Source organism: Felis catus, chromosome B1, assembly GCF_018350175.1.
Source record: "Felis catus isolate Fca126 chromosome B1, F.catus_Fca126_mat1.0, whole genome shotgun sequence".
In the NCBI taxonomy this organism is placed as follows: Eukaryota; Metazoa; Chordata; class Mammalia; order Carnivora; family Felidae; genus Felis; species Felis catus.
In genome coordinates this window covers 48,208,264-48,280,352 of record NC_058371.1, presented here as the reverse complement: position 1 = coordinate 48,280,352, position 72,089 = coordinate 48,208,264, and positions in this window count along the sequence as shown.

Sequence of the window (72,089 nt, the reverse complement as noted above, 5' to 3'; positions counted from 1 at the left end):
CACTGCTGGGCCATGGGGCAAATATACTTGGCTTTGAATGAGGCTTCTTCAGTGAAGAGAACTAGGGCTTTTTACTTCCCCTGGTGTCCTTTCCCTTTGAAAATGGAGAGGCAGATGTGTAACACAGGTGCATCCGTATGGCTTTGGGACCTAAGCAAGGCAGACCATAGTAGCAAGAGAATGACATAATTTTTTTCTAGGAAGTTGGGGATAAAGATGATAGAGTTCTTCTCTCTGAGAAGTTACAGCAGGGAACAGGAGCGTCCGCCAAGGAGGGCCACTATTTTGTCCCTGGCGTTGCCCCTCTCAGGAGTAATCTCCTCACAGGGGCCCCAGGAGAAGAAGAAAGATTGGAAATCAAAGCCTGCTGTAGTCGTGGAGGTCACTTGTGAAATCCAGCAATGTAGGAAACATGACCTCATTTCACTGCCGTGAGCCAATTTTGTGGCCTTGAGTGAGCCTTTTTGTATCTGGGAACTTCAGATTATTTATCACACAACATGAATATCTGGCTACCCATCACAGTTTCTGGATGGGTGTTCTAGAACTTGTCATGAGGCTGGGGTGTGTTGGTTCAGAGCTTTTCCTGTGGAAACGGTGTTGGTTCAGAGCAGTTTGGAGTGTGCCCTAGTCAAGGAGTGTGTTTGGGTTGGGGTGGGAGCTATCTCTTGTTTGGAACCCAGCTGGTGGGCCTGGGGGAGGGGTGGGTATTTATGGCACCACATGGAGCCAGACTGTAGGGGTCTGTTAATGATTAAACTGTGTAATATGTTGAAGGCTATGACATACCTTTGAAGTACACGTTTGTTGGCATGTGATGGAATTGATGAAACCTCCCTGATGTGTTTCTTAAGTGCATAAATTCTCTGTATCATGCTATGAGTACACTTACACACGAAAAGGAAAAGTATTGCATCGTTTCATTCCGAGGATGAAACGTTTGAACCAACTGATGGATGACCCAGCTGTATAGTGACTGAGGGATAATCTAGGAAGGGAAACATGGGATACCGCTTCGAAAGTCAGCTGTACAGTGAGGTGAATAAGCTGTAAGAATGCATCCACTCACTCACCAGAACCTTTTCTCTGCCTTCACTCCTGGGAGCATTCATTGGGGAAATGGCTGTTTTATAAGTTCTCAATAATTCCAGAAACTTCTTCCAGAAGTAGTTAAGAATGTATCTGGTGGGGGGGGCAGGGCACCTGGTGGCTCAGTCAGTTAAGCATCTGACTTCAGCTCAGTTTCGTGATCTCACAGTTTGTAAGTTCGAGTCCCTCATAGGTTTCTCTGTTGTCAGTGCAGGGCCCGCTTTGGATCCTCTCTCTTTCTGTGTGCCTTTTCCCTGCTTCCCACCCCCCTCTCAAAATCAACAAAAATTAAAAAAAAAAAAAGTGTTTGGCACATAGTAAGTGCTCAATTAATGATTGATTTTTTTTTTTTTTTTTTAAGGAATGTATCTCAGCTCTGGGAGAAACAATTTTTTTTCATTCAATAACTACTTACTCAGTGTTTTTGATGTGCTGGGCACTGTTCTAGCACTTAAGGTACATCAGGAAATAAATCTCACAAAGATCCCCTCCCGGGGGTAGGGTGTGTGTGTGGAAACTGACAATAAGGAATAAGATAATAAAGTAAGTAAATATAAAAAGCTTGTCAAAAGGAGAAATGTGCTATGGGGAAAAAAGGCTAAAGTACGGATGAGAAGTATATCCCCAGAGGGCAGGTAGTTGTGTTAAAAATGTGGTCGGGGTGGCTGTCATTGAGAAGGTGAGGTCTGAGCAAGGGCTGAAGGAGGTGAGGCCCAAATGTCACCATGGACAGATGGCAGGTTTGTTTGTTCATCTTTTTATTGCCTCCAAAGAGTCTAGTCCAATACTTTATACATAGCAGTGGCTTAATAAACTACTCTTGATATAAATTAAATTAAATATAAACAAATATTTCATCTGCATGGGGTGGGGTGGCTTTTCCCAGAAAAGGAGATAGATTTTATAAGAGAGAGAGAGCAAAAGAGAGTGTATGTGCTCATGAAAATGGGGGAGGGGCGGAGTGGGGGAGGAGAGAGAATCATTTTTTTAAAAAAAATTTTTTTTTCAATGTTTATTTATTTTTGGGACAGAGAGAGACAGAGCATGAACGGGGGAGGGGCAGAGAGAGAGGGAGACACAGAATCGGAAACAGGCTCCAGGCTCTGAGCCATCAGCCCAGAGCCCGACGCGGGGCTCGAACTCACGGAGTGTGAGATCGTGACCTGGCTGAAGTTGGACGCTTAACCGACTGCGCCACCCAGGCACCCCATGAGGAGAGAGAATCTTAAGCAGGCTCCATGGTCAGTGATCAGCCCGGAGCCCAACACAGGGCTTGACCCCATGACCCTGGGATCAGGACCTGAGCTGAAATCAAGGGTTGGTTGCTCAACCGACTGAGCCACCCAGGCACCCTGATTTTTATCGTTGATCTGTCTCTGTTTTCTTCACTCCTTCACTCTCCTCTCTCTCTTCAACCCATTGCAATCTGGATTCTGTCTTGATCACGCCAATGAAAGGCTGCCAGCATGGCCTTGGCTAAAGTATGGCTATGGAGGGAATAGGAGAGTTGCTGTGATTTGTCTGTTCCGCAGCCAAGCCTTAGCTAGTGCTGCCACGGGAGTGTGTATAGACCCTTCCCTGTTCTGGCCGAGGCACACTGGGACTACCAGGACACCCCTCCCCTCTCTCCTCCTGCTCTAAAATTCCTGGCAGAGAGGGAGACGAAGCTCACTCCCCTTGACTGTCAGAGGGGTAAGATGTTAACTTCCTTTATTCAAGGGGGAAATGGGCTTGACTGACAGATGAGAGAGAGAGCTGCTCATTTACCCACCAAAAGATATTATATGGCTTTAAGCAGTGTTCAGGAGCATGAGAAGGTAATAAACTATGTGTGTAAGCTCAGTTCTCAGGGGAGGGAGGGAGAGCCGCTGCAACACCAACATTCCAATTGTTTCTTTCTTGCTTTCTTTAGGCCCTCTGTTCATGCCATGCTTAATAAAGGTAATAAAAAGGTAAGATCATAAAGAAGAAAGAGGCCTATCAAGGAAAGAAGGCTCTTTATTTGCTCTCCTGTCACGGTATTTTTCCCACTCTCCCCCCATTTCAGCCCAAAATGGGGTGTGTGTGTGTGTGTGTGTGTGTGTGTGTGTGTGTGTGTGTGTGTGTATGACTGGCTGAACAGCAGGCAGGTTAACTGAGCAGCAGATGAGGGTCACATGGATTATCTGATGAATTCGCGATGTCCCCAGTGTTGTCATGGGGGATATAGATGATGGAAGCCCGCTCGCCTACCTCAAGGGATGAATAGTTCTCCGCAACCAGAGCTGCTCCTTGCTCTTTGAGTGCTACGTGGGTGGCAGCAAACGGGTCACAGCTCTTGGGCTCCAGTTGCTGTACTGGGTCACCTTAGACAGGTGCCCTACAGTTTATTTGCCTCCTCCATTTCGTTGACGACACAGCTGGGTACACTCTAGGTGCCAGGTAAAGCCTCATTTATAAGTTAATTTGTCTCCCCTGTGCCTTTGACGGCCCGTTTTACTATTGTAAAATAGTAGAATACACTAAAAATATCCTCCCTATTCCTTCTTCCACCTCTACATGAAAATACTTCATCAGCGTGTTTGTCACTGCAAGGAGATGAAGTCTGTGGAGCTTATTAACTCCTTACGGTAGAGTTTTTTCAAAGTTTAGTTGTTTATTCTGAGACAGAACACGGGAGGGGCAGAGATAGAGACGGAGAGAGACAGAATCCCAAGCAGGCTCCACACTGCCAGCGCAGAGCCTGATGCAGGGCTTGAACAAACAAACCATGAGCCGAAGACAAGAGTCAGATACTTAACTGACTGAGTCACCCAGGCTCCCTATCGTAGAGTTTTTGTAAATAAACCCTAGAGAGTATTACCTTTCCTTTCCTGGAAGCTTCCAGGTATTAGGAAGTCCCGGGAAGAGCCCTGGCAGGACCGGATAATCATGTGACTGTCTCATATTCAGTAACAATGACTGACACATGTCCAATACAATGCATCCAGGTCCTGTGCTAGGTGTTTATGTGTATTAATTCATTTAATCCTCACAACATGATGTGGGTTAAGTGCTACTATTATCCCCATATTATAGATGAGAAAATGGAGCTGCAGAGAGCTTAAATAGCTAAATTTCCCACGACTTCCAGCTTACAAGCAGCAGAACCTGGATTTGAACCCTGGCGGTAGGGCTCTAGAAATTTCTTTGTAGCCACCAAGCTACAATGGCTCTTCAGCAGCAGTTAGTATAGGATGAGCCTTTTATAGGAATCCTAAGCTTTGGGGGGTGGTAAAGGAAATGCTATAATTGCTTCCAGATGACTGTTACTTATTTAGAGTTTGTCACCTTTCACTTTCACTGCTTTCACTGCTGCTTAAAAAGAAATATCTTTTTAAGTTTAAATTTAATAAGAACTCATAAATTACAGGGGCAGTTATTCATCTTGACAGACAATATAAATAGCCATAGAAATTCCTTCCCATTCATTTACTCAGCTGAGTGATGCAGGTCACTGTATTTACTGTGGGCTACGGACAATGGAGATTATACTGAAGTCACAGTTTCTGTCTCCCCGGAAATTTTCCATCCCTAGGAGAAACAAGAATATGCACAGCAGTCCTGAAGGATGTGGTTTCTGTGATAAGTGGTATGCGTACAAGGGGGTGACACAGACACTGCTTACTGGAAACTGAGCTTCTGATGGAGCTGGGGGTGTAAGGGAAATACCAGGGGTGGGGGGGGGGCCTGAACCCGCCTCCTGGGATTGGGTGGATTTTGATAGGAGCAGAGAAGCCACAAAGCAATACTAGCCCAGTGTGTTAGTTAGGCAGTATTAGCTCATGGGCTATGAGAGACGTTTCTGGAGCTAGACTGTTTGGGTTCAAATCCTGGTTCTATTACTTTTACCTTTAAGTATGAGAAATGTAACAATTTCTCATATATTAGGAGGTAGAAGGAGAGGGAGTTTTGCTCAGGAACAGATGGAGTAGCCTAAATAGATAAGAGGAGGGGCACCTAGTTGGCTCAGTCAGTTAAGGGGCCTCACTCTTGATTTCAGCTCAGGTCATGATCTCACCGGTTGGTGATTGAGTGCCACGTCTGGCTCTGCAACTGACAGCCTGCTTGGGATTCTCTCTCTCCTTCTCTCTCCGCCCCTTACCCCCACTCTCTCCCTCAAAATTAAATAAACATTAAAAATAGGTAAGAGGAGGATGACTTATTTAGACGTAAGGTAACCCTGAGCAGTGGTGGTTAAGGGCAGAGAAAGGGACATCATCCTCAGATCTCTGGGACTGAGGGGAAAGAATGGTCTCCAGAACCTGCAAGCACACGGCAGAGGAAGCCACCTCTTAGGAACCTGTGTGCCAGGCAGAGCTGGCCTAAAGAAACCCCCAGGCAGGGGAAGGAGCCAGGACTGCAACCTTCTTCTCTCCGCCCCGCCCCCTGGACCGCCTACCTGGCCCCGCCCCTCTCTCCCTATTGGCCGAGTCCAACAGAAGCCTGTATCCTTGGGAACTTGTTGCGATCCATTCCCCCTGCGCCCCCACCCCCAAGTCCTGCTCCCAGATGCGAGCTGGTGCAGGAAGGTGCCGTGTGGATCTGGAGGGGTAGCCAGAAGCTATGTGGCACCGAGTGGAAACACCAAAGTGTTTCCAAAGGGAAAGGCTTGCTGGTGCCCAGTCTTGCCAGTTCTTGAGAACTCCGCGTAGGAATTTAGAATTGGTTCCGAACGCGGTGGCACCCTTGAGAGTTTCTGAGCACCAGGGTGACGTAATGAGAGAGCAGGCCAACATTGGTGTCTGAAGTAGACCACAAGGCCGAAAGACAGAATAGATGCTGGCAGGAGGAGTGCTGGGTTAGACCTCAGGCTTCCCCGCTCCATCCCCTTTCTGTGGTGTTCTGGGCTTTCCTGAGGCACCAGCTGTAGCGCCTTGAACTCGCCTGTGTCCACAGGCCGTAGCTCTTGTCTACACCTCCTGGCAGGGCCTTTCCCAGAGGAAACTTCCTAGGTTGACTCCCTCTCTCCTTCCTGGCCTGTGGTTTTAAGACCTGCTCTAATCACTGTAGCCTCGTTGGCTCCTGACTTTTCAGAAAGCGCCGGATCCGAAGTGGCTCCCTGAACTACAATCTTGGACCTGTCAGGGAGCCAGGGCACAGAACACTCTGCTGTGGAAAGAAAGTTAATGTGCCTCATTATAGCCCGATGCAGAGATTCCCTCTGACAGACACATGTGGTAATGGCTTGGAATGAACACACTCCTACGAACAATTGGAAAAGAGACTTCGCATTGTTCTTTGGGCCCATAATTCATTTGCTGTAAAAATGACTGCGTTGGCTGTAGTACACATTTCCTCTCTGAACAATGCCTTTATTGGATCAACTTAAACATACAAGGAATAAAGCACTTTCTGAAAGAAACAACCCAATGCCTGCCTGTATGTGGGCTTGAAAAATCAAGATGTCCCCGTAGCCAAGGCATTAAGGGATGTTTCTCTATTTCCTGACAGTTGTACGTATGTCTGCCTGGCCACAAAGAACTTGACCCTGTCTTTTCTGTAATTTTTGTGTGGCAAAGGACGGCAGGGCTAAGTGGCAATGGAAACTCAGCAGCAGCGACCTCTGGGAACAGATGGATTTGTTCCTGCCCCTGCAGAGTGGGCTCTGGAGGCAGATTCCCACCCAGGGGATGGCTCTCCGCCTGGGCATTTTAGTTCTTTTTCCTTCCAGGTGCTTCGTTCTAAGCCTCTAAACCCCAAACCCGGGTGGTACTGCTTCCTTAGAAAAGCCATTACATGGCAAGACATTACCTTTCTTTCTAGAAAGTCACCCATTCGTGCTCCTCTTATCCAAACTGTAGGCTATTCAGAAGTCTGGCTGATTGCAAAGAGGCTTGATTTGGGGGTGGGAGGAGCAAATGGACCTTATTTTCTGATGAACACAGATGAAGTTGCAATTTGCCATTTTCAATCCACAGCATTAGGAGACATCAGCAAAGGTCACTGCACTAACGATATTTTATAAGAGAAATCTGAGATCCCTTCACAGACCAGTCTGCAGGGGCAGTTTTCTGCCCTTTTCCACAGTGCCCCTCGCTCATAGGCTGATCTCAGATGAATTTGGATTGGGCTTCAATTTTGCTTTTAGATGCACATAAAATAATTGCTTTTGAAACAATACCCTCATGATTAAAAAACCAGTGCAGCTAAAAATATTTAAATCAGGAAGCATCCCAAATAAAAGACTTGGCAAAACACATCAGATATGACAAAAATTTTGCTGGCAGAATGTAAAATAAATATCAAAAGACTAAGCTACACAGAAGGCACCGTGAAACGCTAGAGGGTTGCTCGGTACCATTTGGCCCAAGATGTTTATATATCTCCATGTAATTGCAGCTAATCATATAAATTCTTTGTTTCAGTTTGAAATCTGTTCAGGTTGACACCTCCACTCTCGTGTTGATTATTTTTCTCCCATCTTCTGATCTCCTTCTGCCTTTTTTTTTTAAAGGATAAATTATTGCCAGAGTATGAGTTTGCAAAGCAGAGATTTGATTCTATTTTTTTTCCGTTTCCCTGTTTTTCTACGTTTATCTCCAGCAATGCTTGATCTTAAGCTCCAGATCCACCTCAGATTCTCTCAATAAATCCTTATTTTAATTTTCACCTGTCATACTGATCTCCTCCCTTCCCTCCTCCTCCTTTTCCTCCTTCTCCTCCCCCCCCCCACCCCTTTTTTTCTTATTTCCCTCCCTAGGTTTTCTCCATTGTACAGGGCAGCTCTGAGCTATACAGTCTCATGTATCATGGATGGATTGTTCTGCGTGGTGGGCTGGGTCACAGCTAGATTTCACGACATTAATTTCCCCACTTGGAAGAGAACGCTTTCTCTTTTTGTTACTGCTTTCCCAGACCAATTAACCAGATTCAAGCTGGCCCAAAGAAAGTGTGAACAATGGTTATGGTTACTATCCTCTCGCTGCCCGCAACAGGGAAGCTGTGCACACGGGTTGTGAAGTGTGCGCCTGGATGGAGGTGATCCATGACAGTGTTGGATCTAAACTGCTGAGGTCTGAACGCTTGTGTCCATCCACCAGTCATATGGTGAAATTGTAACCCCCAAGGCGATCGCATTAGGTGGTGGGGACTTTGGGATGTGTTAGGTCACGAAGGCAGACCCCCTTATGACTGCGATTCGTGCCCTCATAAGAAGAGGTCCCAGAGGATTTGCTTGTCCCTTCTGCCCTGTGACAGCACGGTGAGAAGACGGCCATCGGTGTGGAACCCTGCCCTCATCAGAGACCAAATCTGCCATGCCTTGATCGGAGCTCCCCAGGCTCCAGATTGTGAGAAATAAAATTCTGTTGTTTATAAGGGGCCCCTGGGTGGCTCAGTCGGTATCGGGCTCTGTGCTGACAGCTCAGAGCCTGGAGCCTGCTTGGGATTCTGTGTCTCCCTCTCTCTCTCTCTGCCCCTCCCCCACTTGTGCTCTGTCTCTCTCTCTCTCTCTCTCTCAAAAATAAACATTAAAAAAACTTTCTGTTGCGTATAAGCCACCGAGTGGCTGGTGTTTTTGTTATGGCAGCCTGCAGGGACTAAGACGTAAAGGGGGTAGTGTTGTGGAGACAGGCAAGGCAGGAATGGGATGATGCTGGATAGAACAGAGGGTTTGTCTCACTGTGTCCTTTCTGCATGGGCGTCCCCGGAAACCGAGTCAGGGGTAACTGTGGCACCTGGCTGAGTTCTCCTGCCCCTCAGAGCTCATGGCCCACGACTTCCTTGGAGCTTCAATGTAGTTCTTAACTGGGTGTGACCCCAAGGTTGACAGCGAGGGATTTTTGCAAACCTAGATCCCGGAAAGCCCACTGGGATCCAGGGATAGCATCATTTCAGAATATTTTCCTTTAGCAACGTTTCAATGTATTCAACGCCCTCCCGCATTAGCACCCTAATGTTTAAACAATAGGACATCGATTTCCATCTAGAATTTCGTTAGGTTCCTGCTTCCTGTGATTTCAAGTGGCACCTTTTCTGGCTGCTCAGCTAATGATGTTTTTTCCATTCCAAACTCCCCTATAGGATACCTGGTCTCCAGGAGGGTGGGCGCTGCTTCTCGTTCTCTTTGGATGCCCAGCACTTAGCAAGAAACATGCCACAGAGTTGTAACTCAAAAAGTACTTTCCAGCATTTACCATGTGTTTGTTGATGGTGCAACTAGGGTTTTTTTTTTTTTTTTTTAACCACTTAAATATGTTTTGCTTTCCAACCAGATTGTAGCGACTCCAGGGCGTTTCATCACATCACCACCACAGAGTGAGGTAGGGGCTCGTTACAGACTTGTTTTGATGATGATTACATGCCACAAATATTTTATCGAATCCCTTCCCTGTGCCAGACAGTGCGGTAGGTACATGGAATGAAAGCATGGAAAATAAAGAACCCTGCCCTCTGGGAAGCCATAATATAGCATGATAGTAATAACATAGCCCTGGGCTCTGGCTGAGAGATGAACCTTAGTCAAATAGCTCTTGAATAGCTACATTGTTTTGTAGATCCAATTTCAGAAGTACCTGGTCATTGTTATCTGATCACCTGATGTGTTGAATGCAAGGCTGGGATTGAAGTAATTGTTTTTGAGGTGCCTAAGTATTTGAGCCAGGAATTCTGTGCATTATTTCCCACTTAGTAACTTCCTCAATGTGAATGCAAAGCAGCCGTCCATGCAGGCTCTGTGCTGGGCACTGGGCAGAGAGAGAGAATGTATTGGCTACATCACAAGGTTTCAAGGACCCACAGCTGGGACTCATCCCAACACTGCTCCCCCCCCCCCCCCCCCGCTATGAGGCAGACTCTGCTAAGTCCAAGAACAGAGACAAAAACCAAGCGTTATTGTAATGATTAATTTTGACTGCAGTGATTCTGGCAGACTTCACAAACAAATTGACATTTGAGTTGGCCCTTGATATTGAATTTTGACAAGCAGACACTGGAGGAAAGACCAACTCAGACAAGTGAAAACAGGATAAACAAAGACACACAAGTGTGAAAGTTTCTGTCCTAAATGTGCAGTGGGGGCATCATAGTTGGGTGTGGCTTAAATACAGATTTTTCAAGGGCTGTGAATGACCCAAGCCAGGGCAGGGTTGCGCTAACATTCTCAGGGGCAAATCAGGCCTTTGGCCAACTTTTGTTTGGCCTAGCACAAGGTTTTAGTTTTTTTTTTTTGAGTTGCTGGCAACATTTAAAAATTGGGAGATTTCACATACACATTCAGATTTCAGGCTTTTCTTGAAAACAGCCTTGCAATACTGTGCCTGCATTTCCTCAGGATAACTGGCTGGAATTGAGTAATGGCTGCTCTTTTTAGAAGAGCTGGTGGAGTTCTTCACCTCGACACCCTCCCTGGCTAACTGGCCCCAGTCAAATGGCACAGGCAGGTATTTGAGTTGTCCCCTTTGACCTAAGAGCTTTACTGACTGCTGCTTGCTGTTTCAGGGAGCTTTATGTGGTGGGTCCCATAGACAACCATCTGGATGGCTCTTGGGAACTGGCTGACTCTTCACGGAAGGCAAAGTGCCAGGAAGTCATCCCAGATGCTGTTGTGAGGAATCTGGTTCATCTAATTAGATCCTAGGCTGGTACACCTGGTAGGTTTTTAGAGGCAGGGAATAATGACCCTCACAGTTCAAAAGATCTCTTTCCATGGCAACCCACCATGCTTTTGTCAGTTTGAGAGCTTGTTAGCGTCTCTGGTTTATCTTTTCCTGATAAGTGAGTTTCCTTTTCTTCTGGAATGTAGACGGGCAGGATGCCAACAAGAATCGAAATCCATTTTCAGAACAAAGGAGGAAAGGTATATATGTCCCCCCCCCTTCCTTTGTTCAGCTGTAATGTCAATCAGATGTTCATACTTCTTGGCCCTCTGTGAGCTAACTTTTCGTTTCCCTTTTTCTCATGGAGGGGTGTGCTTTGATTGCACTGGTGCCCATGTACCTAGGCTGGACTTGGGATGTGAAGCCATATCAAGCCCCCAAATGCAAACACATGGTGGTAATATACACACAAAAATGCAGGTGTTTGTGTTCTCCACACCCACAGAGACCTGTGAGCTCTTGCTCGTACACAAACACATTCTGTGTCTGATGCCTATTAAGAGTGAGAGGTGCCTTACCGACATAACCTTCTTTTCAGAAGAATAAAATAGAAGGTTACTGAGTCGAGGAGCTAATCTGTCTAATTAGATGCCTCTGAGCGAAATGCATACAATTTGCATGAATTATCTTAACATGCAAAGAATAGGACACAGGAAGGAAAAACTCAAGGAAATTTGCATTTTGGTGGGGGGAGGGGGAGACTCCGTGGCTATAATCCAGAAGGTCCTTTCTTTTATGTTTTGGTACTACACTCAAGAGGATCTGCCGTGTGCTGCCTAATGTCAGCAAAGGCAGTCCTTGTATCCTTGGCTTTGCAAACAGTTCCTCCAAGTCTTGCGTGCGGATTGCGGGTGAAGCGGCCATCAAGCCTGGTCGTGCCGTGATGTGGAAGTTTCATTTAGGCAGCGCTGGGGGGACAGGGATCCTGGGTTTCAGTCGTGGTCTCTCGCCGGTTGGAAGGACAATTGCTTCTTGGCCTCTAGGTGGCACTGTTGTATCTATTGTAAGGAGCATGCATCTTGGTTAGCCGCTTCACCGCTATTTAAGATGGAGGAGAAGAAAGCAAACAAAAAATAATAAAATACACCTCCCCCTGCCGGCCCCCCATCTCCCAACATCACAACCCACTCTACCTAGGCACACTTCCTCCGTCCTGCCCAAGGACATTGTATGTTGTTTAACCTCAAAGGAAATTAGTGGTTCTCTTACTTCCTTTGCTACGCATGCCGGTATCAAGCCCAGGGATCATTGTAGAGCTTAGCTGCCCAGGACAGCAGTTGCCTTTCCCCCTTTTGCTACCCCTGCCCCAACCCTCGCATCTTCCCTTCCATGCTGTTGCTGACATTCGTGCTGTGCCAGGGCATAGTGGATCCTTGGACCCTGGGGAGGCACTGGTTAGGAGTGGAGTCAGGGCTGAAGGAGCAGTTTGGCAGTGGTATGACCAGGAAGATGGCAAACTGGCTGAAATGTGAACGGGAGTGGGAGGGAAGCCAGGTGCTGCTCCTCCCATTCCATTCCTTCTGGCAGTCTGGAAAACCTGCTTCCTCCTGGGCTGACGGGTTTGTGCCAAGTGTGAGAGTACCATTCTGACATATAGTTAGAGGTGGTGAGGTTGAAGTGAGGGGAGAAGAGCTCACTTGCTAAGATTGCGTCAGTTTCCCCAGTGCTGAGATGGGGCGTCCTACTGACCCAATAGGCTAAGCTTTGAGAGCAATATTATGGGTATTTGTAAATAATAATAATAATAATAATAATAATAATGAAAATAATAGTTTCTGGAGATAAGAGTTAATTCTTAAAACATCATAGCATGTAATGAACAAAAGGAAGAGATACAGGGAAAATAGGTAACATTTGGGCAGCACTAAAAAGTTTGTAAGGACTTTTTCTTCTCTGCTGTTAATAATCTCATTTCCTCCTCACAGCGTTGTTTTCCCTAATTCACCCAGGACGACACGGGGTTCACTCTGTGACTTTGCTCAAGGTCACAGAGTTAGGGTGGTTGTCTAAACCTAAGTTCTTCCCTCACCAGGTATTGTTCTTCTTTATTATTTTCCTGAACAAATTCCTCAGTTGGGAAGCAATATTTAAGTCTGATCAATGTTTGCTTACTTGCCACCCAAGAATCAAATCAAAATATTCTGCTTAGGGGCAAACTAATAAAAGCAGCCCTAGTCTAGTTTGTTTGTTTGTTTGTTTGTTTGTTTGTTTGTTTTTAAGTGACAGTTCTGACTTTACTAAGTTGGCTTGAGAAGCTATAACCTTAGGGCTTATTCTGTGTTCGCTTTCAGTTTTGCTGTGGGTTTGTTTTTTTGTTTATCGTTGTATCTGTTTGAGCCTCAGTGGTACCCTCTGTTAAATAGGTTGAACAAACTTTGTCCAGGCCTTGAACACCTAGGGAAAATAAATTAATGTTTTATGAGCCACTCAAGGGTCTTTGAATTGAAAGATTCCAGACAAGCGTTAGTTTTTACCATTGTTTTAATGGCAATTTATTAAGCCCAAACCTTTGGGAATCATGTAAGAATATATGATTTCCTCTGCCTGATTACATCTTTGAGTTTTGTAAAAGTTTATAATGGATGAAATAGTACTTAACAGCTTCATAAACCAAACTGTTACGCACGTTTAAATGGTCTTCACTCTTATTATCTTAACTAATGAATTTTACCAGGCATCTCTGTTATAGCTGTATGATTTATAAAGATTATATTTACTTTTTCTCCTTATAAGAACCTAATGAGACCAAATTGGTTGCATGTAATCAGACACTGGCCTTTTTCATCTCTTCGGGTTTTATTTACGAAAGCTTATTAGAGCAAACGTACTGGGTAATATGCAGCGATAGCTAGGTTTTGCCTAATGATCCCAAACAGCCAACACAGAGGCAGATAATGAAATGACAGGCTGATTACAAATGCAAGGAGAAAAGTAAATGCGCTCAGGGCCCATTTAGAAAATCCTTACCTAGGCAGAGCACCCATTAACATGTTTTCAACCTAAGAACATCGGCTTGTACAGAGAGCTGGATTAAGACTGTAATGCATGTCTCAGAAAATGAGGGCTGAGTTCTTTGTTTCCCAAGAGTGTAGGGTTGGGTTCAAGTACTCTGTGTAGGCGGGTGTGACGAATGGAGACTTCTGTGGCACCGAAGATTAGATGACTCCCCCATTCATGAAGAGAAACCGTAGGAGTTCACTTCACAACTGAAATCAAGAATTTGAACCCACATAGGTATTTTCCTCTTAAAGCCAGCACAAAATACAACCCGGATCGATATTACCCAGGTTAGAATTTAGTACATGTTGATCCTCCCACAAAGACATAAGCACATGACGACATTGCTGGACTGAGTGCCTAACATCAGCGCTGTCTCATGAGTCGATGTCCTCTTTGGTTGTCCTTAACCCAGAGCGTCCTTCTACCTTCCGCGTTAGGATGTTCCTTCCATTTTACTAAGACAAACATTTGCTACACTTCCAGAAGTACAATGTTGAACTGATTGGTTTTTTTTTTTTTAAATGTTTATTTACTTATTTTGAGAGAGAGCCCACGCTCGAGCAGGGAAGGGACAGACAGAGAGGGAGAGAGAGAGGATCCCAAGCAGGCTCCTCACTGACAGCACTGTATCTCATGAACCAAACTGTGAAATCATGACCTGAGCCAAGATTAAGAGTCGGTCGCTTACCCGACTGAGCTACCCAGGAGCCCTGAACTAAATTTTTTTCTAATATGACTTGAAAGGCCCTTAGGGATGAGGGACAGCTTTGTTTTCCCAGAAGTCAAGCTTAAATGTTTTCAGTCCTCTGTAATGTTCTATTCTGTAATGACTTGGCCATTCATAAGACCTTCCCAAACCATGTGGGAAGCCATTTATACATTTATTTCCTCCCCGTACCACCTGCTGGTGCAATGCATTTGGTCAGTTTATTACCCTTTGGGTGAATAACTTCCCCTGTAGAGTTTTAAAATACTCATACTACTATTTTGAGATTTGGAAAATAAGTCTGTTTTCACCTTACTTGTAGCATGGAAGATTTTGTAGTTTGAGACAATGTTCCCTCTCTAGTGTTCACATTTCCAGGTGACTGATACCTCAAGACCTTGGACCTCCAGTTGGTTTGTGAAACTTTGTCTTCAAGCTATCCCACTGGGAGAGCAGTTATTTGGGTTATTTACTTATTTATTCAGGCCTTTCCTCTCTCTGTTTGTTTCCTTCACCTAGACTACATGAAACTAGTCTAGAATAATGTATAGTGAAGGGCAAAAGCAATTACGGAATCAGAGAATGTTAGAGGTCACCCTTACTGTAGGCTGAAGAAAGTCAGGCCTAAAGAAGTAAGGTCACATTATTAGTTGAAGAGAGACCGGGATAACATGCAGTCAAATTGGTCTCATTAGGTTCTTATAAGGAGAAAGGGCAAATATAATATTTATAAATCATATAGCTATAACAGATATGTGTGGAAGAATTCCTTAGTTGAGCTAATAAGAGCAAAGACCTCTTAAACATGCATAACAGGTCTGGATTAGAACTGGACTCTCAGACCAACATTCTTTCCAAAGTCTTGCTTAAAGCCAAATGGACAACTCTTGTTTTTTTTGTTATCCACATGTGGTCAACAGTTCATGGTCAAAATCATCAAGAGTAAAATTGTAAAGTAGGCTATGCTTGTCTCCGGTACTTTTCCATTCCCTATCATGTCTTCCGTTCTGTTGAAGGTGTTCCTGGTCATGCTTGCCAAACACCCAGGGTCTTGGTGTTACTTCCTATCTGCCTCAGGCCACCATTCGCCAGTGTGACCTTGCTAGGCTGTCCTTTTTGTAAGCCATTTCTGCTGCTTGCTCCTTCCCTCAGTTCCACCAACTTGCTATGGGGTTCCTGCATCAACACTTCCCATCCTGGTACCACACTGTGGCCTTGAGACCCTGAGGGTAGCACCTGAATCAGATATCTGATTCCCAGCTGGAATACCCAGGACCCCAAATCTGTATATTTTCCTCTCTTTTCCTATTACGACAATAATAGAAAGAGTGAATATTGTGGCACTCTGGAAATCATGACTGCCTTCCACCATCTGTTGCTTTTAGGTATTCGCTTGGGTTGCAGCTGGTCTTCCATATATGATTCTGAACCCATCTTTTGCATGGAGGCTACAACTCTGTCATTTTGATCCTCCTCCCTCTTCAGTTCTTTCCTCCCAGAGGGCACGCACGGGGTTGAAAATGACCTTCAGTGCGACTAGATGTAGAACTCCGCCAGGATTAGCATGAGGGCAGCAGGCAGAGGACGGAAAGGCAAGAGCACTCAAGGGAGGTGTATGCGGAGAACAGAGAGTAGGAAAGCACCATGGAGAGCAGCTCTTCCTCTTACACCTTACCGTGGATTGTTCCTTTATTATCACGTCTCTCCTCCCACAGTTTGTGGCTCATGTCTTCCTCATTTTGTTTTGTTTTATAACTTGTATTGATTTATTTTATCATTTTTTAAAGTTTATTTATTTGAGAGGGAAAGAGGGGGAGAGAGAGAATCCCAAGCAGGCTCCTCACTGCCAGCGCAGAGCCCGATCCAGGGCTCAGATCCATGTACCATGAGATCATGCTGTGACCTGATCTGAAATCGACTTGGACGCTTAACTGACTGAGCCACCCAGGCACCCCGTGTTTTGTTTTATAGCTTGCCGTCTCTTTTCGGGGTTTCTCCTGTTCTACTTCCTGCAACTGCTCCCTTGGACGCATTTCTTCTTGAGCTGGTGAGCAGTGTTTCTGCGTCACCCTGTCCCAGAGACATTTCCCCTGGTGAACTCTCTCTAATTCTCCACCAACTGTAGCTGGCTTTAGATGTTCTTCCCATTTGCCTAAGCTGTTTGGGATTCTGGCTGGAAAGCAAACATTTACTCCTTTCACATTCAGAGTACAGAAGATAGTATTTCGGGGCTTGGTGTCTGCTCTTTCCAGTGGAAGCATTTGAGTCTAAAAGAAGTTATTCCCCAAACTTCTTATCTCCACATTTATGAGAATCTTGTAACAACAATGCTAGAGGCTTTCATCTATATATTCCTTTGAAGATTGTAAGTATATCTCAGGGCTTGCCTTATGCAGCTGTTCAACCCGCCTGCCTGGGTAAAGACCCCAAGAACCTGACGCTTCTACCCCACTTGTGATTGTAAACTCGTGAGTAGGGATGCCATTAATTTCTCCTTTCCAAACTTCATCCCCTTGTTGAAGAATGCTCTGCACACAACGGGCACTCAATTTTCTGGATGGGCTTGTAATTCTCAGCCCTTAACTCAAAAGTGCCCCATACAGATTTACTGTAATTTAAGAAAATCCAATACATAAAACTAGAATTTACAGCAACATATATTATTTGTATTACAAATGGGTTTATCACAGGACTTCTTTAACAGCCAACTGCTTCAGTGTGTTCAAGTTATTTTTGTCTTATAAGGCAATTTAATTTACATAGAAAAAACCAGATGAATTTGACGAAGAGTCATATTGATTGCACAAAATAAAAACACTTGATTCTTAGTCGGTGACTCATGGCCTGGTGGCATCTCATCTGATCATACAGTTATGTCATATATAAAGGTGACTTTATTTGTTATTATTATGAACCACAAGCTCTCAGTTTATGAAAATGGAAAGTATTAAGGAGAGGTAGTGTCGTGGGAAGGGGAAGCATCCTCCCAGGTTTCAGCCCAGAGCCTAAAATCTCTCCTGTGGTAGATAACTTGAAAGGAATTGGAGATACACGTGCACACGCACATGTGCATACACGTGCGCGCGCGCGCGCGCACACACACACACACACACACACACACACACACAATCTCTACTGTTTCAGGTAGGAAGAAGTTACGCATGGCACTGGCCTAGAATGATCCAGCTTTGCTTCTGGGCCTTCCTCAACCCTGCTCTGACCCATCCTAAGCTCCAGGAGACCCCATCTGTGCCCCGGTGGGTGACTTTCCCTGCGACCAGGTCATGTGCATTCGTTCCCCAGGGCAGGGCAGGGTGAGGAAGATGGCAAGGAAGAAGCAGACACCGGTGTCCCTGAGCTGGCCCCGCTCCCAGTTCAGTCCAGCCACTGTGGGAACACTCCACCGCTGGCTTTCCCCTGATGGAAACAGCCCTCCTCTCCGCTCCTTCTCTCTCTCCTCCTCTTGAAAGCCAATTTCCTGCTTCAATCTTATTCTTATGAATAGAAACACGGAGCTTGCATGGAGAATGAGAAACTACTGTATCATAGGAAGCAATCACACAGAACACAAAAAGCCATTCAAAGTAATTAAACTACTCCCATCCCCTTTTCTATATTTCTTTTCAGCTCCGCACTGATGGGCTGTTTATCTTTGCCACCACAACAGCGGCGGCGGCGGCGGCGGCGGCGCAGGAAACGGCAAGCCATTTTCTGCACCGGCTCCCGCCGAGAGGGCAGAATTAAGACAAACACTTTCATTCTTGGCTGCCAAAGCATTTTAGCTCCCGAAATGCAAGGGAAGCAACGCCATCACCCCAGTGAGGAAATAAATAAATAAGGGCCGGGTGGCGAGGGAAGCTGCTGGGCGATTTTGCACTTGTCAGAGGAAAGGGGGTGGGGCCGGCGGGGGTGGGGGTGGGAGCGACGGGGAGCTCATTATCTCCCAGGCCCTGGAAGCTTTTGTTCTCTTCAGCTGTGCTAAGGAGGCTGCAGCTCTGCTCCCAGCTGTGCAGAAGCTTGCAAGCATCTAAGAGTGGCGGAGACGGCAAGGAGTCTGCAGTACGCATTGCCCCGGGGAGCCGCCAGCTGGGCAGGAAAGTGGAAACCCTGGGCTCTGACCGAGCAGGATTGAGTTAACAGAGCCCCCGTGTGAATACCTGCATAGCTGCTCTTTTCCAGGGCAGATGCAAGGAGAGAGAGAGAGAGCAAGCCGGAGAGCTGAGAGGTTTGCCTGCAGGCTTTAGTATCCTTTCCACCTGCTCCACCCGCCCCAGAGTGGCGATGGCAGCTGCTTCAGAGAGTGGGCACCTTGGATAGTGTCACATCTGTCGGGGCTTAAAGTTGGGAGATAAAAGGGGAAAACTCAGAGTGGCTCAGTAGCATCTACTCTACTCTTCCACCAGCCCAGCATCACAAATGGATCTGGACTGTATTTGTTCTCTTGAGAAAATCAAGGTTTCTTTGGAATAGATGCTGTGGGGACACTGGTGAGAGATGTTCAAGAAGTTTGCCCAAGGAAGGGCTCTGGGGGCGCCTGGGTGGCTCAGTCGGTGAAGCGTCCGACTTTGGCTCGAGTTATAATCTCACAGTTCGTGGATTTGAACCCCACTTTAGGTTCTGTGCTGACAGCTCAGAGCCTGGACCCTGCTTTGGAGTCTGCTCTCTCTCTGCTCCTCCCCCTTTCATGCTCTGTCTCTCTCTGTCTCTCAAAAATAAGTAAAAGTTGAAAAAAAAAAAAAACCCAAAACAAAAAGAAAGGGCTTCTGAGCTGCCAAGAAGTCAGTCACTCAGCCAACAGCACTAGATGGGAACTGAGAGGTGTCACAAAGGGCCCACACAGAAAAGCTCTTCGCAACGGGTTCTTTGTGGAGTGGGCTGGGCTGCCTCACAGCATAACCCTTGGGGCGGACCCTCTGCTACCCCTACCCTAAGGACCAGCCCTGCTACTGCCCTTTCTGGGTTTCAGGGAACTTCGTATCCAATAGATAACCTGGCCTAGATTGAAAATTTTGCAGAATATATTTCCCCCAAATGCCAAATCACACCGTGAGGGCCATCTCGAGTCTACTTGAGAAGGAAGGGACCTGTCTTCCATTCCCGGGGACACCCCACGCACCACCATTGTAGTAGGCTTAACTTCCTGTTTGAGAAAGATGTCAATTTCAGCGCGGCCCAGAGGCCCCGTTGCACTCCCTCCTGGTCCCACTGACCCTGTGTAAAGCTGCCTGTTAGGTTTAATCTGGGGAGCTGGCACCTCGCCCATTCCCCACTGACAGACCTGCAGTATTCAGCACTTGTTTTTGCATCTGTCATTATCTTTTGTATGCGAGGAAGTTTAATGTGCAATAAATGTAAATGGGCAATGTATATTCTCTGTTTTATTAACTCTCATTTGAGCCCGTTGTTGCCAGCGACTGCGCTGCTGTGCCAGGATTCATCAGCAAGACATGCGGTGTTTGGTTTCCTTTGCTTGCCCCTTCTCCTTTCTGAGAGCTGCTTTTATCCAGGGTCTATTTCTGCCAAGGCCCCTGTGTCTTCCTCTGGTTCTCAGGGTGGTGGGTACACCCACACTTCAGATGGCAAAGTCTTTCTAGGATAGTTTATTCCATCCCCAGATTTGGGGAGAGGGAGGTGGAGAGGAAGGCCTCTTGTATAGCCATTATCCATCTTATCTGTGAATATTTCCGCAAAAAAATTTCCTGAATTTCAGTAAAATCAAATGTTGCTACCCAGATGGGAACATTAAATCCTTTCCCTGCATTTTTAGAAGGACCCAGTCTTGCAATGATTTCATTCGCTTTGCATAAGTGTTCAATACACTAAATGAAAATGATAATTCAATTTATTCTCACAGTAGGAATCCTTGTAAGGTATAAGAGAGGTGGGGCAATGCCTACTGAAAATTAAATTGAGTCTTTGGGGGCAATGGCAAAACATCTCAGGATTCTTGACTCTCTTGAGCACGTGTATTGACATTTGAAAGTCACTGGGGCTAATATGCCTCTTTAAATACTCACCTTGTGACTTAGTGGGGCTTCAAGTTAGGGGGACAAATTTCGATTCTGACTTTTGGGTGAGAATTGGGAGTAGGACACCAGTGGAAACTGTATTCTTATGGTATTTTCTGAGTCTTAGCTAGTGACTATTCCTGGTTAGAGGATGAGAGAGTATCAACAGTAGCATGTCAGACTGGGTGGGTCAGGGGAAGCCGAGGGGGAGAGAGAGAGAGAGAGAGAGAGAGAGAGGGAGAGAACATCTGTCAAAATCATAGGGTACTCAGAGAATCACAGCCACACAGTATAGAGGTCTTCCTTTGTGCATTTGGCTGTGTCTTAAGGGACTTTCAGGGGCACCTGGGTGGCTCAGTTAGTTAAGCGTCTGACTCTTGATTTGGGCTCAGGTCATGAGCTCACGGTTCGTGAGAAAACAATACAGGTTTATTGAGACATAATTCATACAGCATACAATTTGCCTAACTGAAGTGCAAAATTCAATGGTTGTTAATACATTCACAGAGTTGAGCAATCATCACCACATCAATTTTGGGATGTTTCCATCACTTCCAAAAAGAAACCCCATATCCATTAGCGGTTACTTCCCAGTCCCTGGCAATTGCCAATCAAATTTCTGTCTCTAAATTTGCCTTATGTACATTTCATGTAAATGGAATCACGTAATAGGCAGCCTTTTGTGACTGACTTCTTTCGGTTAGCCTAATGTCTTCAAGGTTTATCCATGTTGTAGCATGTATCAGCAGTTCATTCTTTCTATTGCCAAATGATATTCCACTGTACGACATACCACATTTTGGGGTGCCTAGGTGGCTCAGTCGGTTAAGCATCTGACTTTGGCTCAGGTCATGATCTTACAGTTCATGAGTTCTATCTCACAGTTCGTGAGTTTGGGCCCCGCGCGGGGCTCTGTGTTGGGCTCTGTGCTGACAGCTTAGAGCCTGGAGCCTGCTTCAGATTCTGTATCTCCCTCTCTCCCTCTCCCGCCATCCCCCCCGCCCCACTCATGCTCTATCTCTCTCTGTCTCTCAAAAATAAATAAGTGTTAAAACAATTTTTTTAATTAAAAAAAAGAAAACCACATTTTATTTATCCATTCATCAGTTGACGGACATTTGGGTTGTTTCCATTCTTTGGCTGTTGTAAATAATGCTTCTATGAACAATTGCATACTGGTTTTTATGTGGGCACATCTTTCATTTCTTTTTTTTTTAAAAATTTTTTTCTTTTTTCAACGTTTATTTTCATTTTTTTTTGGGACAGAAAGAGACAGAGCATGCATGAACGGGGGAGGGGCAGAGAGAGAGGGAGACACAGAATCGGAAACAGGCTCCAGGCTCCGAGCCATCAACCCAGAGCCTGACGCGGGGCTCGAACTCACGGACCGCGAGATCGTGACCTGGCTGAAGTCGGACGCTTAACCGACTATGCCACCCAGGCACCCCACATCTTTCATTTCTTTAGGGCACATACCTAGAAGTGAGATTGCCTTTGTCATACCGTGACTCTACACTTACCAGGTTGAGAAAGTGCCAGGCTGTTTTCTGAAGTGACTGCACCATGTATGTTCTCACTAGCAGTGTAAGAGAGTTGCAATATCTTCATATACTCACTAATGCTTGTCATTGTCTTTTTTTTTTTTTAGTTATTATAGTGGGAAGGGGTAATATTCCAATGTGGTTTGGATTTACATTTCTCTTATGACTAATGATGTTGAGCATCTTTTCATGTGCTATTTGCTATTTGTTCATCTTCTTTTGAGATGTATCTATTTAGATTCTTTGTCCATGTTAAAATTGGGTCACTTATCTTTTTATTATTGAGTTTGAAGAGTGCTTTATGTAATTAGGATTCAAATCTCTTCTAGATGATATTTGCAAATATTTTCCCCCACTATGAAGTTTGATTTTTCACTTTGTTAATATCCTTTGTAGCACAAGACCTTTTAAAGTTGATGAAGTCCAGTCTGTATATGTTTTCCTTTGTGGTTGTGCTTTTGGTGTTGTATTCCAGAATTGACATTTGAGTATAATAAATAAAGACCCCCACAGGTACAGCAGGAGTGCATTGGGTTAGATGTATTTGTGGCAGGAAGGACAAGGCAACTACTTGGAGAACAAAGCTTATCCACTTATCAAGTAGGTCAGTTTTCACCTGTTTAGAAAGATTTCATCTGTAGAATGCTTCTATGGTCAAACATATTTTAAATTCATACAAGTATTTTTTTCCATATGCTATGTCTTCATTTGGGGAGAGAGGGAAGTATTACCAATACTATTTTATATATTTGAAGGTAACACAATGGAGTACTATGTGGCAATGAGAAAGAATGAAATATGGCCCTTTGTAGTAACGTGGACGGAACTGGAGAGTGTTATGCTAAGTGAAATAAGTCATACAGAGAAGGACAGATACCATATGGTTTCACTGTTATGTGGATCCTGAGAAACTTAATAGGAACCCATGGGGGAGGGAAGGAAAGAGAAAGAGGTTAGAGTGGGAGAGAGCCAAAGCATAAGAGACTGTTAAAAACTGAGAACAAACTGAGGGTTGATGGGGGGTGGGAGGGAGGGGAGGGTGGGTGATGGGTATTGAGGAGGGCACCTTTTGGGAGGAGCACTGGGTGTTGTATGGAAACCAATTTGACAATAAATTTCATATATTAAAAAAAAAATGAAGGCATACTCTACCAAATCAACTTTGATGTAAACAGGAATTCCTGTATATAATTTAAAGTTCCCCCCTTTCTAGTGTCATAATATTATTGCCCATGAAGATGTTGATCTCCCACTGTTCAAACTGTCCTTTGTGGAAAGCTCAGTGATTAGGCTTAGCCCCTGTTTCTTGGTGACTTTAAATCTCAAATGCTTCATGATTTGTAGAAGTGGGTCAAACCAGATTAGGTCAAGACGTGTGCAAATTAAATAGGAAAATTAAAATGAAAAATAAAACGAATCAAACAAACACTCGAGGGATTTGATTTAATAAGTTTGAGAGTTACTTGTTTTGTTTGTGTCAATGATGCCGTGAGGCAGGGCAGTTGAACGAGGTTATTTTAGATCCTTGGTACTTGAGTGACATAGATGCTATTCAGTAACAGTTTTCAAAGACGAAATGCAATTTCTTTTAAATAAAAAAGGAATCAAGAGCTTTTTAGAGTGTAGTGGTTATGATCTCCAGGTGCTGAAAGGACATGCGGAAGCCTACGCTGTCAAAAATGGAGTCCTTCATGCAGAAATTGTGTGACTGTGGCCTGTGTTATTCTGGGCTGTCAAGCGAAACAGAACCAATAGGAAGGATGGTGTGAGTTTTATTACGAGCAATTGGTTCATGCAATTATATAGGCTGAGAAGTCCCAAGATCTGGAAGGGGCAAGCTGGAGACCCAGGAGAATGGATGGAGTCATTGCATCCAAGTCCAAGGGCCTGAGAACCAGGATAGTTGAGGTGGAAGTTCCATTCTGAGTCCAAGGCCAAAGACTAGAGAAGACCTCAGTCCTAGCTTGAAGACAGTAAGGCAAAGAGAGAGACTTCTCTCTTCCTTGGCCCTTTTGTTCTGTCCTGAACCGTTTAACTGAATATCTGGGCAAGCTGACACATTAACCGTCATGAGAGCAAGGTGGAGTTCTTAGCTCTGTGTGTATCCTCTACAGTCTCTATTGAAGTCCCAGGGAAATAATTTCTTAAAGCCGTACCTGGTGCACAATGGGGTGAGGTGATCCCACAAATTGTGATCTTGCAAACAACCTAAAGAAAGAACTGTTTCAAAAAGACAGTGTAAATTTTCATCTGCTTTGCTTTCCCTACTCTGCCAGTGTCTCAGACCGTTCCTTATTATAGATTCACATAATTTGGGGAAGGTTGAAACAGTGCCCAGGATACAGGATAGTATATGGATCTACTAATCCTTTCAATGGGCAATTGGACTCTCCTTCTGTACACATTTGGGAGACAAGTTTCTCATGGTGGCAGTTGCTACTGGTCCTGAATTTAATTATTATAAACTCTTGCATTAGTAAGTGTGAATGTAGCTCTACTGGGCCAAGAATACAGCCTTCAATCTGTGCCTGGGCTTAAAAATCACCAGCACCTTCAGAAGAGAAGGACTGTTCATATCACTAGTGTTGCCATTTTGGAAATGTCAATGGTAGCCGAGTGTGTCCCATGGAACGCTCTGACTCTGGGATATGAAGTGGGAAAAATGCCATTAGCTTTGTAGGCCTTTCTGTTTAACACGCATGCTGTTTCTGTCTTCATGTCTGTATCTCAGGAATATTTTCAGCTCTTTTGGCAACTGAACGCACCTTCCACTGACTACAGGATATTAACAGGTTACGTAAACAGAGAACCAGTGAAATGGATTGAAAACAGAAAAATTTAGTCAAACAGCCATTTAGAATCTCAGGGAGGGGGTTGGAGAGGCAGTGGACAGCAGGGAACAGGCAACACAATATCAGGTAATCAGTTTTTTCATTTATTCCCCCCAGAGAATTTATTGGATGTGTGAGCAGGTATCTATGAAGCCAGCTGACATGGTCAATTCAGTCAATTAGCACTGGCTTCTTTTCAGGCTTGTTCTCAGAGGTGCATATAAATTATGCAGGGTTGGCTACAGGCTTTTGGGCAGGTAAAACCTTTGCAAGAAAGCAGTCTCTTTCCCTCTCAAAATGTGCTATATTTGCAACGCCTAAGGCTGTGTAGTTCTCTGTCATGGTAGGGTTGGAAGGGAGATGAAATTCTTTCTAGTTTGAAAACCCCAAACCAACACAATTTGGAGCCAAAAGAGAATGGTCCAGTGATCATGAATCCAGCTGTTAGCCTCTTTCAACTGGCAGAAACTTGAAATATGAGTAAAAGGGCTGAAGAATATACACATTTTCTTACATGTTTTTAAAACAAAAATTTATGGGGCACCTGGGTGGCTCAGTCAGTTAAGTGTCTGACTTCGGCTCAGGTCATGATCTCAAGCCCCGCATCAGACTCTGTGCCGACAGCTCAGAGCCTGGAGCCTGCTTCAGATTCTACGTCTCCCTCTCTTTCTGCCCCTCCCCCGCTCCCTTCCCCCTCCCCCCGCCCCTGCCAAGTAGACACATGGAAAAGGATAGTTAGGCCAGAAATAGACCCGTGATTATATGGGAACTTGATAAACATGAAAAACGTTTAAAAAAATTTATGATTTGTGACTATCTCTCAATGTATCTCCTTTAATCAGATGTCAACTCACCCTCCTTTGAACTTCCTTGAAATGTTGTGTTGTTTATTATTATCGTTATTACTTTTCCTTCTTCAATCAGCTGGTATAGTTATTTGGGCACTTATTTCATTTTGCTTCATATACCCTTTTGTATTCAGGAATTTTCATATTTATCTTCGTATATTTTCCAGCCCACTAGCACAATGAATCATGCATATGTTTTGCAAATAAATGCATGAATGAATGTATACACAATTCAATTTGAATTGTACTAGATTGCATGTAGAACAAGAATCACTGAACTTCATGAAGAGATAGTATACTCTAAAATGCTGGTGGTTGAATCTGAACGTCAACAATAACTTTTTTTTTGAAACAAAAAGAGACTTTCTCCGTGGTACATAGAGGGGTATAGCTCCAGAAAATATTGGACTAATAATTCATTACCTCCAGACTTATGTAATGTGAGAAAAAATTCAAAATTTTGGCACTTTTGTTTTAAACCAATTGGTTTGGCAAATGTCTCCTTTATTGCATGTCTTAAATTCTGTCTTGTAAACATGCTACGTATGTAAAAGTTCTATAAACTGTGTATGTCTAGTTTAAAGAAGGATAATAGAATACACATCTATACATCTACCATCCAAGTCAAGAAATAAGCTACCATAGAGATCCCTTGCACTTTCCCTTTGAACCCACCCCACATTCCTCCTTCCCCTTTTAGGCAGCCGCCGAATGTTGACTGAATCATTCTCTGGTATTTTTTTGTACTCCCAATTTATTTTCTTTATACTTTTCATTACTATATCTATGCATAGACAGTAAACAAGACATTGTTTAGTGTTTTCTAAATTGTATATAATGTAAGATTTAATATCCTAAAGATATCAATTATTCCCAGGTTGAAGCAAATGTGGTTCCTGGGTTGAACTAAATTTGCATAGATTCAGTAAATTTCAGTGAAAGTCTCAGTAAGTATTTCCATGGAGCTTGAAAGTAACACTCTAAAATTCATACGGAGTAGCCAAAGTCAAAAATAACCAAGGTGCTCCTGAAAAAGTAGAAAAAGGTGTGAGGGAAGGGAGCCTTTTCCTGACTGATATCAAAATTTATTATTAGGCTGGATCAATTAAGACAGCGTGGCACTGGGGCAGAGATTGACAAGTAGACACATGGAAAACGATAGGCCAGAAATAGACCCGTGATTATATGGGAACTTGATATATAACGGAAGCTGCACTAAGGACTATGAAGAAGAGAAATGAACTCTCTAGCAAACCATTAACCATATGGACAAAAATAAAATTGGATCTTTGCTTCAAATCATACACAGTGATACATGCCTATTGAATTAAAGATGAATATGAAAGTTAAAGTAAAAACTATAAAGATTTGAGAAGAAAATATAAGAGAATATCTTTATCGGCTATGGCTATGAATGACTTGTTTTACATTTAATAAAAAAGTACAAACATAAAAGAAAAGGTTGATAAATTCAATTCACTAAAAATAAGAACTTGGTTCATCAAAAGATGCCATAAAGGGACAAACCGTAAACTGAGAAAATATATTTGCAACAAATGTAACCGACAAAGATTTAGTATCCTGAACATATAAAGACCTCCTATGAATCATTAAGCAAAAGGAAAACAAGTAAATTTTTAAATGGGCAAAAGTTATGAATATAAGTTTCAGAGAAGAGGGAACCTATAACCTATAAACATATGAAAAGATGCTCAACTTCATTAGTATTCAGTGAAATGCAAATTAAAATCACAATGAGGCTTCATTTCATATTTACCAGATTGGCAAAAGTTAATAAATGTTCTCTACCAAACATTTATGAAAATGTGGAGAAGAAACAGAACTGAACTGGCTCTCTTACCCATTTCTAGTGGGTCAAAACAGAATGACGCTACCTAATACATTTAAAAACATCATATTGTTTTACCTTATTAATAGAAAAAAGATGGTGGGGAAGGTGGTGGGTCCCTGGAATTCTCACTAGATGTTCTGAAAAGTTGAATGGCACCGAGGAGGAAGAGAGGAAGAGTGGGTTCATTCTTTGTTGGGAGAGGTCTCAGTGGCTTTGTAGAAGCTTGGCATTTTTGCGTGGATCAATTTGTTAGGAAAATAGGTGAAATTTAATCAATCTTAAAAACCTTTGGTGCTAAGAATGTATTTATGTAATGAAAGCAATCACAACATAGATCTGGTATCCATACACCTTTATGGGAGCTGTACTTGTGGCCTTAGGATTGTATCAAGTTAGAAGTGGGAGGCATGTCAGAGGTTGTCATGCCTAAAAGTTGTGATCACCTATTTCAAATGATTGGGGAGTTGCAGGTCCTAAGCTATGGGTTACAGATTGGGGGGTAAAAGTTAGAAGCCAACTTTTCAGTACACTGTCTGAGTTAGAATTCTAGCTATTGCAAGGGACTTTAAAACATAGCGATTTGACTACATTTCTAGTGGGGGGAACAAAAAGAATTGCAAAAAAAAATGTTAGATCATAGATCTTATATTATTCATAATAATTTTGGTTACTCTGCACCCTTGTGTTACTCTTGTGCATATTGTCGAGTAAGTAAAAGAAGCAATTATGTGTGTACTCCAATTCTATCATTCCTGGTTGTCATTGAGAACTGTACTTCTTTATGTCGGAGAGAGGAAATACAGATGTCAATTCGAAGTTCCTAAGTAAAAACTTTGAAGTCTGAGTTTGAAGTGGTATTGAAATGAGTATAAACTCATGATGTATTTTGTGTTAAAAGTTTTTTCTTGGTTCTGTCCCTGGGGGTGGCCAGGGACATTTCTTTTAAGAAATGATCAACTTAATAGCAATGTGCAGATGGAAGCACTGGAATACCATTTCTCATCAGAAGGAACTGGAAACCCTTGGAAAGATGGCTGGGAAAGGAAATGCACAAGATTGATGCGGGAAGCCTTGTTTGAGCAGATAGCAAGGCAGCTATTAAAACCCCTAGAGTTTTGTCAAAAAGTTTCAGGAAGCAACTTGAGTTTGACCAAATATGAAATAAATGGACATCCATGAGGATGACTGCAATGAAATTAAATATACATATAATCGAACCCATGAGTTTACAATGAGTTTACCACGATCCTGAGAAAACAAACATAATTGTTCATCATGGTAGGATGCTTGTGAATCTACTTATCATTTAGGAAACTGGTGTATCCAGGGAGCGAATCAAGGCTGCTGTTTCCATGATCTATATAATTGGATAATTGAATAGTTGATATAGGGAATTAATCTTTATAGAAGTATAAATAAATGATGCTAATAAATGAAAGAAGGGGTGATGTAATTAGAATATCACCATTTGGCAAGCTGTGATGAATTACTGGATCTAGGCATTGAACATCAGTGGCTGTTAAATTATAAAATTAAAATTAAAAAAATTAGACAGTGAGAAAGAACCAGGCATTACGTTCCTAATGGAAGGGCTCACTGCTGCATATGAAGTCGTCTTGCTGAGAAATCAAACCTGGATCCGTTCAGTCTTCCAGGTCCACCCAGCGGTACAAGAACCTCAGAGAAGGAAGGAGCACTTTCAACAATACCGTGGGGCCGTAATCAGTGGAATCCAGGTTATTGGAAACTGTACAAGACAAACGATCTGGTCTCCTTCACAAATAACTTACAAGAAAACAAGAGAGAGAAAGAAGGGACATTTATAAATTAAAGGAGACTGAAGAGCCAAGTGATGTATCAGCCAATTGGAAAGAGTGAGTCTCATTTGGATCCTGATTTAAATAAGCGAACCATAAAAGCTGAACACAAGCACCAGCTTTGCTGTGGCTAACTGGAACTATTTTCTCAAACATAAGTTTACTTTTTCTCTTTAAGCCTTAGTTTCTTCATCTATGTAATGGGGATAATAAACATGCCTCCCTCATAGAGCTTTTCATTCATAGCTGGAATGAAGTGATGTTTGTGAAGCATTTCACACAATGCCTAATACATTGTAAGGACTCAATAAATGTTTGTTGGGATTTTTTTTGGTGCTATTTAGTATTTTTATGATTATTACCATGAAACATGGTGTTAGAAGCTTGGGTAATAAGGCTAGTATCAGACTACCATATTCAAAACCCAGAAAATTACCAAAACATAGGAAAGCCAAAATGAAAAGCCACCCAGGTTGGCACTGGGCATAGTTGGTATATGAAGAAGATAGAAATAGTTTGCAAGAAAAGCAAGACTGAGGAATACCTTTATCCAGAGTTTCGGAATTACCTATAGCATTCGAAGTGATCGAAAAGTCTGGCATGTCTTTGCCAAGGGCAGAGAAGACAACTACCAAGAAGTAAACATGACTTACAGCATAGCATGCTTGTGGTTAAAGTTGAGATTTGTTCAAGGCCTTGCCTCAGGACTGTGTTAGAGTGAGGACACAAATCTAGGTTTCTTGGCTGCCGGGTTCAGGGCTCTGTGTCCACTACCCTCACCACCGTATATATGTTTCATTGAAGGTGAAATGACAAAGGAAGTAGAAGCAGAACTACAGAGGGCATATTATGATCTTTGCAATATGGCCAGAAATACTCCTGGAATGGGAAAACATACTGACAGACCTGAAAAGAGGAAAATGGATAGTCTTGTATTTTTCCCCATCCTACATTTATGCCTTTGAATGTTTCCTGAATATAAGACCAGTTGAAAGTTGCCAGATGAGACTCTATAAATCTAATTGATGCAATAAGAAGGAAAGAGTACATACTTTTAATCTGAAAATAGACTTGTGAATTAATAATATTATTATAACCATATTTCAAATGAGGAAACTGGGGATTAGAAAAATTAAGTATTTGCCAAGGTCATATAACCAGAAAGGGCAGAGCCAGGACTCAAACCCAGCCATGCTTTTAATATGACACCATTACTGACATAAGGCATAATCTTCAAAAAAGGGAACAGGTCTGGCATGGACATGACTCTTACTAGTTAAATGAAACTAGATGTTTCTCTTTTCCTTCCTTTGATTAATGTGGCTTTAAACCCTGCAATGAAACCATTAAGAGCAAAGTAAGATTTCAGTTTTTCAGCTTTAAGTTCTTCATGTACCTGTTACTGCTTAATTTCAAGGCCCTACACGTTGCCAGTAGTTTGATCACATCCATCCAGTTTGCTCTTGTACTCCCTGTTGGTGTTTCCATTTAGCTTTTTTACGATCATGATGGAGTTGAGAAATCTCATTGAAGACACTACCAGTAATAAAATCAATTTTTCTTTTATAATTTGTTGTGGTCATCATGGAAATCGTATCTTCTTAAGACTGTAGAAAATTATCTTTTCTGATGCTCTTGGGTGGCTCAGTTGGTTGAGAATCTGACTCTTGATTTCCACTCGGGTCATGATCCCAGGGTTGTGGGATCGAGCCCATGATGAGTGTGGAGCCTGCTTGAGATTCTCTCTCTCTCTCTCTCTCTCTCTCTCTCTCTCTCTCTGTTTCTGTTTCTCTCTCTGCCCCTCCCACTTGTGCTCACTCTTTCTAAAATTGAAAGAAAAGAAAAAAAAATCCTCTCTTCTGGTTGTTTTAATAAAACATTATATTTAGGGATGCCAGTTTGTATTCAAAACTTGAATTTGAGCTACATTTGAATCTGGGAGCTGGAAGAAATGAGCCAAGAATAACTAGTATTCAGGAATACAGAAAAAATCTTACTGTGGCTACTAGGCCTTAGTCTCAAGACAGGTCATTTTATTTCCACCCATGGCAGAGAATGACTGCGGGCAGACTATAGCTATAATATCTCTCAATACATTTCTTCTCATTGTCTTTATCTTAGAAAGTCATCTCAAAACGTGAAAAGATTTTTTAGCTTTCCTTTGGGCTGTCTGTATCAACAAATTCCCCAGTGTGTGAGAGAGAAAACTCTAGAATCGTAGAGTGGGAATTAGAGAATATTGCTTAAATGAAAGAAAAGCCCTTCTAATGCCTTTGTTTTTGATAGCTCATGCATCATTTTTTAAACATGTGATTTTGTGTCACTTAATTTTGTATGTATTAATGCTATCAAATAAGCCATCTTTTCTACTAAAGATTTCTAGGAATTGACCTAGGCTGGATTCTCAACCACTGGTGCCTCTGCATCATTAAGATTTCTCATGGATGGTTCAGAAATAATTTAAAACTATTAAACAATGTCATATTGTCATCAAGTTTACAAAAAGAACCTACTGATGTGAATGAAATGGACTTTAATGCTATCATGATGATGAAATACCTTTAATTCCTAAAGAGATATTAACATCATTTCTGCTTACAAATCACTGTAGAACTTTTTACAAAATAACATTACTCACAGAATTTCAAATTGCCATAGAAATTACAAGGATCATTGAATCCTGTGGGCTAAAATGACCCAGTGTCAGAACTGCTTACACTATGGTCTGGACTAGCTAGAGACTTTCTCTTGTTCTGGACTCCAGTAAAAAGTTCTATCCTTGGTAAATGACATAGAGCCACACACCCCATGTGTCATGTGTTGATTTCAAAATGCTCATTCAAATACTCATCCTCTTGTAGTGGTAGGGGATGAAGGGAGAGAAATTTATCTTTCACTTCAGAGGATATCCAGTCTAGATACTGGACTTCCAGAAAGTTCACTGAATTAGATCACCTTGGAGTTTATTGTCCATCCTATGACACAGTTATGTCTTACCAGGGCATTTAGGGTACCTGTTATTTCTTGTTTACTAGCTTCTATCCATATGATGACTTCAATAAGGTGGACCCACATGGTGTTCTATGAAATGGTGAGATAATCAAAGTCTCTGTGAACAAAATTATGACAAAAGCTTGGATAGTTGAGCAAAAGAGTGAAATTATCCTCCTGACCAAAAACTGAAAGTAAACCACTTCAAATGATTTTTTGCTTCATGCTTTAGAAAATAAAGACTTTCCAGATCAATGCTGTATACCAGGTGTTTCAGAATGTGTTGATTTGCTCCAGTAAAGAGATCACATCTGGAGCAGCAGATTCATTTCATGATTCAGTTTATGATAATTTACTGTCCTTCTTCAAGACCCATCTGCCTTTTGCACGAACCAAACCAGGGAGTGAAATGGGGATGCTAAGAATCATCACCCCTGACTCTTTCAAGTTTTTGTTAGTGGCACTAGTCTCTCCCCAGGGATAAGTTACTGGTTCTGGTTTACTATTGTAGTAGGGAGATGGGGCTCTATGGGCCTCTCTTTAGGTGCTTCCAATACCCTAGTCCTTACATAGTGGGCCAGGGGACCAGTATGGGTGTTTTGGTAGTTGCTGAGCATATCTATTCCAACTATATGTTTCACTATTCTGGGGGAAATATCCATGGGATGAACTAGACCCATTATAAAATAGACTGGGGCCAAAATTTATTATCAAACCCACTTAAACTCTGGTAGATCTTAGTACATTCTTTGATTATAAAAATGAGCTCAGAGCTAGTATCCAATTATCCCTGGAAGGTCCGATTGTTTCCCTTCCTTTTGGACATCGTCATTGCAGTAAGTGGTGACAGGTTCCTTTGAGGAGGATCAGACAGATGACTTAAAAAATGTAAATGTCACAAAATTGAGAGGGCCTTCCTTAGTGGTACAGAGTTTTCTCTTTACTCCTAGACCAATATGAAATAATCAACTGTGGAATTAGATGAGACCCCCAAATCTGACCTCTATATGCCTCCTATAGGGACAGCTTTGGAGTGTAGGCTATTTATTCTGGCTCTAGAAACCTTATGACCAGTTATCCACTGCCAAGAATATTTTGTATTTGTGTAACCACTCTGGTTAGCACCAAGACTTGCTCAATATATGTGAAATTTTATTATGAACAATTGGATCATGGAGGCTAAATAGTCCCACAACCTGATGCTTGAAAGCTAGAAACCCAGGAAAAATAGTGGTATAATGCCAGTTTGAGCCCAAAGGCCTGAGAACCAAGGGAGCTGGTATAAATTCCAGCCAGAAGGCAGGAAAAGCCTGATGTCCCAGCTCAGCCAGGCAGGCAGAAAAGAACAAATCTTTCATTTCTTTGCTTTTTGTTCAATTCGGGCCCTCAATGGGTTGAGTGATGCCAACCTGCATTGAAGAAGGGGATCTACTTTACTGAGTCCACTGATTCAAATGATAGTCTCATCTGAAAACTCCCTTACAGACACATCCAGAAATAATATTTAATCTGAACATACCATGGACCAGTCATATTGAAACATAAAATTAACATTACATTTCCTGTAATAAATTCATTTTCATATTTTTATCTCCTCCCTTTATATCATATCCAGGAATTTCTAGCATGTCAATGTTTTCCACATAGCCTATGCTAAGTCTATATTTCAATCAACTGAAACATATGTATGATAGGGATGTAAAACAAGCAATATTGTCACCTATTTTTCAGGTAACTTCTATGGGTGATACTGTATTAGGGGATTTGAACAAGGCATTATCAACCTCATCAGACAGAGAGAAATCACTGCTTTTACTAGTAACAGGGCCCATCAACCCTTGGAATTTAGAGAAAATGAAATTATCAAATCCTGTCATTCAAATTTTCAGTGTTCTACTCTTTCCAAGTTTTTCACATAAGAGATGTGTTGATCTGGAATTTAACCAATGGATTATCTAGCATCTGTGAAATCAAAATGTGAGTTGATTATAGCTGATGCCAGGCCTGTGGCCAGAAGACATGATATACAATTTAGGACATAGAAGCTATAGGTTTTTGACTATGCCTTGAACTGAGAATTTAAAATTTTGATTGTATCATTTTCTTCATCCCTCCCTCTCCTATTCCCTTCTTTCCTTCCTCCTATCCTTCCTTCCTTCCTTCCTTCCTTCCTTCCTTCCTTCCTTCCTTTCCTTGCTCAGTCCCCATATTTCCCATGCTATCCATCATGGTCTTTAGGAGCTACTCTTTAGTCCTTTAAAATTTTGACTTCACTAAGCACTTCATTCAGGTGCACACAGTTAATAATTTAAGTAATTACTTTTGTCATTGCATGCCATAGTATGCCAATATCTCATCCTCCAAGACTAAACAGATATCCACTATTTTCAAAAACCTACCAGTTTAGGTAATTACAGATTCTCATTTCCTTGAGGGCTTATTGCCTGCAAATTTTTCTGTTATAAATTACTTTATAAAATCAGGTTTCTTAGTGTAGAAAATAAAATCCATTCTAGATAGTACAAGCACAAAGTGATTTAATAAATATACTAGTTAACTTATAGAATTCCCTAGATAGGCAGAAAATGAAGCTTGACTATTGCACAATTTGGAGGTATTTAGGGTGATTGAATGAGTCTGGTGGCCCAATTCTCAGCTTCCGCACCAATATTCCCCATCCTCCATTCCTGCTTTATAATTCTAGATTTTTATCTCACTAAAAATATCATATAAGTGTGTGTGTGTACATATATATACATATATATATGATGCACATACTATGTTATTATTTTGTTTATTGCCCAACTCTGTGCACTAAAGTGAGAGTGGGAAATTTTATTCGTTTTCTTCACTGTTGTATACTCAGTGCCTAGAAAAGTGGCTCACAGTAGATACTCAATAAATATTTGTTGAAATAATAGATAGTCCTTGCTTTTGTGGAGTTTATGTTGAGCGGGTGAGAAAGACATTAAACATACATAATCTCCCAAATAAAATGTAAATTGGAATTTGTTGTTAAGTTGTGCTAAATTGTTCTATTGTTAGTTTGGTTGAGCAAGGAATTATTTTTTCCCAGAATCCCTTTCTCTGTAGGTTGTGGGACCACAAAGACGTGGTCACATGGAGACAACAGCCATACACCTCTTCACAAGATCCCCTTCACAGCCTCATTTTGGCAGTTTAATGTATACAGTTTATTGGATTATGTCATGATAACTTCATTTGGAGTAGTAAAGGTGAAGAAAAGTACAAGTGGGCAGATTTTGAGTCTTACTTTGGACATATTAAGTTTGGGGTACTTCTGAGACATTCAATAGGAGATGTTTTTTAAGCACTTGGGGTCTAGAGCACAGTCTTCAAGTCTGAGCTCTAGGTACAACGTTAGGAGACATTTGCATATATGGAGTCCAGTGGAGATGATCACACTTTATGTATGGAAATTCAAATACAGCAATTAAGGCAGAAACCAAAGAGCAAAGATAAAAAAAGAGTGCAGTGCTTTAAATAGTGTGGGATTTTCTTGCTGCCATTTCATTCAGTGAGTACATGGCCTGGATTGAGTGGGATTTAGGAGATACTCATCAGCTGTTTCTTCATTCAGTGAATTCCAGTGTGAGTATTTCACTGAGTTGAATGTGATTCTAATATTTAAAAATACCAAACATAGTTTCCACACAATATAACACCTAAATACAAGCCAACTCTTTCTGGGGATCAGCTAAAGAATCAGCAATCTTCCAAATCCTGGGTCAAAAAAAAAATCATCTGTGTTGAATTTCTTAAGAGATAAGCATGTCAGTCTCAAATATGGCAATTCTTGTGGGATTTTTTGGGGGCAAATTTTGACAAGTTGCTCTTTTACTTGACAGGCTGATATTAGATATTAATCCTCATGTAAAAGGGAAATTTCACTGTAGCTGAGTGGACGAGATTATATAGGAAAAGAGAATATTGGGAGAAAAGAGAAAATCATTGAGAAACTGTAACAATTTTTGGCCAGAGTGAGGAGACTAAGTCTAAGAGGTAGGGAAAGTAAAGTGGTAGAGAGCCAGAATAAGAAGTGTTGTGCCTTAGAAGCAAAAAAAAAAAAAAAAAAAAAAAAAAAAAAAAAGGATGGAGTAGAAACTTATTCTTTAGTAAATTAATTTTTAGATATTCTGGGGGGAGTATTTCTTCAAATTAAAAAAAATGAGCACCTTCATTAAAAAAGATTTTATTGCATAGTTGGCCTCTCATGAAGTAAGATCTTCAAGGAGCAAGTAAAAAAAAAAGAAGGGAATAATATAAACTGAAATTAAAATTTAAATGGGCACATTTAAAGAAGTTCTCTGTAGGGCTTTTTATATAACCTGTGTAACGCTCCTCTGTGGCCCTGTTTCTTTGAGGACATATGCATACTTTTACTACAGTAGAAAAAGTGCTTTGTTCCAGTGGTAAAGTGAGGGAGTTGAACTCAAGATTCCCAGATCTAACCTGTAAGACTGAGAGTGGAGTGATCCCAGATAGGTAGAACATCTGGCTTCTGGCAGACGCAAAACCAAATAATGCCTGGAGAGCTGTATTCTCAGTTTAGACTCCCAGATTTTCCACAGGTTAAAATCAACCAACATGAGCTCATAAACCATCCTGAAGGGAGACATGATAGATTTAGTTCTTCAAGGATTTCAGATAATGGACGTATTATCTATATGGATATAAAATAAATATGTGTTTTAGTTTTCTATTGTTATTGTAACATAGCACCAGAAATTTAGTGGGTTAAAACAACACAAATTTATTGTCTTATCGTTCTGGACTTCAGAAATCTAAAATCAAGGTGTTGGATAAAATGTGTTCCTTTTAGAGGCTTCAGAGGTGAAAAATTTCTTTGCCTTTTCCAGCTTCTAGAGACTGCCTGCATTCCTTGGCTCACAGCCTCTTCCTTCATCTTCAGTGTGCATCCCTCCAATTTCTGGTTCCATTGTTCCATCTCCTTTATTTGCTTTTGTTCTCTTGCTTTCCTCTTATAAGAACTCTTATGATTTCATTGACCCCACCCAGATAATCCTGAATAAACTCCCCTTCTCAATATCCTTATTCACATCTGCAAAGTCCCCTTTGCCACATAAGATAACATATTTACAGATTTTGGGGATTAGAAAAAGGACATCATTGTGTATGTGAAGGGTGTGTTATTCTGTCTGCCACACTATGCATGAATGCTTAAAGAATGTTTAAAGAATAGAGTTACAAAAAAGAAAAGCACTAAGGCAATACATAAGAATAACCATAGATTTAAAAAGAAGTAACTAAAATTTTTCAAGTAAAATGTGCTTGTCAATTAAAAAACAGAAAACTTAAAGCATGGGCCAAACAACAGAATAGATGCAGCTGAAGAGAGAATTAGTGAATTAGAAGATAAAACTGAAGAGTATTTTGGGATGGCATCCAGAAAACTAAAATGGAAAATATGAAAGAGGGGTTAATAGATATGGACAATAGAATGATAATGTCTAATATGCTTCTAATAGAAGCCCTGGGAAGAGAAAATAAAAACAGTGGAGGAGAGGCAATATTTGAAAACAATGTTTGAGAATTTTTCAAAACTGATGAAAGATATGAAGTCACAGATCCAGAAACAATGTTTACTAGGCAGAATAAAGTGAAAAGAAACCTATCTCTAATTAAGAGATAGAGCAACAGTAGAACATCAGAGACAAAGAGCTCTAAAAAGTAACCAGGCAAGAAAGGCAGATTACCCCTGCCCACCTAAGAGAACAGGCTTTTTTTAACAGAAAAAAATGAGAGGTAGAATAATTACATATAATAATATTATTATTACATATACTGAATTTAGAGAGAAAAAAACTGTTCATCTAGAATTGCGTCTATCTCAAGAGCAGAGTAATATAAAGGCATTTACATATAAGTCAATGTTGACTACAGACTAAAAGTGTTAATCACAAATAGAACGGAAGAAACTTCTGAAAGATATATTTCAGGAAGAAGAACAGTTATTCTAGGAGGATGTTATGAGATGCAAAATGGAATTGGGAAAAAATTTAAACATGTAGATAAATAAACAGTGTCTATTGTAGTGATAATGAGTAGCTTGTTATGGCCAAAAAAGACACAATTAAAATATTGGAGATAAAAAGCTTATAAACCAGAATTGAGGTGACCAGAGTTTAAGTGTTCTAAGAGTTCTTGATCACAGTAAGGGGAAATCTTTTTAACTTTAGATTGTTATATATAAATGGTAAATTTCAATAGTTACCTCTAAACAATAGACATAGGGTATGTAATTTTCAGACAAGTAGTGAATAATTAGAATAAGAAAACAAACAAAAGTTTTATAAGAAAAGAAATGAAGAACATAAATCAAAAACAAAAATTAAGATAAAAACAGGTCCACAATAAATTTAAAAGGACCACCCTTGATTAAAATACAGAGTTTGTCAATGAGGCCAGCATTATCCTGATACTGAAACTAGACAAGGATGTAACAACAAAAAAAGAAAATTATAGGCCAATATCTCTGATAAACATAGATGCAAAAATCTTCAACAAAAAATAGCAAACTTAATTTAGCAATACATTAAAAGGGTCACACACCATGATTGAGTGGGATTTATTCAAGGGATGCAAGGATGATTCAACATCTGCAAATCAATCAATAAGTTACATCACATTAATAAAATCAAGGATGAAAATCATATTATCACCACAATAAATGCAGGAAAAGCATGAGACAATAGTCAGCATCCATTTATAATAAAAACTCTTACTAAAGTGGTTATAGAAGGAGTGTACCTCAACATAATAAAGGCCATATATGACAAGCCCACAACTAATGTCATACTCAGAAGCTTTCAGCTTTTCACCATTGAGATCAGGAATAAGACAAGGATGCCTACTCTATCTTATTCAACATAGTGTTGGAAATCTCAGGCAGAATAATTAGTCAAGACGAAGAAATATGATGATGAATATTAACCAGACTTATTTGGTGATTATTTTGCAATATGTACACATAATGAATCATGATGTTGTACATATGAAACAAATGTAACTTTATGTGTCAATTATATAACAATAAAAAGCTACCCAATGAATAAATAGCCAAAGGGTCTGAATAGATGTTTTTCCGAAGAAGATATACAACTTGCCAATAAGCACGTGAAAAGATGCTCAACATCATTAGGAAATGCAAATCCAAAATCACGATGAGATATTATTTTACAAGCACAAGGATGGCTATAATAAAAAAGACAGACAATGACAAATACCATAGAGGGTGTGGAGAAATTGTAACTCTCATTCATAGCTGGTGGGCCATAAAATGGTATAGCTGATTGAAAACCAGTCTGGAAGATAGAATAACCATTTGGCCCAGCAATTCTGCTCCTAGGTATATACTTAAGAGAAGTAACAACAGATGTGCACACAAAAACTTATACATGAATCATCGTAGCAACACTATTCATAACAATCAAAGAGTTGGAACAACTCATAAACAAAAGTGGTGCATTCACACAAGTGTGTGTATTTAGTCATAGAAAGGAATGGGGTACTGATATATGCTACCACACAGATGAACCTTGAAAATATTCCGCTAAGTGAAATAAACCAGTCCCCAAATACCATGTATTGTATGATTCCGTCTATATGAAATGTTTAGAATAGGCAAATACATAGAGACAGAACATTGGTTATTGTGTGCTAGGGCCAAGGAGTAAGGGTTTATCACGAGGAAATGGGGAGTGATTGCAAATGGGTTTTTTGTTAGTTTGCTTTGTGGTAGACAAAAATGTATTAAAATTAGATTCTGGTGATGATTGTACAACCCTGTGAATATGTGAAGAAATATTGAATTACATCTTTTTTTTTTGAATTACATCTCTTAAATGGGTGAGTTGTATAGCATATGAATTATGTATCAGTAAAGCTGTTAAAAATGATCCAAAACAAAATAAAACAAAAACAAAACTACAGAGTTTGTCAAATTGGATTAAGAACAATAACAAATGCAGCTTTCTGGCCTTTTAAAGACAACCTAAAGCATAAAGACACAGGTTGAAAATATAGCAAAGGAAAATGATAAATAAGTCCAAATCAAAAGCAAATGAAACTTACTTTGGTCAATAAAAGTGACTTTTGGATAAAAAAGCATGACAAAAAATAATGGAGGTTATTACATGATGATAAGAAGTTTAATTTATCAGGAAAATATAGCATTTCTGAACTTGCTTCTCATAATATCATGAACAATACAGTAAGCAAAACGTGATAGAACTTCAGGGAGAAATTGAGAAATGTACCTCCAGAATAGGAAATTTTGACATGTTTTTTTCCTTTATTGGTGGATGAAACAAATAAAAGAATTGGTGAAGAAATAAACTATTTCTACACTGTCATCAACTTGCTTGGTATATTGGACATATGTAAACCTCTGCTCTCAATCAGTAGAAGGCACATATTCTTCCTAAGCACACATGAAATGTTGATAAAAATTGCCATGTGTTAAGTCACAAAACAAGTTTCAGCAAATTTCAGTGACTCATTATCAAAGCGATCACATTCCCTGATCAATTTTATTAAATTCATAGCAAAAAATGGAAGTAATCCTATATTTTATTTTATTTATTGAAACCTTTTTTTGCTGTTGAGATAAAATTGGCATGGTGTAGCATTAACTGTTTTAACCATGTTAAAAGTGTGCAACTCAGTGGCTTATGCTACATTCGTGGGGTTGTGTGAATCACCACCACTATCCATTCCCAGAACGTTTGATCATCACCGAAAGAAACTCCTTATCTATTAACAATTATTCCTCATCCCCCACCATTGCTCCAACCCTGGTAACTATTAGTTTGCTTTCTGTCTCTATGGATTTGTCTGTTCTGGACATTCACATAAATGGAACGATACAATATGTTGTCTTTTGTGCCTCACGTCTTTCACTTAGCTTAATATTTTCAAAATTCATCTAGCTTGTAGTACATATCAATACGTCATTCTTTTGTTGCCAGATAATATCCCATTGTATGAGTATACCATATTTTATTTATCCGTTCATCAGTTGATGAACATTTGGGTCATCCCCACTTTTTAGTTATTATATATAATGCTTCTGTGAACATCCATATATTAGTTTAAATATGGACACATGTTTTCACTTCTTTAGGGTAAATATCTAAAAGTAAAATTTCTGGGTCATATGATAATGCTACGTTTACATTTTCTGATAAACTACCAAATTGTTTTCCAAAGTGGCTGCGTCATTTTATATTCCCACAAGTAATGTATGAAGGTTCTGGTTTGTCTATATCCTTACCAACACCTGTTATTCTCTATTAAAGAAAATAAATTATAGCCATCCTAGTGAGTGTGACCTGATTTAATATTTCATTGTGATTTTCATTTTCATTTTCTTAATGACTGATATTAACATCTTTTCATGTGCTTATTGGCCATTAATATATCTTCTTGTGAGAACTGTCTATTCAAGGCCTTTGTCCATTTTTGTAACTGGGTTGTTTGTCTTTTTGTCGTTGAGTTGTAAGAGTTCTTTATATACTTTGGAAACTAGGCCCTTATCAGATATATAATTTGCAAATACTTTTCTCCCATTCTGTGGGGTGTCTTTTGACTCTCTTGATAGTGTCCTTTGATACATAACAGTTTTTCGTTTGGAAGTCTTATTTAGTTAAGTTTTTTTCTTTTGTTACTTGTGCTTTTGGTGTCATATCCAAGAATCTATTGCCAAATCCAAAGTCATGAAGATTCACTGTTATATTTTCTTTCAAGAGTTTTATAGCTTTAGCTCTTAACATTTAGGACTTTGATTCATTTTGGGTTAATTTCTGCGTATGGTGTGAGGTCAGGTCCAGCTTCATTCTTTTGCTTATGGTTATTCAGCTGTCCTAACATCATTTGTTCAAAAGACTGTACTTTCCCTTTCCTTGGCAATCTTGTTGAAAATCTGTTGATCATATGTGTATGGGTTTAATCCCTGTATATTTTTTTTTTCAACGTTTATTTATTTTTGGGACAGAGAGAGACAGAGCATGAACGGGGGAGGGGCAGAGAGAGAGGGAGACACAGAATCGGAAACAGGCTCCAGGCTCTGAGCCATCAGCCCAGAGCCTGACGCGGGGCTCGAACTCACGGACCGCGAGATCGTGACCTGGCTGAAGTCGGAGGCTTAACCGACTGCGCCACCCAGGCGCCCCTAATCCCTATATTTTTGAAGAAAGTCTTCTAAATAACTCACAGGTCATAAAATAAACATTGATGGAAAATCAAAATATTTAAATCTGAAAAATAGTAAAAACCTGATGTTTTAATACTGTGGGAATCCTGCTTCAAGCAAGGACAAACTAGCTTGTTTCATATCAACCCTCCTACAAAGAACAACTAAAAAAGTGAAAAAAAAGAAAATCTGTTTGAAAGTAGTGGAGGGCTATGAAGACAGTTAGGGCTTGTTAGCGTAAGACCTCAGATAGAAGGAAAGCCTGGGGGAGTGAGTCACCCATGACATCATTGTCCTCCTCAAGGCATTTGCCGCCTCAAAAACAATGGCTGAAAGGTTGAGCTGAAAAGCAAGAGAGAGATAGAAAGAAGATACAGGAGAGGCATAGAAAATACATGGGAAATATGGAAGGTAAAACCTTCTAACATACATGACATTGAAGTCCCAGAAAGAGAAAGAAAATGGACAGAAGCAATCTTTAAGGAGATAACAGCCACAAATTTTCCAGAAATTACAGGCATCAGGCCACAAATGCAAGCAGGATACATGCAAAGAAAATCACACCTGTTGACGCATCACACTCAAACTGCTGAAAACAAGAGATGAAGATAAAGTCATAAAAGAGCCAGGGAAAAATGGTATATTACTTTCTAAGAAGCAACAATAAGACTAAAAAGCAGCATTAGATATAAAAGGGGGCACTTTATAAAGATCAAAGGGTCAGCCCATTAGAAATATATACTAATGCTAAATTGGTATTAGTACAGAACCAAAAGGATAAATAAGCAAGCTCATACTTATAGTGAGAGATCTTAACACACTTTCCCCAACAACTGATAAACCAAGTAGAAAAATAAAATATCAACAAGTCTATTGAATTCAATAGATTATTAATAAACTGATGTAATTTACATTTGTAGCACACAGCACAACAATGTTTTCCCATTACTCTATTTTTCAATGGTATTGGACTATTTACAAAATTTACCTAGACACCAAATAGCTGGAAAAGTTCTCAAATATTTTCATGTTATAAAATCAACTTCTAAGAATTCTTCGGTCAAGCAAGAATCACAATAAAAATTAGAAAATATTCTTTTTTTAAAAAAAATTTTTTTTAACATTTATTTATTTTTGAGACAGAGAGAGACAGAGTATGAACAGGGGAGGGGCAGAGAGAGAGGGAGACACAGAATCCGAAACAGGCTCCAGGCTCTGAGCTGTCAGCACAGAGCCCGACGTGGGGCTCGAACTCACGGACCGTGAGATCATGACCTGAGCCGAAGTCGGACGCTCAACCGACCAAGCCACCCAGGCGCCCCTAGAAAATATTCTTAAGTCGAAGAGAATGTAACTATGAGATAGAAAAATGTGTAATGTAGAGGTAAAATTACATTTAAAGGAAATATATAGGCTTTACTATACATACTGAAATAAAAAAGAAAGGCTAAAACCAATGATGTGTGTCTTTATGTCAAGAAATTAGAAAAAATTGCAAATTAAGTGCAAAGGAAGTAGGATAAAATAAAAAGGGCAGAGGGGCGCCTGAGTGGCTCAGTTGGTTAAGTGTCTGACTTCAGCTCAGGTCATGATCTCACGGTTTGTGAGTTTGAGCCCCACATCAGGCTCTGTGCTGACAGCTCAGAGCCTGGAGCCCACTTCGAATTCAGTCTCTGTCTCTCTGCCCCTCCCTTACTCACTCTCTGCCTCTCCCTCAAATATAAAACATAAGAAAAAATTTTTTTAAAAAGGGAAGAAATTAACAAAATTAGTAAAACCGTATGCATGAGTGCATCCTTAAATTCAAATTCAAAAATTGGTTCCTTCAAAACATTAATAGGCTTATATGCTTCTGGGAGGGTCAATATAGGATAAAAAAAAGGAGAAAAAAAAACAATATCAAGAATTAAAAAAATGACATTGTTACATTTTTGACAGACATTTAAAAAGAAGATGTTATAAATAATTCTATATGAATAAATATTTTAAAAATAAGGAAGATAATATTAAAAAACTATAAAACTGGTACAAGAAGAAATAAATAATTTTATAGTTATAAAAAAGTCTCAAGTCTACTGTTTTCTTTCCCACAAAGAAAATTCTAGACCTGGATTAATTTATCTGAGTGTTCTACCAAAGAACTGCTAGAAAAAATAATTTATCTTTTTTTTCTGGTCATTAAGTTGTTGTGTCTCAACCCCAAGTCCATTCTTGTATGCTTTACTTTCTGATGCCGGAGCTGGGATTTTGTAATTTGCAGTTCTTTTTCACTGGGTGGCTTCGCATTAGGCTCTGCAGAAGTAGAGCTCAAGGGCAAGACTGGAAAAAGGAGACAGGGAGATAGGGTGATATTATATAATATCAAATATCTACTCCTGAAACCGAAAACAAAACAACGAAAAAACCCAAATGAACAAAAAATAAAAGACACATCAGCCATTTGTAATGTATTGACCTTATTTGGATCCTAATTCAAACAAACTGTTAAATATGCATAAATATTATTATTTTATGTATATATGTGTATATACACATTATGTTGTATGCATGTGTGTATATAATGCATCTGTACAATATATGTGTATACACATGTATACATATACATATGTAAACATATACATAAAGGAAGTGAGAACACAGACTCCATTAAAAAATCAAATATCAAAAAAATTATATATTAATTAAAAAAACAGATTATAAGACCAAAGAAGAAAGAGATAGTGGTCAATAGAGAAGTCAGATAAGATGAAGACCAAATATAATCTATGAGTTTGTGATGTAGCTGTTGGTGCATTTAGGGAGAGCTGCTGAAGAAGAATGAGAGGGGCAGGGGCCAGATTAGAATGGATTTACAAATGAGTAGAAAGAATGGAGACCAGTGGCATGGGCTGGTGCTCACTGTTGCTGGGTTCAGATAGTACTGCCATAATAGATTTCAGGTCTTTAGCAGCCAACTATATGTTGGTGTGGCTGAGACAGGCATGGGCTGACAGCATGCACCCCAAGCTCTAACTATTAGGAAGCGTAAGTGCAGATTAAATATTAATTCAGGGCTTTACCTAGAGTTGGCTCCATAAACCATATATAAGCCATACACTGGTATTGCAGGGCTAAACTACTAAGTCACTCTAGTTGCTTTCATGTCAAACCTCATAGTCCAACAAAATTATCCTTGGTGATCCAGACCACCTGATTATTTTCCATTCAGTCTGGTTTTCTATTAATACAGAGATTTAGTTTTATGCCACAGCAGATGTTTATGCCTCTGAGGGAGTCTAACTGTATTTAATACTTAATTAACAGGGGATATTATCTGGTTACAGGATTAAATGGCCCAGTCCATTAAAATAGGCTTTGAGACCAAGCTCCTGGCTCTAGCTGCTTGTACTTGGGATCTGAGAAAGGATTTTGGCAGAAAGGAAAGTTCTGCTCCTGCAGGCTGTTTCCAGGAAGTGGCTTTCATCTGAAATGCATTCAAGGCACTCCTTCCTGATATCACATCTTGCATCATGTTGGAAGATCTTGGTTTTACAGAGGAGCTACAGCAATGTTTCAGATGAGCTCACAAAGAAGGCCACGACAGGGGCTCTGTTAATGAGGTAACCTTAAAAATCTAGCCGAGGGAAACCTCCCCTCCTGGGGTTATTACTAAACATTTTATAAATAACGTCCACACATGCTTAAAAATGAAGGGGTTTGGTTTAGTTTATGGAGTTTGCTTCTTTGGATAAAATTCAAGTAACTCCTAAGACAGTGGACCTTCCCTTGGTCCTTAGAGGACAACCAACAAGGGCAGAGAGGCACAAAGCCATTCATCCATATCACTTGAGGAATAACTCAGGTAGAGAGCCATCCAATAAGAAGCCTACCTACTCCTCCATGAGCAATCCCCAGATACCACTTGATTGCTTGATTCTCTCAGGATTTCTTAGTTTCCTTTTTCCCGGAAAACAGGGCCTGTTTTCCTTATCCTCAGAGGTTCCTTCTCTCAATAATGGCTTGTTTCACACTCTAGGGTAAGGATGCTGGATATAGAAGGAAAGCTGGACCAAGACACCTGCAAATCTAATATCAATCTAAACAGTCACAGTGGTTGGCACAGGGTCACAGGGGGAGCATACGAACAGGAAATATTAGCTAACAAAGACGAGAAATCCATCCTAGAGTGTTTTCTTCATATTTCTTTTGCTGATTCTCCCTTTCTCATTTTTGTTCACAGCAGGAAGTATGTGTATCCTGTGTTAAAGAAGCTATCAATTGTTTTTAATAACCCAGGAGTGAATTGCATTTGGTAAGCTTGTCTTCAAGGTAAAGTATGCCCTAGAAAACACACAATAAAGAAGGTTAAAGAAGTTTTAAGATTGTCTACGTTCAGATACCTCATCCTCTATACGAAGTGACAATGTCCAATATCTCTGGGCAACTATATGATATAGAGCCATGTGGTAGATTGACTTCCAAAGAGTAAATGACTTCCAAAGAGTCACACCTTCCAGGATCCAAGCACTTACATATTCCTCTTCCACATGGACTCTGAATTCAGCCACTGGCTTGCTTTGGCCAATGGGATATCACAAATGAGACCCAGGTAGGGCCTTGTGAAGCACTTGCATATTGGGGCTTTCCCCCTGTGATGTTGCCCTGAGCTGTTGCGCTACCCAAGCCCACAGTGAAAGGCCACATGGAGAGAGAGGCTGAACCATGTGGAGCTGAACCAGCTCTCTCAGTGGAGCCCAGTGGCTATCTGTCCAGCTGGCTGGATGTAGCCATATGAGCAGTCATGGGAGAGCATCAGAAGGACCACCCAGGCAACTTCTGGATCATGAAAAATAATGTCATGTTTCTTTTAAAAGTAGTGAGTTTGTGGAACTGGAGGGTATTATGCTAAATGAAATAAGTCAGGCAGAGAAAGACAGATACCATATGTTTTCACTCATATGTGGATCCTGAGAAACTTAACAGAAGACCATGGGGGGGGGATGGGAGGGGGGGAAAAAGTTACAGAGAGGGAGGAAGGCAAACCATAAGAGACTCTTAAATACTGAGAATAAACTGAGGGTTGATGGGAGGTGGGAGGGAGGGGAAAGTGGGTGATGGGCACTGAGGGCACCTGTTGGGATGAGCACTGGGTGTTGTATGGAACACAGTTTGACGATACATTATATTTAATAAAAAATTATGTTGCAAATAGAATGAAGGCAAAAAAAAAAATAAAAGTGGTAAGTTTTGGGCTGTTTTGTTGCACAACAATAGACAATTAAAACAGGCCGGGATCTTATATTTTCCATATTACATTCATTTTTTTGCATGTGTTTGAGAGTAATGCCTAGACCTATAATTATCCATGCCCATATATATTAAAATATAACTAGGAGAGAGTAGGATGATGGTTGCCAAGGTCTGTGAGCGCTGGAAATGGGGAGATATTGGTCAAAGGGCACAAACAGCCTTCCAGTTATAAGATGAATACATTCTGGGGACCTAATATACAGCATGGTGACTATAGTTGACAATACTGTATTGTACCCTTGAAAGTTGCTAAGGGAGGAGATCTTAAATGTTCTCGTCACACACGTATGCACACACACACACACACACACACACAAAGTTAATTATGTGAGGTGATGGAGATGCTGACTAACCTTTTTGTGGTAATGATTTTGTAATATATGTGTATAGCAAATCATCACCTTGTATATCTTAAGCTGACACAATGTTATACATCAGTTAGATGGTAATAACCCTGGAAATAAAGAAAAACTATGATTATAGAGAACGGAGACTGTTCTCCTTAAGCCACACCCCAAATCTATCCCATCATTCAGGACTCTGTGTGCGCATATTGTATAATTCAAAGTGGTAAGAGACGAGAAAGATTAGGTGAAAGAATACACGTAATTGGGAAACTAGAGAAGACATATGGGTGTGTCTGTAGGTGTTGTGCATGTGCACGCTCAGAAAGAGAAAGAGAGAGAGAGAGAGAGAGAGAGAGAAAGGTAGATATCAGGGAAATGATTAGAGGAAGCTAGTTAAATAGAAATGGTTCTCAGTGGGTGGTGGTGTACTAAACAGCACAGGTGGTAGAGACATGTTAACTTCTGAGTTCAAGACCTAATGATTAAAGCAATCTGCATGTGGCATCTAAGCATTGGCTCATAATTAAAAGATCACCAAAAGCATTGGTATTCCAGGGGATTTTTTCCTAGGGTTTGGTTTACTTTTTCTTGATATTGTTGGAAATTCTTTGCAAATGAAGTGTGTAATGCTGGAGCCCCAAAGAAAAATGGGACATTAAAAAAAGCACATAATCTTATTTTGACATCAAATTGCCTGTAGACTGTCCTATGGTATTCTGTTTTTTTTTTTAAGCTACAAAGAACACAGAAAAAATAGACTTTTCCCAGTGAATAGGTAAAGAAAATATATTAAAAATATTCGGTTAGAAATATGTTTGTGAAAGGGGGCCTGGGTGGCTCAGTCGGTTGGCCATCGGGCCTTGGCTCAGGTCATGATCTCGAGGTTCATGAGTTTGAGCCCCGCGTCGGGCTCTGTGCTGACAGCTCAGAGCCTGGAGCCTGCTTCTGATTCTGTGTCTCCCTCTCTCTGCCCCTTCCCCACTCATGCTCTGTCTCTCTTGGTCTCTCAAAAATGAATAAATGTTAAAAAAAAAAAAAAAGAAATATGTTTGGAAAGCAACACTTAGCTGTATTTAAAACATTCTCTCTAATGTGTGTGTGTGTGCATATATGTATGTGTGTTTGCAAAACAGACTTTTTATAGCTAAGAATTTCTGTCAGCTGAGGTTTCACCGCAACTCGTACTGTCATTGAGCGCATTGAGGCTGTAGTCACAGGGCAGTCTATGGGTCACCCACCTCCTTGTCTGAACAGCTTTCTTCCCGTGTACGCACGTAATGTCCATTTGCAATGAAACAAAATGAATTCTCCTGCAATAAACACTTCCTGCAGATCAGCAAAGTGGTGAGGAAACTATGTATAAATATACACCTAATTATGTTTGATTTATGAAAAGCAATTAAAATGTACATGCAGCTGCACACACACACACACACACACACACACACACACCCTTACACAGAGCTACGTTCTGCATATTAGAAGACACCCCCACTGCCACACCCATTTGGGACCTAAACTTCTTGATGGTTCTGGCACAGAAACCCACATTCTTGTTAGATGGGAAAAACTGGAAGCAGTATTCATCAAATCTTTCTCACTGCTTCCCTAATTGTCTTGCTATTATAACAGCGATGATTTCTTCGGAAGAATCACTTGATGTGAAGCAAAAATGCTATTTGCCGAATGCCCCAGCCAGAGCCCCCAGGTTAGACAGCTTTGCTGCTCCCCAGAAAGAGAAGACACACTGGAAAGGAAGCAGGTGTGGCTGGTGGCACTCTGTGGCAGGTGTTCATTGCATTGAGGTGTAATGATACCTGGCCTTGCGGGGAAGGTGTAAGAAAAACTTCAATGGCTTTATTTCTGAGTGATTTGCTTAAGGACGCTTTGTGCTCATAAATAATTTTTAAATCACAATCTTACCTCTTCCCCCTTCTTGACGCTGTGTAACCCCGCAGTTCCACCACAGGGCTTCACCACCCACAGCACCTTCTGGGTGAAAATTACAGAATCAGAAAGCCGGTGTCGACGGCGAGACTGCTCATAGCGAGTTTTCGCTGAGGTAGAGTTGAACGATTATACTTTTATTTTAAAGTGGTGTTTCTTAGAGTGTGGTCTGGAGACTAGTGCTTCAGCAAAGGGTAAACGGCACTCCAGGGGCAATGTCATATGCTTGCACTTGCTCTCCCAAGGCTGTGCTAGAATTTTCCTGGAAATTAACACACAGCAAAACAAGTTTCTACATTCCTAGGAAAACCAGTCTGAAGCTCAATGAAATCTGATTCTCTTACTAGTATCCTGGCAATAGCTCAGGACATATGCAGTCCAGCCTTTCTTATCTCCCCTCTGCTGGAGACCAACTGCCTTGGAATTACTGGTGAAAGTTACTTGTGAAAATACAGATTCGCAAAACCCCTGGAAAATTCTGGATTAGTGGGTCCGGGGTGAGAGCAAGGAGTCTGTACGTTGTACAAGCACCTAGCAGATTCTTATGCACCAGTGTCTGACAGATCCTGTTAAAAGATAGGGAGTGAAGGCTCAGATACCATGATGATTCACACCTGGGACACAGGATTGCTCTTGGATAGAGGTTTCTGACTCACAGAGGATAAGTACTCTTTAATACTTGTGAGGTCATTTGTATTATCAAAGTGCTGCTTTGTGTATTTATATATGACATTTGGTCTTCCAACACAGCAGAAAGTCAACATATGTCAAGTGTCTACTTCTGGCCCCTACTCTGGCCCTTATGTTGCTATTGTTACATCATTTTATATCCATGCTGGACAGTATTGCCATTTTCACGTTACTAAGGAGAAACGAGATGGAGAGACACAGATGTTAATTATTAACTTTGGGCCCATAATTTTTCCCCTGTTATTGATGCTTACCTTTCTTTCCCTACAAGATAAAGCTATTTGTAACTGGACACATGGACCCAAGTACTAATGATTACGTTATCCGATCTTCCTTGTAGCTAGATGTGAGCATGTGATAAAGTTTTGCTCTTGGTATGTAAAGAGAAGCCATGTACAGCTTCCACAGGTATCGCTTTGATATTTTTCATTTTATTTTATTAACTTTTATCTTTTTTCCATACCGATTACCTAGCTTTAATAGTTATCAACACTTGGTGAATCTTATCACATCTCTTTTCTCTCCTCTACCTGCTCTCCAAACCTACCACCCTCCACTGGCCATGCACTTGTACTTGTCCCTTATTCCTTCCTGCCAGCTGGAATATGCACATGACAGGTGAACCCTGAGTACATGTCTTACACCACAGGTGGAAGCCAGAGCATGAGGATGGCAGAAAAAAAAAGAAAGAAGGACCCTAAGTCTAAGGATCCTGAAGTCTTTATGAAGTCATCCTCACATTCTGGACTATATACTACTGGACTTTTATGTATAAGAGGAATACCTTTCTACACAGTTAAAGCCACTGTTTTATGACCTCCAGCCAGAATTATCTCGAATGTTTATAGTGGATTAAATAGAAGACCCCGGTGGGCCATTTTACCAAAACAAAGCCACACCAAACCATTCTTGTCCCCATTCCTGGCTGAGTAAATTCCATGTCATACACAAAAATTAAACCTTTGATAATCGAAGATGCTCATGGGTTCCAAATCATCAATCTGATCAGCAGTGAATACTTCACTGTAGGAAGTTGAGCATTGGGTGAATAATTAACATTAGGTAATAAAAGTTGAAGCAGAGACTACTTACTGGTCGTTCCCTATTATCTGTTTTTCTTTCTTTTTTCCCTCTTATACTAGGTCCCAAGTTTCCAGCTGAGCACATGAACATGGCCTTATGGAATAGAACTCGCCCTTCCTCACCTTATTTATAGGACAAGGCCATCAGGGTACTAAATTCTGAACAATGCGAAGTTAAGTAGAAGAGATACACACTTAAGGGACGTGTCCTTAGGGGGGCAGAGATGCTCTTCTTATGTTCCACCCTCCTTTTCTTAGTGTCTGGAATGCAGATGTGCTGAACAGGGCTTACAGGCAGCTGGGACCACGAGGTAGAAACCGCACCTTGGGAAGGGTGAAACACCAAGTTAGAATGGGGACAACAGCCAGCCTGAACTGCTGGTCTCTAAATTCCATTTATGTGAGAGAGAAATAAATTTCTCTTTTATTTATTTCATGTTATTTTAGTTTTCTCTTGAAGCCACACCTAAACCAAACTGATTAATATTCTCATACTTTTTTTTCCTCTTTAAGCGTTAAGTATGACTGCACTCTTGCCTCTCTGTATTTTCTTTAGATTAGATGGGTTTTTGTTTAATTGGTGCCTGACATAATATTTTAAACAGATCCTACCTTGGGTGTATAGTTTATAATTTATTATTATGAATATGTGTTGAGAAGGCAGTATGAGATATTAAGCCTTGGCCTGGTCTGTACCAGAAAGTAGTATTGGTATAATACACTTGAAATAAACACAGTCTTTCCCGTCCATTTCCTACCACTATTGGCTAAAACCTCTTTGTTCCCAAATCTTGTTTGGGGATTCTTTTTGGAGTCTCCAATGTAAGGGCAGACTTTTGGCAAAAATCACTAAACATTCTGTGAATTGAAAAATAGATGAACGGGATGGTGAATCTCTTTTATTTTGTTCTTCCAGGTCTACACTGTGACGTTGTTCATCCTGCTGTGTGCATGGGGAGCCGGACCCACCTGAAATGCATGAATGCGCTCTCTCACTCTCCGGTTAGATGAATGGACGGCACTCACAGGTGATCGGAAGGATGGGAAAGGTATGGTCAGGGCACTTATTTTTATGACTTCCTCTCTCCCCTGTCACTCCATGTTGGCTGCTTCCCTTGATTAAAAGTTTTTTATCAGTCAGCTACTGCCGCCTTAAAAGGTTTTTCCTAACTTAGTGACTTAAACAACCATTTATTTGGTTCCTGATTCCGTGGGGTTGAAAATTAGGCTGGCCTCGGTTGGCTAGTTCCGGGCCTGGGCCTGGCTTGGCCAGGTCATTTTTGAATCTGCGGTCGGTCAGTTTGTGGGTTGGCTGGGTATTGGCTGGCCTGGGATGCTTTCACTTCACAGTTTGGCAGTTGGCTGGCTGTCAGTTGGGACAACAGGAGAGAAACAGACATTTGTGTCTTATCATCTAGCTCAAGGTTATTTTCATGGCAGCCGGGCAGGGTTTCCAGAGAGCAAGCTGGAAGCCACCAGGTGTCTTGAGGCCTCATCTTCCCTGGGGGCTGCCTACCTGTCATTCTGCTCTATTCCATTGGCTAATGTAACATGAGATCAGCCCACATTTAAGGGTAGGAGATATGGACTCCAGCTTTTAGTAAAAGGAACTGCAATACTACAAATGGCATGGTTGCGGGCAGAAGTAAAGAGTGGTGGCCATTTTGACGATCTAGCAGAGGGCCACATCTGCTCAATGACTCTGTCCACACAGCTTTTTCTTTGGGTTCTGGAAACTTCTCTCTCTGTTATTCTTTGCGGGGTAGTAATGGCTCCATGACATCATTGGAGGTGTCCAGACACTTCATTCAACTGCCCTCGGTTATCCAGCTCTGGTTTGCCTTCTGTTCCCCTGCCAAGATCCACGCCGAAATGCTGGAATCTTCCTGTTAAACACAGAAAACTGCACCTCTGTTTATACCTTTGGAAATTATTTCACTTTTGGTGGGGGGCGGGGGGAAAGGCTTTAAATCTATATGGATAAAAATAATGTGAGAGATGACAAAATTAATCAAACAATATTGAAATCAAGCATTATCAGAAAGGTGAGCAAGTGAGGTCTTGCTGTAGGACCACGCGGAGAGCCTCAGGAAACCGAAGCCCCAGGGACCTGAAAGCAGAGACAAAGGATGAAGTAAAAACAGAAGGAATTAGCAGAGGGCTGTGCAAGGGGCAGCAGGCCCCCCATAATGCCTTTTAGACGCTTGCTGAAGATAGGAGAATTTTCAAGAGGAACTGAACCTATATAGATTTGGGGGATGTTGGCATGGAAATGAGTAGGAATAATTTGTCTTCATGGTAACAGGGAGAATGAAGCGAAAGTCCGTACACTAAAATGTCAGACTGCATGGCTGCCCCTGTTCATCTCCCAGCCCTCCCAGTTCCAAGAATGCTTGTACCTGGGCACAGATGGCCTCTATCTTGGCAGGGCAGAAGATTTGAACACTCTTCGCTGCAGAAGTTGGCTGACCCTAAATGAGATCTATAGACACTGATATTTGGATACCCTCCCCATGAAAAGGTCAAGTCCTGATGTGTGACAGTGTGACTCATTTATTGAAAGTCCACCTTCACCCACAGAAGTCCCACTGAGCTTCTTGGTGCCTCAGTCCTAAATGTTTGATTAAGCCAAGGATCCCCGCACGACTGAGAAAAGCCCCAAACATGAAAGATGGTGACAAAATCAACCAAAGGGAATGAAAGTAAATTTAAGAATAAAGAAACAATGCAGGGAGCCAATGAAAATTTGAAAATAAAACAAAACAAAACACAAAATAACAAACATAGCTATGACCCATATTCTCAGATACACAAAAGCAGATATTATATTCATAAAACAAAAATAGGGTAGTTTTGCCAAAAGTAACAACAATGAACCAGACAGACAACATAAGAGAGCCAGGTAGAGGTCTTGGGATGTAAAAATATAACAGCAGAAATGGGGAAAAAAAATTCAGCTGATGAGTTAAAAGATAAAGTTGAAGAAATCTCCCAGAATGTATAAAATGACAAAACGATAGAAAATTGGGGGTCCATTTAGGAGCCCTTATGTCAAATATAGGACATTTAGAATGAACAAAGAGAGAAAATGTGGAGGGTATAGCACAGAAATAACATCTCTCAGAACTGCAAAGTGTGATTTTTTCATAGGTAAAGTACCTACCAAATACTCATTCCTATTAAGGTAAGACAATGTGGAACAGAGAACTAAGGAGAAAAAAAGTTTGCTAGGACAGGCTCTGAAGATAGAGGGAGGGGCCATAAGCCAAGGGATGCAGTTGTTTTCTGGAAGCTGGAATGGATGAGGACACGGATTCTCCACTGGAACTGTTCCAAGGAAAGCAGTCCTGAAGATCTATTTCAGACTTCCAGCCTCCAGAACAGAAAGCTACTACATTCATGTGTTAAGACATTAAGTTTGTAGTAATTTGTTACAGCAGCAAGAAGAAACCAATATGCTGGCCAAATTATTAACAGAGTGTGCAAAGTAAAGACCTTTCAGATACTCATGCCTCAAAGTGTTTGCCTCCATTTTCCTTTTATCAGGAATTTACTAGAAAACATGTTCTACTCAGTGAGGGCCCAAGCATAAGACAGAGTCTGAAATGGGGTCCAGGAAATGGAGGCCAATAGGAAAGAGGAGAGAGGCATGCCCAGGTGGAGGGTGAAAGGGAGCGCCAGGTTTATAACTGGGCAAGGCTCTGCTCCAGATTGAAGCAGAGCCAGGAGGGGAAAACAAGACTTGATGGTTGATTATTTATTGGCCTACACTGGGCGAGGGTTGAGACCTCAGCCTTAAGAAGCCAGAATGTCTGGGTCTCAGCTTCGTTTCATCACTTACTAACCATGCCAGCAACTTACTTAACTCGGTTTTCTTTTTTGCACAATGGAAATAATAATAGTTCTGCCATATAGTGTTGAAGTAAGGTTTAAATTAATACATGTGGCGTGCTTAAAATAGGTTCTGGTACGTACGTCAGGGCCCAATTGTCGATACCTTTTGTTATTAAAGATGCTTTAGAGTTCTGTTGGATATTTTAGGGGAGGAATTACTGATAGGTGCATGGGATATTGAACAAATATACCTCTCCATGAGGCAATTACAGTTTCGTAGTACAAACTCCAGATGTCAAGGCTATTTACCATCATAATTACATAAGCATTAACGATTGATTTAACTAACACTGTGGTTTAAGTGTTTGGGGAGGTGGGTAGAGGGTGTTGTGTGTGTGGGGTGGTGGTGGGGGCAATGAGTTGTGTGGATAGGACATCAAATGATGAGGTATCAGATTGTAAAATCAAAATATAGCTGAGCAGGGGCGCCTGGGTGGCTCAGTTGATTAAGAGCCTGACTTCGGCTCAGGTCCTGATCTCGTGGCTGGTGAGTTCGAGCCCCGCATCAGGCTCTGGGCTGACAGCTCAGAGCCTGGAGCCTGCTTCGGATTCTGTGTCTCCTTCTCGCTCTCTGCTCCTCCCTTGTTTTTGCTCTCTCTCTCTCTCAAAAGTAAACATTAAAAAAGTTAAAAAATATATAGCAGAGCAAGAGTATTATTTAGAAATACCTAAAGAGATAATGTTGGTTGTCCCTGGGGATCGAGACATTGGCATGGGGCAAAGTCAGACAGGAAACTATTGATTTCCACTATAAGCCCCATGGCATTATTTGACTTTTTAAAGTATGCACAGGTATGCTTTGATAAAAATGTTTAAACGAATAATTAACATGTGATAGAACACATTTAGTGAGGTAGGCAAGCCACATACACTTTATTACCAATAGTGATATAATTAACATTCTTTGACTCTGTTGTCCAAAAATGTGAGCCCATAGAGCAAAAATTAACATCAGAGTTTTGGAAATTGCAAATAATTCAGCAATCTTTAGGTCTTGTCTCTAGTGATATTTCAAAGCTAACGGCGCTCAACCTGGGCAGCAAATTAAAATAATCTGGGGTATACATTGTAGTTACCTGGGGAACTCTTAAAACTCCAAATGGCCCAGCTCTGCCCCAGACCAATTTAAGTCAGAATCTCTGGAGGTGGGTCCAAATATCAGTGCTCTAAAGCTCCCCAGGTGATTTACAATGTGTGATCAAGGTTGAAGACAACTGTATGAAAATATTTGAGTCGTGTTTGATAGGACTTTTTTTTTAATTCACTGGCTATGTAATAAGCAGCACCCCACCTTCATCAGCTTGGTAGGAACAGATGTGGGATTGGTGGTAGCTCACAGAAATAAATAAATATACATAAAGTATAAATATGTGTGTGTGTGTGTGTGTGTGTGTGTGTGTGTGTGTATGTACTTCCTAAATACTATAATTTGTATTAGGATCACGTTGGAGCACTTCTTTGGTTAATTTTGCTGAACCATATATAGCTTGACACGAGTTTTTCTAGTTATTTAATGCATGAATCAGATTCCCAAGTCTTAGAGGTTTAAATACTGATTGCTATTGTTGAAACACACAGATCTGTGTGAATCAGGATTTACTAATGAACTAATGAATAATAACTAAATTGCACCAGAAAGACCCAGTATTAATTACCATGTAATTCATACTGCATTTTATAAATCAGATACAAAATCCAATAATTATAGGACAATTGCTTTGCAATTACCTTGACTCCACATTGGTAATTACAGGGTAATTTTGTAAATAGTTCACATCACACACCCATAAAGAGAACGGCTATTACTTTGCACCCTGGAGTTGAAAATAACTGGCTTGGGGATTCTAGCATTGGGTTAGAGAGGAAACAATGTATGATCTTCACTCCATAGTGTAGGATGCCGAAGTCATCTCAGATTTAGTTGGTGACCTGCTCAGTACTTGGCATTTGCTCTAAGAGATATTTACTGATACTAGATATTGATACTAGATTGATACTAGAGATATTTGTGCAATGCAATTGGTATAGCGTAAGTTAAGCTTTCTATCTCCTGTCCTGTAATATCCAACATATAAAGTAAATCATATGTAACCAAACAGATGCAAGTAGATATCTATGAGGATGAATGAGCTTTGAAAATTGAGATCAACTAGATCATGGTAGAAAATGCTGCTCTTCCTTTGAAGGTACTGCCTAAGCAGTTTTATTCTAGCTGATTTTGAGTTGGCCAAAGGCTTCTCTGGCAAGTAGGAAGCCTATGATCTGAGTAGCTCTCCACAGAAAGTTTTTTTTTTCCCCCAGACGTTTCAGCTCCGTTGGCAGTACTGTGTGTAGGGGAGCTAAGAAAGACTGATCCAGGAGGAAGAGGAGTGGCCAGAATTGCCATGAACCAGGGGAAAACCTAATACTATCCCCTGCCCAGCAAAGGGCTTACAGTCTAAGACCAAATTTAAGGAACAACCAAGAAGTTTACGTCCATGTCTAAATAGAGCTGAGACTGATATGAGATTGAGTCTGGAAGAATGGTATGTGGGTGAGTTTCCCGTGGTTCATATGGAGATACTGCATGTGTCAACAACTGAGTCATTTCAGGGATCGCAGCAGCGTGGCAAAAGAAACAGTGATAAGACACAGATGGATTTGCCAGACCTCTACCACCCACACAAAGCATTACTCTCTGACTGTCAGCTCCCTGGAGAGCAGATAAAACCCAAATAAGATAGGATCCAGAAAAATGTTCAGAAAAGCCTGTCTCTCCATTAGGGTCATAGGAGTCCTCAGGCATAGAGTTGAGGGAACAGTTCCTTCTGAGGCTCTAGGCTGAGGTCTGAGATTTCCTGGATTTGGAACAATCTATTGTTAATTATTTAAAGCGGTGAAAGCGACAACTGTGACAATATTTGAGGGGTTATAAAGGTGAAGCTCAATTAGGTGATGAAACCTAATCTATTAGCTTCCAAAGTTTCCCTGTCAGATAAGGATGACCAAACCTCCCTGTCGGGTAAGCATCTGGACACTCATAATATGAAGCCACAGAAGTATTCAGATCAACTTTGAACTACACCAAAATAAAATGCAGACTCCCTGATTCCTGTCCACCCAAGTGTAATTATTAGCTAATTGATAAAGCAACGAAACCACACACGAGGATGCAAACTCCACTGGGGCAAGACTTTGTTAATGGAACAGATGGTTCTGTAAGTATATCCCTAACCTCCCCGAAGCCTGAAATGCCAACCTAATTAAGAAAAAGCCAAAGAACCCCAAAGTTTGGCCTTCAGTGTTCTCCACAAAGTGTCTTAATGTTAACTGGAGTCTTTTTCTCCCACTGTGCACTTTGTGTATCCTGCCACTCCGTCATCTAGAATACTCATCTTTTGCTAAGCAAACCTGCAATTTCCTGTTACCGGGTTCTTCCCTTTTTCTGAAACGGCCCATCCATCAGCGTGTCTCCTGCCCAAATCTTATTCTTTAAGACCCAGCATAAATGCTACCTCTGCCAGGAACCATTTTCTTATCACCCCAGTAAAGAGACCCCTCTTCCTTCTTGAAAATCTTAGACCTATTTTCTCTATATTTTTTGTACACATCTTCTCTACTGGTGTGTGAACTCCTGCAAGCAGGTGCCAGAATGTACACATCTTTGGATTATTCCAAATATGTATTAATTTTCACAACACAATTAAAAATTAGAATGAATGTTCTTCTAGGTATTTCATTTTTTTTTAAGTTTAAGCATTTTTAGGTTATATAAATTATTAGACCCCAGGAGTGCTGATCTATTGAATAAATATTTTTAGTGTCAGAGAAAAGATCATACAGAGAAAAGATCCATTTTTTTTTTTGAGAGAGGGAGTGAGCGAGAGAGAGCGAGCACATGTGCATGAGTGGAGGAGGGGCAGAGGAGGAGGAGAGAGAGAGACCGAGGATCTTAGGGCTCGATCTCATGACCCTGGGATCATGACATGAGCGAAAATCAAGTTGGACACCCAAATGACTGAGCCATCAAGAAAAGGTCCATTTAGGTCACCTGGGTAGCTCAGCTGGTTAAGTGTCCGACTTTGGCTCAGGTCACGATCTCAGAGTTTGTGAATTCGAGCCCTGTGGCAGGCTCTGCTGTTAGTGTGGAGCCTGCTTCAGATCCTCTGCCTCCCTCTCTTTCTCCCTTTCCCCTGCTCGTGCTCGCTCGCTCTCACCCTCTCTCTCAAAAATAAATAAACATTTTAGAAAAAGGAAAGGTCCATTTTATGCTACAAGTATTTTCTTGTTATCATATTGGTGACTATTAATAACTTGCTTTTTGACTGACATTGAAGATTTCGTGTGGGAATTTGAAGTTGGCCTCTTTGAGTAATGTTAACAGATATAATATTATAGAATTAGACATAGGTAGCACTCTTTGAAGGAGATAAGGTATAGTTCCCTTAAGACTTCACAAGTGACACCAGATTTAAAAGTAGGAACAGTGAAAAGGAGGTCTGAGTACTGTTGGAAGATCCCAGATGGGCATTCAGGAGAGCAAGGACTGCCCATTTCCCTCAATAACTAGCCATGTGAGTTGGAGCAGGGCCAGGAAATAAAATGTGGGGTTTAGTTTATGTGAGTTTGAAGACACCCATTAGCCCTAAAACATCACGGATGTTAAGAAAAGCAGGTCATGAATAAATATCTCAGAGACAAAAAGGCTGTGATAAACTCTAGAACTATTGGGAAAGGTAATTATGAATCAGTGGTTATGTTTTTCCTCAGACTTGACCCTAGGGGAAAATTCTGGTGAGGTCCCTCTCTTCCTTTCCCCCGTAGCCACTTCTCCTTGTGTCAGTCCAAGGTCATTGCTCTCATCCCAGTGAAGGTAGAGGGGAAGGTGGTGAAGATCCTGCACCTGCTATAGAACTGCATAGAGAGGCACGTGAGTCCTGGCAGCTTTCCAAGTCCCAAAGAAGAAAGAGGTTCCAGCGTAAGGTTTTGAGGGACTCTTGCAGGTCTTAAATGCCATCCAGCTTACCCTCCTCTCAGGAGAGCACTGTGTAGTTAGCATAAATCATTGGTTCTAATTATTTGAGAGATGTTTACCATTACAGTTTCCATCCTACTGGTACTATCATCTTTAAAACAACTGAAGTTATTTTAGCCCAAGTCAGTTTCCCTGAACATGTGGTGTTAAAATGTTTCAATAATGAAGGCTTTACAGGGCAGAGAGACCAGCCTGGGAAGAGAGGCACTGGACCTGCTCTCAGTCCAGTCACCTTTATATCCCAGGCAAGCATGAGGCTCCCTGTGGCACAGAGGAGCTGGACCCATTTCTGCCAGAGCAGTGGAGAATTCCTACAGGAGCATGTGGTTTTCCCAGCACCTAACACAATGCCTGGCACATAGCTGGATGTTAATAAACACCAACTGAAAAGCGATCCTAATCATGTTATGTAATTACTAAATATATTACACTAAATAAATATATATATGTAATTACTAAATATATTACACTAAATATATTTATATAAATATAAATAGGTTACTATTTGCATCTCAGTGGGGTAATAAGTACATTTTCTGAACTGTCTTAATGCAGTATGAATTCGAATCTAGTTATTTGGAAGGTTCAGACTTTAAGGAAAATAATTCAAAGTCTTAAAAGTAATATATTTTAGAAAGTTGCAGGTTAGCAGTTGTACAGGTCACTTCCCTGAAATGACCTACTTTTCTGTTTGAGGTAAGTATACTTTCTTGTTAGTTAACTGTTTCTGATCTTCAGGGTGGTTGAAATTCTTTCCCTTGACCAAGACTTACTTGAACTAAGCCTAGAGGTGGCTTGCAAAACCATATTAGAATTTAATGAGGGACTGAGTATAGGGACGGAACCTATGTTTTGCAAACGATGGAATAGATCTTTTGTGCAGAGTGAAGTTCAGATTTCTGTCTCTTTGTTTATTGCTTCAGGGAGATTTCAGTGCGTGATGCTTCTTCAATGGCCTCCCAAACACTTGATTTAAATAGAACAAGGAAATGTAGACAATATCCATTCATCTACCTTATAGAAAAGTAGTGGGTCATTGACTTAGGGCCCTGCCCCAAAGTGAAAGGTCACTGTGATGAGTGTAACTCAAGACCATTTATAAGTATGCAAAACAGTAAAACAAGATTGGAAAGTGTCATGAGTAACTGTCCTAGAGATAACCATAATAGAACACTACCGTTTTTCTAGGGAGTGTCCCTACCTATAAAATGAAACCACTTCTCCCCAAACTACCCAGTAAAGATAGCCAGCTGTAGAGTAGACCATGCTCCCAAACAATCCCAAAGTACTTTTAGATGCTCAGTTGATTTACCTTCCTAATTATGTTTTGTATCTCTTGATACCCAATAAAAATTCAGCACATGTTCATAGTGTTTAGGTTGATTTAAAAATATTTTAATTGAAAAAAAAATGAACATTTACAACTTACAAAGTAGTTTAGAAAAAGGATCTGTCAGAAAAGGACCCCTGAGGGGTGCTGGGGTGGCTCAGTTGGTTAAGCGACCAACTTCCGCTCAGTACCAACTTCTGCATCCAGCTTAGGCTCAGGTCATGATCTCATGGTTGGTGGGTTCAAGCCCCACGTGGGGGCTCTGTGCTGACTGCTCAGAGCCTGGGGCCTGCTTCAGATTCTGTGTCTCCCTCTCTGACCCTCCCCTGCTCATGCTCTGTCTCTGTCTCTCTCTCTCCAAAATAAATAAACATTAAAAAATTAAATAAAAAAAAAAAAAGAAAAAGGAAAGGACCACTGAAATACAGCTCCAAGTCCTGTTCCACAGCTGCTGTAAGTAAATTCTATAATCTTCTGGGGAGCAATTTGGCAATATGAATGAAAAATTGTGTAATGTACATTTTTTTCATATAGCAATTCCCATTCTAAGAATTTATCATGAAGAAATAATGCTGTGTCTATAAAGATGTGTTGAATATACCAAGAATATTCCACACAGTTTGGTTTACACTACCAAAAACTGGAGTCAAGTTAAATGTTCAACAAGAGAGACTTGGTAGCATAAATTAGCAATCATTAAAACTGATGATGCAGATCTATATATTTTTTCAGAATATATTGCTAAGTGAAAAAGTAGTTTTCAAGCAGAATGTATGGTATGCAACCATTTTCTAATTTAAAAAATTGATTGTTTTCATTTATAGTAAAAAATCCGGCAGACTATAAATTAGTTTTCAACTGTGGTTATGTTCAGATGGTGGAATTATGGGTGATTGTGTTTTCTTTTACTTATCTATATATTCTATTTTTTTTTCTCAGAAGGATCACAAATGACTTATGTAATGATCTACCCTAGATATTATCCTTGTAAGAACTTAGGAAATGACAACTCTACTAGTATTTTTTTAGATAGTAGAATCATATTATTATATGAAACATGTCAAAGAAAGAAATTTAATTTCTTATTCAATAAGCATTTCTATAGCTACTTGAATAGCTACTATATGACTATATGCCAGACACAATTTTCTCTCTGTCTCCCCAACTACCTCCCTGTTTCCCTTTTATGTACATTCTAATTGGCCTAAAATTTACTACTGTTGGTGTACATATCTGTGAGTTTTGTTAAACACATACAGTAGTATAACTACCGCCATCATCAAGATACAGAAGAGTTTCATTACCCTCCAACTCTTGCAAATTTCCTTGTGCTCCTTTGTAGTAAATCCTTATACCTTCAACCTCTAGCTCCTAGAAGCCACTGATCTATTTTCTGTCCTATAGTTTTGCCTTTTCTGGAATGTCATATAAGTGCAACCTTTAGAGTTTAGCTTCTCTTAGCACAATGTATTTGAGATCGGTACATTGTTCTATTATTCAATTGTATGGATGTACCATAGTGTGATTATCCATCATCACCTGAGGAATATTTGAGCTGTTTTTGGGTTTTGGCAATTATGAATAAAGCAGCTATAAACATGTGCATATAGGTTTTCATGTGAACATAAGTTTTCATTTCTCTTGTGTAAATATCTAGCAATGAGATTGCTGGGTCATTAACTTTACAAGAAGCTGCCAAAGTGTTTTACAAAATGGCTGTACCATTTGGCATTCCCATCAGTAATGTATGAGAATTCCAGTTACTCCGCCTTCTTGCCAGCACTTGCTATTGTCAGTTATTTTTATTTTGTTTTCTTTTTAAAGTTTATTTATTTATTTTGAGAGAGAGTGAGAGCGGAGGGAGGGCACAGAGAAAGGAGAGAGAGAGAGGATCCCAAGCAGGCTCCGCACTGTCAGCGCAAGAGCCCAACGCGGGGCTCGAACCCACGAACTGTGAGATTGTGACCTGAACCAGAGTCAGACGCTTAACCGACTGAACCACCCAGGCCCCCCTGTCAGTTATTTTTAAATTTTAGCAACTGCTATTTGAAATGTTTACAAATACTAACTCATTTAACCTGACAAGATAAACACTATTCTTTATGTGTCTCATGATATATAACAGTAACTTTGATGATTTGATAATTCTTTGATAATTCTTTAATAATAAATATCAGTTTTACTGATGAAGAAATGTCAAGAGACATCAAGTTACTGTTTCAAATTTGCGCAGCCAGTAAGTGACAGAGCTGGGTTGGAGCTCTGGTCGTCTAAACCAGAACATATGCTCTTAATATACTGTGCTATGATTTTCCTTCAGTCAATACAGGAAAGAAAGGCTTGAAATACTTCTACTGCCAGTTTGAAAGTTCATCTATTTCTGGTCCTGGAAAGTTGGCTAAAATTTATTGAATCCCAATTTAACTTCCCAAAAATGTAATGCAGTTCAGCATTGGACATTCCATCAGCTAATTAAAGAATGTCAGTAGGCTGGCTCCTGAGATGTCTTTCAGAATGCTGTGAACTTGCTGGATTCCCAGTAGTCCAGGGTCCTGCAGTTAGCTTTGCAAGCCCTGAAACTTGATCTATTTGGTGTCCCAGAAGTGACAGTACTTAGCCATGCTGGAAGACTCAGGATACAAAGTTCATAAGACACGGCTATGTTAAACACAATGGCAATTTGTTAATTTACAGTGAGAAATAGAATGGCCAAAGGGAACAAATATTCATTTCTATTTGACAGGTATCTTTTCCCTGTAGAAAAACTGCTTGGGAGCCAAATTATAATCAGGTTTCCAGGTGTGCCTAGAAACATAAGTAGGTAGGAGAGTTCTCTGCTTTTAACAGCTGAAGCTTTTAAACACAACCATAAAACGAAGTCCTGGCAGTTTGTACCTGAAATAGCCCCATGTCTTTGTTTCCACAGAATGCATGGGTCTGCCCAGGCTCCACAGAGAAAGATCAGGTGCCTTGGATGGGCGTGTTCAACATCTGCCCTTTCATTACCTCACCTCTGATCAATCCAACTTCTGACTGATATCTTCCTTCCTTAGACATGGATCTTCAATCTAATGAAATCAATTCTTATTCCTCTGCAACAACCTAACATTTGTTTATCATCTATGGCTTGCCAAGACTATTCTAGAGGTAGGGAGTATCATTCATCTTAGGACTCATTCTATCCCCTTTGGAGATTTTAAAATGTCTCCTCTTGGATTTATTTTGTGTAAGTACATGGTATAATCTTCTGAGGACAGCCTTGGTTTTCAGATCTTTGGGCCACCTCTCTGTGGTTCCCCTATACTGACTTGGAACATGTATTCTTTGAATTTGTGTGATTATCTATTTTCTTTTGTCTTTCCACAATCCCTGTCAACTATAACCAACGTGTGAACACTTTTTAAGTCTAAGTTTTTTATACAACACATTTTCCTCTCCTGAGCTAAATTAAATTCATGAATTTTAATTGGCTAGCCGTCACCATATGAACATTTTGCTAGCCTCTCAAACCCGATGTGACTCGGGCCAAATTTGTCACTTTCCTCTTACAAACTGGCTCTTCTTTTGATCTACTTATATTTGAAATCAACGCAGTCAGCCATTCCAGAATGTAATCTCCATGATCTCATTTCCTTCTGCACCCAATGAGTTGACACATTGCAAGAAGACCTTACAAACCCAGCTCTTTCTTGCTCTTGGCTGCATATTTTTGAATACCACTGCTGTTGGCTGGGTTAGGTTTTCATCTCTTCTCTCCTGGATGTGAAGGGAGTTGATGAGCTGAGCTCACTCAATTTACTCCCTCCCCCCGCCCTTTTCATGTCTAACCAACTATTGGCATGTTATCACACACCTTACCTGAGGTCTGTTATGCCATGGTTGAGGCAACAAGTTCTTCTTCTTCTTCAAATTTTTGTCTACATTCTAGTTAGTTAACATATAGTGAAATATTGTTTTTGGGAGTAGAACTTAGTGATTCCTCACTTACTTATGACACCCGGTGCTCAACATAACAAGTGCCCTCCTTAGTCCCCATCACCCATCTAGCCCATCCCCACCCACCTCCCTCCATCAACCCTCACTTTGTTCTCAGTCTTAAAGAGTCTCTTCTGACTTGTTTCTCTCTCTTTCTCCATCTTCTATCCCCCTTCCCTTATGTTCATCTGTTTTATTTCTTAGATCCCACATGAGTAAAATCCTATGGTATTTGTCTTTCTTTGACTTATTTCACTTAGCATAATACCCTCTAGCTCCAAATGTGTCAGAGGCAACAAGCTCTTAAGCAGCAGACTCTTCTCTTTCCTTTTTGTTGTTCCAGAGAGCTCCTCCTGGCCCTTCCTTGTGTTTGCCATTCTGAGTCCCAACTACTTTATTCTGCCGGATTGCCACTCTACAACGGGTTTCTATATACCATTTCTGCCTTTGGCTGTCTGTTTCTTTTGGACTTAAATGCCATGAAGTATCCCTTAATCCTTGATCCTGCCTTGTTCTGAGGTGCCACTCATATGTGGTCTATGCATCTTCCCAAGTTAGCCCTGTATAAGCTCATCCTGTCCAGCACCTGCTCTCCTCTTCTTTTTCATCATGCTTCCAACCTGACTCAACCTCCTTTTCTCCTCCTCTCCTTTCCCTTTACCATCTCCTTCCATCTTGTCTTGTTCTTGGCTTTCTCCTCTGTTTGCCTAGTGTGGAAATGTAGACAATGCCATCACCCTTTTGATCAAAACTTCAGCATCTCCCAAATGAAGGCAGACCCTTCTCACTGAGATAGATTAGTGCTTCACCATCTTGGTCAAACCTATATTTTCAGGCTTGACTTTTTATGTTTCTCCTACAGAGAACCCTGTTCCAGTTGAAATAGGGTCTTCCTTCTCTCGTGGTATTCCATGGCATGAGCTAATCTTAGAAAGTTTGCTAACCTTAGAAAGTTCTTCCATTTCCCGTATAGAAATTCTGCTCCTTAAGCAAATGCATGTTTTCCTTTAAGAGTTTCCTATTACCCCCAATCAGGAAAGTATCCCCTGCTGCCTTTAAATTAGAAAAGTGCTCTGTTTTTAGGTCACATTTGACAGCTTAAAAGTTGTTCATATATCTGTCTCCCACTCTGTGAGATTATAAATTTACTGAAGGTAGAAGTTAAAGCGTATTAGCTTTTAGTTTCCCACCCGCTTTCTAGCAGGTACTTTGCCCCTTGCAGGAGCTGAATGACATAAATCTATTGAGCGAAGGAATGACAGGAGTCACTACAGCCTCACACACAGTTCCATTTGTTCTCTATTCATCCCATCACCCTCCTGAAAAATGTCCTTCTTTAACCCCATATTTGTAAATGGCCACCGTTTTCAGGCAAAGCCCACACTTTGTTCTATTCTGCCGCCTTCAAGTCTTCAACATGAATCACAGCCCCAAGAATGTCCTCTTCCCTCAGATTTCTCCTTTTCAGACTCCAGTTACACATGTGCAGGCTGGAGCCCTCCCTCCCCTGGCTGTGTGGGGAAATTCCTGACATAATGGCCTGACCTGAAATGTCACCGAGGCAGGTTTGTGCTGGCTCCCAGCCCAATGCAAACAGCAGGGAGAAACGGCAGTGCTCGGCTCAACACTTCACCAGTTAAGCTGTCATTAAAAGGGAAACACCTGCTACCCAGAGAGTTTTTATATTTCACTTTACCGCAGGGGTCTACTCTGGACTTGTCAACTGATTGCTTTGGGGCTAAGTTGGAAAAAAAATACATTATCTCCCCATGTAACTACCAAGTAAGGAAGCAAGATTTCCTCTGTATGATTGGGCCCATCCACAAAACAGGCTCACGGAAGGTATAGAAGCACATGCTATACTTTAAAAAAGGAGGAATACACTCTGTCTAGCTGTTCTCTGGAAGAATGGAACAGGGGCAGATGACAGCACTGTGCGCTTAGAATACAACCATCAGTGGGAGTCTCTGCTCCACAGCAGACTTCTCTGTTATTCCGACTTTATTTGTTGCAGACTGAAAGATAACAGGATAAATTTAGGATCTGCCAGCTTCTGAACCTGTATCATTTGGGATGTAGGAGGCACAAGGGTTCAAGACCCAACTCCCCAGCTCAGTGTTTGTTTTGACTTTGGGCGATGTGTTTGCGTCTCTGAATCTTCTTCATCAGTATCACGTGGGGGTGAGAGGGAGCGGTCAGAGTTTCCTAATCTAGATACAACAGTCTGAGTCTGTGGCTAGTTAATACTTCCGAACTCCTCTACTTTCCTAACCTAAAGCACCAGCCAGTAGCCCTTCATTAGGCAGAGAATTTTGTCAGGATTTACGGTGAAATCTCCCTGGTTTGTGCTCCCACCGGGGGCAGTGAATAGTTTGAATTATGAGCCACTTTTTCAGAAATGCCATTTTTATTACTTTCAAATGGGCACGATAAATATACTAGGCTAACAAAATGTTGCCAGGATGTTTTGCCAAATATAGATCTTTGCGTGAATGTATCAGAATGATATGTAATTAACTTTTATTGTTTATACATCAGCGTGGGGTACAAAAGTGCTTAAAACAGTTTGTTCCCTTAAGTGGTTTAGCAAGTACCGTTGTCACCAGACTCGTACTCACGTGGGGTCCTATGTACAGTTTGTTGGGGCAGAAGTAAAACTGAACTCCCCTTTTTCTCTGCTATCAAAACTTGAAGACAAGTGATACTTGTGCTATTCTGAATGATGACAAGGTGGTGGTTGCAAGATTTTCCTGGATGCATATCTCTTCTATGTTGGCATCATACGAAGCCCTGGAATCCTGAAGTCTCTGTAGAATTAGTCCTTATGTTTAGACCATTGATTCAGAAGTTTCCTTTCCTTGTCTGGTTCAACTTGACATGCAGGTTTATGTTGAAAAATCCAAGAGATTCTTTGGGGTTGAATCTATGTTACTCAGTAAGTCACCGGCCATCCCTCCTGCTCCTATGCCCTTAGATCCCAGGTCCCACCTTTCTGAGCACCTTCTAGAACTTTGGGCCCTTCCTATCTTGTTGTCGCATAGGACCTCTCAACTCCAGAGCTCCTCAGTATTACCCAGGAAACACCAATCTCTGCAGGGCAAAGCATTGCAGCTTAGGAAGGGATAACTGATAGTTGCTGGAAACCTGGTCTTTGAAGTCTCATTAAGTCAGTAGCTATTTACTGAATGCCTCCTGTGAATAAACTACAGAGAACTGAGCAGAGATGAATAAGACACGGATCTGCTTTTAGGAGCTTGCTTGCTACCAAGTAAAGGAGGCTAATCCTTTCATAATTATGTTTCTATTTTCTAGGGGAGCTGATTTTCCCCTTGTCTTCTGGCTTCAATATCCACTGCATTCCACAGAAACTGTCACCTTCTCAACAGTGGTGACAGAAAAAGGCATGCTTTTATTGTATGCTTGACCTAGACTAAGGAGAAATGACCTCAAGAGAATATTGCTTGGCTTAATTGCAGCTTCCACAAAACAAATAATTTACGACATTATTAGAAACCGCAAAGTAGCCTAATGATATATTGAAAATCCTACAACAAATAAACAGGGAGAAAGAATGATAGGATTTTTTTTTTTAAACAAAAACGAAACTGAGTTTTTGGGAGAAGGTTGGAGAGAGGGAGGATCTTGGCTCTGGGCAGCATCAACTGATGGACCACATAAGGGAAGAAAAAACCAATGAACTAGGAGGTCTTGACTACCTTCTATGAAGACGGAACCTGGGCTGACCTCTCCCCATAACTTCATTGCTTCCAATGTTGTTAGAAAGAGGTAGCATGCAAGTTTATGACCCACTGTTTTGCCTATTGACAGAGAAGCAATGGCTGTCCTTGTGGTGTGACTCAAGATACCTCAAGGTCAAGATGACGTCTGATAGTTCTTCCCCTGGCTGGCAGCAACTCCAGTCCCCTCACTCCCACCTTACTGAAGTTTGCAGGTAGGTGCTTTCTGGAGACATTTACTCTGTAAATGGATTAAGATCTTATTACCTAGAAGGTAACGTCTTGGATAGTTTCTACATAGTGGGGCTTTGCTTATCTAGAGAGTCCTTTAGCGTTCAGTTTCACCTAAGGGACAGAAGTGAGCTGGGAAAGAAGAATGGGAAATTGATAAGGTTTAATGAAGTATGGATGGGAGACAGAGGAGAGAAGCTCTCAGGCTGTTCTAAAGCCTTGGCAGCTTTAGAAAAATGTGTTGAAGTCTTTGGCTGTCCACTGGGGGCCGGAGGAGCTATAGTTTCTGCCTTCTCTCCTCTTGCTGTTTCCTCATCAAGAAGCATGGCTGAGGTCCTCAGCATCAAATGGTCATGTATGTTGTGCATGCTTGGTTGTTTTGCTATAAACCAAAATGCACCAAGGGCTCTTCTCCTCACAGCGGCCAGGGAGCATTTCCATGGCATGGAGGTAGCATTGGACTGGCGGCCAGGTCCCTTAGGTCCTTGGTCTGGCTCTGCCGGGAATTACTGTGTGGCTCGAGGCAAACACATTCCTCTTTCCAGAGACCCAGTTTCTTGAACTATCCGTGCCAAGGATGGTGGAGAGAGGAGCAGTGTGGGAGTACCTGCCTTGTTCCTCATTGAAATTTGTACCTATGGTTTATAAACGCAGAGAAGGCTGTAGTATTTGAGAACTGGGTCTTACACTTCATTATCTCAGAAATAAATGAATTTTAATCTCATACCAAGAGGTGGTTCTGAACTCTATTGGGGGTGGGGGGGAATCTAATGCATGTAAAAGTTGAATAAAAGGCTGCACATCCAAAACCTTTCCCAAGCCTTTTTACCCACTGAGTCATCTTCCAAAGTCTGGGTTTGTGGCTCCTGGGGTATGCCCGGCTTTGTCCCAAGCGAGGCAGCAGACATCTACGAAGGGCAGAAACTTGGATTTTAATATAACAACTGGAGCCAATTTACAGAAGTAATATGATTTTCTAAATCATTGGAATTAGCTAGTCAAGCCTGAGAGTTACAATTATTCAGAGGCTCACAAGCCCTAATAACATCTGGCAAACTCCAACTGGGGCAGAAGGCAAAAAAACAAAACAAAACAAAAAACCCCCACACCATACGCAACAACGAGCAAATAAGCAAAAAACAAACCCAAGGCGCTATCATCCATTTTTATTATGACTTCCTTAAGGTCACCATGTCAAGGGATAGAAGGAAATTAAAAAGAAGCTTCGTAGAGGACACTGCTTACAAGGATTGCTTTACTTAGAGCTTGTTAATTTTCACAGTACAGTTGCCCTGGGTTGTGAATTAAAGAAACAGATGAAAAAAAATATTGCGCCTTTAACTGTACTGGAGGCCCCTTGCATACTCCTGTGCCTTTTGATGAGAAACATTAAACATTTTTAATTTAGCACATCAATTTGAAAATCTAATTTTTTTTTAATGCTTTGTAGAAGCAGACGCGTTCACGGTGCTGTCACGACCATAGAAGAATTATGAGAAACTTGAACCGCAAAAAGTAAATTAGAAAAATCTCATTTCAGTTACTCTAAAAAGAGGGGAAATTAGATTTTGATTAAAATCACTCACACATACAATTTTAGGTAAACTAATTTAGCAAGACTGACTATATAATTTTTTTTCCTGCCAGTATGTCCTTTTAATACTGGCTCTGAGGTATTTGTACCCATAACCTTTCTCACAACCAATGGATGAAAAAAAGAAACTCTAATAAAGTGGCCTCTTGACCACTGTGTATGAGGTCTGGTAGGGAGAGATTAAAGTAGTGTATTTGTCAATATAATAGGCAGAAGCTGGGAATGAATTAAGATTCCTTGTACAGTCTTTTTTAGCCGGCCCTCAGCTTTGCCTTTTCAACTGTTTTTTTTTTTTTTTTTTTTTTTAAGGTTTCTACTCGGACATTTTACTTTAAGGAATGGTGTGTCAGCTAATGTCAGAATTAATTGCATCATTAGTGCTGCATAATGTACAGAGCACTGTTACGGTGCTGGGGCAGGCGAAT